Source organism: Rattus norvegicus, chromosome 7 (assembly GCF_036323735.1).
Source record: "Rattus norvegicus strain BN/NHsdMcwi chromosome 7, GRCr8, whole genome shotgun sequence".
NCBI lineage: Eukaryota > Metazoa > Chordata > Mammalia > Rodentia > Muridae > Rattus > Rattus norvegicus.
The window spans coordinates 22018159-22088976 of NC_086025.1; the positions used below are offsets into that span (position 1 = coordinate 22018159).

The 70818-nt window shown below is 47.6% G+C and overlaps 2 protein-coding genes across 8 annotated transcripts in view; one reads left to right on the forward strand and one right to left on the reverse strand.

Moving 5' to 3' along the window:
* Positions 1–1321: 1321 nt before the first annotated feature.
* Positions 1322–54228, forward strand: Appl2 (adaptor protein, phosphotyrosine interacting with PH domain and leucine zipper 2). Of its 3 annotated transcripts, none has more exons than XM_006241201.5 (21): positions 1322–4990; positions 12313–12411; positions 24109–24168; positions 24622–24693; positions 28225–28312; positions 31161–31202; positions 31321–31379; positions 32013–32159; positions 37436–37518; positions 40396–40554; positions 41793–41981; positions 43136–43178; positions 43338–43394; positions 43477–43565; positions 45501–45659; positions 45820–45872; positions 48166–48340; positions 51067–51103; positions 51327–51467; positions 52257–52304; positions 53417–54228. In XM_006241201.5, exons 1-21 carry the CDS (start codon positions 4937–4939, stop codon positions 53423–53425), a joined length of 1863 nt encoding a protein of 620 aa, XP_006241263.1. In that variant the 5' UTR covers positions 1322–4936; the 3' UTR covers positions 53426–54228. The 3 variants fall into 3 exon arrangements, with proteins under 3 accessions (XP_006241263.1, NP_001102211.1, XP_038935349.1); NM_001108741.1 differs by having other exon boundaries at positions 4851–4990; positions 53203–54226; XM_039079421.2 differs by lacking the exons at positions 1322–4990; positions 12313–12411; positions 24109–24168; positions 24622–24693; positions 28225–28312 and adding an exon at positions 30473–30637 and having other exon boundaries at positions 53203–54228.
* Positions 54229–57387: 3159 nt separating this feature from the next.
* Washc4 (WASH complex subunit 4) overlaps positions 57388–70818 on the reverse strand; it is a 52302-nt gene continuing 38871 nt past the window's right edge. For 3 of the 5 annotated variants that reach the window (NM_001399772.1, XM_008765293.3, XM_039080078.2), the window contains 8 exons: positions 69813–69921; positions 67390–67456; positions 66538–66624; positions 65003–65150; positions 62934–63030; positions 62252–62448; positions 61632–61731; positions 57388–59460 (listed from right to left, as the gene is read on the reverse strand). In NM_001399772.1, coding sequence (NP_001386701.1) covers positions 59393–59460; positions 61632–61731; positions 62252–62448; positions 62934–63030; positions 65003–65150; positions 66538–66624; positions 67390–67456; positions 69813–69921 — 873 coding nt within the window. In that variant the 3' untranslated portion in view covers positions 57388–59392. Of the gene's footprint in view, positions 59461–61631; positions 61732–62251; positions 62449–62933; positions 63031–65002; positions 65151–66537; positions 66625–67389; positions 67457–69812; positions 69922–70818 lie in introns of those variants that run through there. The other 2 variants (XM_006241205.5, XR_005486803.2) reach the window with 2 other exon arrangements.

Sequence of the window (70818 nt, forward strand, 5' to 3'; positions counted from 1 at the left end):
GATCTGGTCTTCCCAGGTTTTCTGCTGACTATTGGCAAGTCTGCAGGCCACTCTTCAGACATTTCCAGATGACGACGGTCTAGCTGCTCCTGACGCCGTGCTCTTTAGGAGAGGGTTGCCTTAATGTTTTCTATCTCTAAGGCTCGTAGAAGGGAACTGTCACCTCTGCTCCTCCTCGCTCAGGAACTTTACTTGGGCTTTACTTGGAGTTCTATCCTCCAACCTCTCCCTCGCCCTGTCTGTCTCCAACCCCTAAGAAATGGCATCCTCTCTCGTGCTTTAAACACCATCACCTGCTGATAAACTTCCCGTTTCCCTGCCAAACTGCCAAGGAGTGTATACCCGGACGGCACCCCCAACGTTTGCTCATCTAAAAGGTGTCTCAGGTGTGCTGATGGACACAGAACTGGCAATGTCACCAACGACCCGCTCCTGTTGGTCATTCTTATCATGGTCAGCCACAGCTCTCCTCTGCCCAGCTTCTTTTTCTCACACTGTACTGCTCATAGATTTCAGTGACTTCTCCCCATTCCCTGTCCACCCAAGACTTGTCTTGGACCTCACTTCTTACTTGGGTAATTCCCATCACTTCTTTAGAAACTTTCAAAGACCTCAAAACATAAACTATATATATAAAATCAGCCCTTGTCACTAAGCTATTCATACTTTTCCTATCACGTATACAGGACAATATCCAAAGTCCTCCCTGCCTGGACTCAGATCCTCTGTGACTTAGTGCTTGGCGTCTCCTCCCATTACACACACACAAACACACACACACACCTTCCCCCGCGGCTCCTACTCCAGCCTCGTTGTCCTTCTCAAAATGCTGAGCATGTCCCGGGGCCTTTGTACATGCTCTTCCTATCAGGCTGGAGTTCTTTGCTTTCTTTATTTAATTCTCAAGCCCAGTGTTGGCCACCTCAATAAACCCTTACTCTTCACTCCGCTCCCCAAGCTCCCCTGGTCCCCCACTGAGTGTTACCGCAGGCTAATCAACGAACATTTATTGTCATTATTGTCATTTCCCTTTTCAAATGTAAGCTCTATTGGGTAGAAGTCAGTGTGCTTCCGATTCTGTCTTTGGTTTGTAGAGAATCAGGACAGTGAGACGGACAGCCGTGAGGTACAAGGGGGAAAGACTGAGGAGGGCACTTTAAAGATTCTGGAGCACTAGCCGTGTGAAGTTACAGTATCACACACTGGGTTGTCTTTGTCTCTGCCTCTGTCTCTCTCCAGGGTCTGTCAGTATAACAGTCCCAGCTGGAACTCACTCCATAGACCAGGGCTGGCCTCAAACTCACAGAGATCCACCTGCCTCTGCCTCTCCAGTGCTGGGGTTAAAAGCAAGAGTCACCATGCCTGGCTGTCATACAATGAATGTCCAATGAGCATTTATCAAGCAACTGCCCGGCTGTCAGGTAATGTATGAAGCACTGAAATTCTAGAAATACCTAAGGGGAAGAAGTTCCTGCTTACTCCACCTGTAAAGTGGGGGAATGGAACAGAAACGGTGTTCTAGCATTACCTAGCCAATCGTTGCTGCAGCATACTGAGGACTGGAAGATTGAGTTTTGCTTGAAGGTGCTCTTCCTATGGGGGTAGCGGGCAGGTGACTCAATTTGCAGTTCAGCCTTGAGCTTTGCCGGAAGAGAAGTTTGAAAAGTGCACTGCAAACACCAGAAAGAATCTCGGTGGAGGGGCTCTGCTCTGGACAGTAGATATTTTTTTTCTTTTTAATATTTATTAAATATATATGAGTACCCTGTAGCTGTCTTCAGACACACCAGAACTGGGCATCAGATCCCATCACAGATGGTTATGAGCCACCATGTGGTTGCTGGGAATTGAACTCAGAACCTCTGGAAGAGCAGCCAGTGTGCTTAAACCTGTTCTCCATACCATTCTGAGCTTCGGCAAGGGAAAGGTGGCAGCTCCAGACAATGTCCTCTCTACACAGGGCCATGTCCACTCTAGATCTTTGCAGTTGCTCTCTCCAACCTTGTACCTGTCCAGGGATTCCAGATACAGCCGGAAGATGATCGGAATCCATCTCAACAGTTTTCACATATACACTTTAACGAAGGACTTGACAAAAGATTCCCCTTATGTAAACCATACGGCGATGCCAGGGGGAGTGAGTATCTAATGCTCGGTAGTGAATGCCATACAAAAGGAAGATTGCGTGAAACAATAAAGTAAATTTAAGCAATTTAGAAACACATTCCTGGAATCTGTTTTGCAACTAGCTGCTTTGAATCTGAGGCACATCTTCCCTCAGGAGCAATGTCATAAATGGTGCTTTAGTACCAAGAAATCCCACTAAGGCCATTTAAGCCATAATGTGACAAAGACGTGCCGGAGTAATAGGATTGTGTAAGGATGTGGTTTAAAGGATTCCGAATATTGGTGTTCGAAGAAAGGTAATTTAATTAGAAGATGATATATGAGAAATATGGTTGCCCCTTCTGTGAGATGTCTGAGCCCCTTGGTGGTTTTCTGGGGCTCTGTCTCCTTTAATGTCTATTTTCTCATGAAAGAATACACAATTCTCTCCTATGGTGCCATCGTAGCCTGTTCTGTTTTTTACAATTGGTGAAAGGGGAGGGCTTGAGTCTGGCCTTGAAGAGTTGATTTGGGGCAGCAGACAGTTTAGAAGACAATATGAGGAAATGTTAGTTGAACAGTACTTGGAAGGAAAAGGAAGAATCCTGGTACGGGCATGATTTCACCTGAAAAGAAGAAGGAATCTGGAGGTGGGGTTTGGGGGAATACTAGACAGAAGGCGTCAATAGCTCAGGCTAGACCAACGTGCATCATGCCCTTAGAGTTTGCTTTCAGTGGTCTTTGGAACACAGATTTTGTTACTGAGCTGGGTGGTGTCTTAGTTACCTTTACTACGGTGGCGATAAAACTCCCAACAACTTAAGGGGGAACAGGTTTGTTTTGGTTGGCAGTTTTAGGGTACAGTCCATCACGGCAGGGACTTTCTGGAGGCAGGAGCTTGAAGGAGCTGGTTGTTCTGCATCTACGGGCAGGAAGCAGGAAGTAACGGAGTGCTCCTGTTCACGCACGTCTCTTATGTAGCCCAGGACTCAAGCCCAGGGAGTAGTGCCACCCACTTTGGGGGTACATCTTCCCACCTCTGGTAACTTAAGGTAATCCCTCACAGGTACGCCAGAGGCTAACCTAATCTGAACAGCCCTTCACTGGTGACCCCTGATCCTACCATTTTCACAATCAACACCAACTGTTCAAGTGGTTACCACGAGACGTAGATTTTGTATCACACTCTTCCTGGTAATTTTGGTGGCAGCTCATGGGACACACAGTACTGATTTTATGTGTCAATCAATTGAAACTCTTGCCTTTAATAGACATCAAATTCTGCTTTTGATCTTCTACACGACTTTCTTTTCCTTCTTCCTCCAGCCTACACTGTAAGGTCCTAACTAGATTATTTCATTCGCCGGTGTCCTTTTTTTTTCTCACTTTTAAATGACATCACAGGACCACATAATCTATTCCTTCCAATCCTGAAAATTTCATTATGAAATTCTCTCTAAAATGACAAACCTTAATGAACCAGGAAGAGGAGACCTAATTATATGGCCCCAAATCAGACAGCATTATGTAACAGGTGACGTGCACGCACATACACACACTCACACACACAGACACACAGACACACAGACACACAGACACACACACATACACACACACACACACACACACACACACACACAAAATGCCTGTGCTCAGAGCTGTTCGAGTATAGGGCTGTCCTGGTATTTAAAAAAAAAAAAAAAAAAAAAAGAGGCCAGAGGCTGGTAAGATGGCTCAATAGCTAAAGGCACCGACCTCCAAGCCTGACACCTGAGTTTAATTTCCAAAATCCCCATGGTTGGAAGGAGAAAGTCTCTCACAATTTGTCTTCTGAACTTCACACACTAAATATAATAATTTGTTTTGTTTTAAATTGCGTGAGCATTTCCTATAGGAAATATGTGCAGGTGAGTGCGCCCATGTGTGCCCCTACAGGAAATATGTGCATGCAAGAGTCTCCTGCCAGGTGCTGAGAATTGAACTCACATCTTCTGCAATGACCCATCTGTCCTGCTCTACCCAACCCGGTCTCCTAACCCAAATTAAAAAAACAAGAGGGGCTGGGGATTTAGCTCAGTGGTAGAGCGCTTACCTAGGAAGCGCAAGGCCCTGGGTTCGGTCCCCAGCTCCGAAAAAAAAGAACCAAAAAACAAAAAAACAAGAAGATGCCAAGGCTGGGGGTGTTGCTACGTTGATAGCGTGTTTACCCAGCATGAACGAAGCCCTGAGTTCCATCCCCAGCACTGCACAAAACTCAGGTTTGGTGGTTGGTGGTCCATGCCCGTTATCCCATCACTCTCAGAGGGTGGAGGCAAGAGGATCAGAAATTTTGAATCATCCTCAGTTACACAGTGAGTTGGAAGACAGCCTGACTTCCCTCCCACTACCCCCCCCCCCCAAAGAGGTCAGAGAACAGCTGCAAAATCTGTTCACTCTTATCTCCTCCCACACAGAAAGAGTAATCTGCAGAGCCTCAAGAAGATAAACGCCTATCGTCCCACCGGGAGAACCGCCAGGAGCGAGCACAGGGGAGGGCAACTTCGAGCAAGCGAAGAGCAGCCTCCTGCCGGAACCTCCCATCGCCACTGCCCTGGCCGGAGGGGCCGAAGCGCCAGGGTCGGTCGGAAGCGTGGTCGCCACACTTCCGGTGTCCCGTGCTAGACCAGCTACACGTCTGGTGCTGGCCACACTTCCTGTTGATCCGGGCGGCCGGGGCCGGGCTGAGGGGCGGGCCGCGGCCAGTGGGCAGGCGCGGGCTCGGAGCTAAGCCTCAAGTCCCCGAGTGCTGAGTGTCCCCTTCTCGCGTCCCGCGCTCCCTCACTGCCGCGCCATGCCCGCCGTGGACAAGCTCCTGCTGGAGGAGGCGCTGCAGGACAGCCCCCAGGTACTGCCGGGGAGGCCGGGAAGGAGCCGCGGTGCCCAGCCGGCGCTCGGGGAGGTCGGGGCAATCGGCTGTCCCATAGTAGTAGCTCGCTCACGGGGTAACAAGTAAGTTTTCAAGTAGTGTCTCATGCAGAAGAAGACGACAGCGCTATTCACACAGATGCTGCTGGTACTAACGATTCCTTGAGACCTAATGAATGCAGGGGTCAGAATGGGGAGCACAGAAAACCTGGATCCATCGCCCAATCGATCCAGGGAGGAGAAAATTCCATTTGCCATTTGTGCCACGCGGGGCGCGCGCGCGCGGGGAGGAGCAGGGTGGGGGGTGGGGTGTCATTAGCATTGTGGAGATGTGAATTAAGTCGTTTGAGCTTGAGAGTGAAAAACCGGCAGGCATATAGTGCATAGTGACAGTGGTTCAGAATTCACACGGCTTTCTCCAGGGATCTACTGTTCTCTTAATGTACCTCCTATTCCCTTTTCTGGTATCGCATCCCTAACCAGATTAATATATATATACCTTTATCCTCTAGTGTCTCCGTCCCTGAAAAGTTAGAAAGGATCCAGCTGTTCTTCAGAGTTTCTCCTCTTCTTTCGGGTTCCTTCTCTGGCTTCCTAAGTGAATTGTACCTCCCGGATGAAAGTTTGATAAACCTACATTTCTACATCGTTCCCATGCAAAATAAATCAAAATGGCTATGTGTGCCTGCCTAGCTTATGCTCCGTTCTGAATGCTTGTCCTCATGTAGACAAACAAGGATATGTAAGGAAGCTGTGACTATTACTATTCCCATTACTTGGGGGTTTTTATTGTTGTTTTGTTTTGTTTTTTTGGATTTTTGTTGTTGTTTGGGGTTTTTTGTTTGTTTGTTTTTGTTTTGTTTTGTTTTTGATACAAGGTCTTACTATGTAGCCATAACTGGCCTGAAAACTTTTGGTGTAGACCAGGCTAGCCTTGAACCTCCACCTTGAGTGCTGGGATTACAGGCATGTGCTGTCATGCCCAGCCTACTTTTATTTTTACTTTTAACTGATTCAACTTTTTAAATAGACCGACATTGGTTCTGCTAACTTTTCGAAGGCCTCTCTACACAGCTCTGGGTGTGAGGGGTTTCCTTTGGACCACTTTCAAACCATCCTCTTCTGTCCTTGGGATCCGAACATAAGCGTATGGAAATCCTAATCCTCGCGGTTATGAATAGGGATTTCCATTTGCTTTGTACTTGGTGACACGGAAGGTCAAAGACAGGCTGTTTCTCTAGCCAGCCATGATGGTGGCTGAGCCAAGCACAGACATCACAGGGTCTGGAGTTCTAAGGTCTGTAATGGGCGCGCACGGTTTCTGCAGTTCTGCTTCTAATGGCCCGGTGTTCTCATCTGCAGAAACGCCACAGAAAGCGAGGAACATGCAGCAGATGGGCAGCGGAACAGCCTAAAACTATGTCCCGTCTGTATGGTTTACAACTTTGAGCTTTTGTGTGTGTGTGTGTGGGGGGATGTTTAGAGGCTTTGTTATTCCTGACATTCTTTTTAATTTTTTAAAATATTTTTGTCTATAGTAAAGGCTTATTCTCAGGCTTCCCTGCAAAGTGGTAAAACCCTTACTTAATTCAGACACTTGTTTTATTGCCTTTCTTGTAAGGAATTTTTTTTTAGTTTTTTATTCTTTAATAATTTCCTATACTTACACACGTATCTATATTATATCACCTCCCCATCTCCTCTCTCTGGAACCCCCAAACATGTTCTCCCACCCAATTTTCTGTCCTCTCCCCAATAACACACACAATGTAATTAGTGCTTTCTTCCTATGCATGGGTGTGGGGCCTGCACGTCCAGTGGAGCCATAGCAACCTCCCAACAGCCACACCCCCAAAGAAAACTGGCCTTCCCTTCCCAGAAGCCACCAACAGCCTGTAGCTTCTCAGCTAAGGGTAGGCCTCTGGGTGCCTCCATCCCAGGCTGCAATGCTGACTGGCATCGTGTACGTGACTGCACTGCTGTGAGCTCATGGGTGGAAAGGCCATGTCGTGTCCAGAGGACAACATTTCACAACACTCCACCTCATTCTCTCAGCCCCGCTCCTGTGACATTGCCTGGTCCTGATACAGATGTGTGTGGATGTGGAGGTCAGAGGACAGTTTGTGGAAGTCAGTGCTCTAATTCTACCATGTGGGTTCCAGGGACTGGTTGCAGGTCCTCAGACCTGGTGACAAGTGCCTTTACCCACAGAGCCACCTGTAGGAGATTTGTCCTTGCTGTTGAGACCGGTTCTCTCCCATCAGTGTGACTGCTTTGGAGGATGGAAGGTAGCTTTAGGAGTCTTTCAGGGCCTGCAGAGCATGACTGACACTATTTTCCACATAGCATGTGCTGAATTGCAGCCTGACTCCCAGGAGATCCAGAGGCGTAGAACTGGATGGAATGGAAGCCATTTCTTTTATTTGATATGAACGAATTAAACACAGAAACAAATGCCACAAATTCAGGCTCGCCCAACCTTTTGGCTTCTCTGAGCTACGTTGTCATTTCCAAAATTCACACCGGAGGAACAGTGCAGTCAAGTTACAAAGTGAAGAAAATCCGAATGCACTAAGAACCTTTCTGCATGGCATTGCATCCGTACCTCTCTTGGGTTATGGGTTGAACATGCCTGGTCTGGATCCCCCATGGTATGTGCCCGGCACTGTTCTAAATGCATTTTATTTGTGCACCCAATCTTTTGAGACAGGTTATCTAGTAAGGTGGAAGAGGGCCAGAGAAATCAACTGTAAGGTAAGGAAGCCCAGCAGCAGGAATTAAGGGGTTTGCTTTTGTGGTGCAGGGGATGGAAGTCAGGCCTTACAGTGCTAGGTAGGCAAGTGCTCTCTTTCTCTCTGAGTCACCTCCTCAGCCTCGTGTACTATGTAAGTTAGCCCTGCTACCTAGCACCTGCCTTCCCCTAGTCGTCTATTGATTCAGAAGGAGGGGGAAAAGGTACCCCATGAACTGTTTGTTTCTTGTCGGAGGTAGAAGAGTTATGAGGATTGCTTGAGTAACCGTTTTACACAGGGCTTCCTCAATGAACACAAAAGCTTTTGTATTTGAACTTGAGTGCTCCAAGAAGTGCTGAATAGCCATTGCCCGGCCTTAGACACAACTGCTCATTTCCTCTTCTTCAGCATGCAGGGTTGCACGTTGCACGTCGTGTTGCAGAGCTAGCGCGAGTACGTGTGTTCTTTCCACTGACCCCTGGGACACGAGTCGAGGGTGCAGAGCCGTCCCTGTTGCTGTGTGTGAGCGTTTGCTGTGCTGGCCAGCCTCCGTTAGCTGCTGGAAACATGACCATCAGCTAGATAGGCATTCGTGTCCTTGACCGCCTCACAGTCTGTTCCTGGGGCAGATAAGCAGCTGCGCAGGATGGTGTGAGCCCTGCTGTAACCGATAGGGACAGCGGCCCAGCTCAGAGCCCCAGCAGCGCATCCCGCATCCTTCAGAGGGCTGCGCTCATCCCGTACGCATGCAGCACGATTCCCCGAGAAGGTGGGGAGGAAGCGGTTTCTTTTGTGTGTGTGTGTGTGTGTGTGTGTGTGTGTGTGTGCTTTGAGCTTTGTTTCTTTGGAAGTTGGCTTAACGGAAGCAGGGAAATGAAAGACTTGGTTCTGAGATCATGCAGTGGCCTAGCTGGGAGCAGCCCTCCCCAGCAATCAGGCTTTTCTTTATCCCAGTGAGATGCTTCCAGACATGCAGGGTGGTTTTGTATGGCTTCATTGTGGAGGAACTTCGTCGTAGAACTCTGTGTGTAACACATTTTCCACTCAGTAAACTTGGATCTGTGAAGACGTTTCTCTCCCTAACCCAAATTAGGGGGATGAAAAAATCTTTATCTGACTTACATTTTAAAGAAGCGAATTATGAGTGCTATTGAAACTGGACACCTACACAATGGCGTGTTGTTGAGACTGTCAGGGCTGTTTGATTAGGTAACACCCGGATGTTTACCCTAAGGTAAAGGAATGCCAACGGAGCTTGGGCCAGGCCCACAGAGAGCTTGGTCTTGTCTGGCTGGATGCAGAGGCTTCTGAGAATGTGGGATAGCAGTCAACCCACGGGCCTGCCACTGTTACCTTGGGCTTTTATTCAGCCTCTCTGAGCTTTTGTGTGCGTGAGCTGGGTGCCACCGATTGAAGGCGCTGTCTGTGCAAACATCGGACAGCAGCGCTGGGCCTTTCTGTGAGGCTTTGAGCAGCTGGCATTGCCTTTCCTGACCCTCACTCCTGTCCGTGTTAGGGCATCCTCGCTCTCCACCCATACGTGTGAGCAGAGCAGATACTGACGAACGTGTGCAGCAAAGCAGTCCCCCCGCAGCTGGTCGTTCTTTACCAGGGGTGAGCTAGTTAAATCCAGTGGCCGAGAAGACTAAAACAAGGCAAGGTACCATGATGCGGTTCTCTGGCATTTGCTGTAGGTGAGAGAGAGAGATAGAACGTGGGGGCCAGAGAGAATCTGGCTCCGGCGTGCCGGTGTCCTGGGCTGGCACTACAGAACACACCCGCCGATGAAACATTTGAGACTCATGACCGCACTGTCCTTGCAGAGGACATGGATTTATATCTCAGCCCCTCTGCTTCCCAACCCCGGGAGCTTTAATTGTCTGTGTCACAACCTAGAATCTGCTCTTTCTTGGGTTGGTCTTGGGCAACTATCTTGACTATTAATTAATGTAGAAGGATCCAGTGCATTGCCCGGGTCTTGGCGGGGGGTTGGGAGAGGCACCTTTCTCTGGCCCTGGGCTGTAGCAGGAACTACCTAAGTATGAGCCTCAGGGTGAGCAGTCCATATTCCTCCACGGTTTCTGCATGAGCTCCTGTCCTGACTTCTCTCAGTGTGGACTGTAGCTGATGAGTAGCAGACAGGAAGCTCGAACAGCAATGAACACATTTTACGAGTGCCCTGAGCCCCAGCTTCATCCCCCGTAAAGAAAGTGAGGTTAGTAGCAGTGTGGTATCCAATTATGAAGTTGTTTCATTGGAAAACGTGACAAATGTTCCGTGCCCGTCAGTGTCGGAATTCCACTAGAGTTCTTCCTGCCGCCCTTGAGAAGACCATTGTGTAAGCCTTCTCTTTTTAACCACCTCTTGTCTTTAATTTATTCCTAAGAGAATTAAGAGAAGACAAAATAGGATTCAGCTAAGTGAACAAGTGCAGTTCAGCTGTGTTGCTTCTCGTGTTCCCATGCACGCCAGTCATAATAGAAAGGTATTTGAACCTTCGTAGACTTCCATGGGACCCCGCAGCAGTGGGTACGGGAAGACTCAGAGCTGTTCTGCCGGGTGGCACTCCTCAGATAAGCACATTGCTCTAGTGTTAGGAGCCTCCTGTTTAAACGCTGAGCACCAGCTATGAGCGCCAGAGATCATTGTCTCCATAATAAATGTCATCTCTCTCATCACAGCTCCCTGGGGACTCCAAGCAGGCTCAGCCCATGCTGATCCTGGAGTCACTTTCCCGGGCAGTAATTCTCAGTCCTCTAGCTGGTGTTTGAGCACATGCTGGCCCAGAGCAGGGAGACAAATGCACACGAATGCCAAACACAGGTCACCCATCTTAACAACCAGAAAGTCATACTTTCATAGATGCCATAAGGAATTTAGAATCGTCACCTTTACCCGTTGTCATCATTAGTGGGTTATGACATCTAGTGGGCTGTAGCCGTGATGTTTACTTACAAACAGATGAAGGGAGTAGGAAAAAAAACCCATGCACATTCTATGTGAAATGTCTCATCCGGTGCAGCTGATGTTTGCAGCCTAGTGCGGGAGCATTTGAATGTTCAGAACTCCTCTGGAACGAGGGTCCGTGCTGGTGAGTGCTTGTCCTCACCGAGAACTGTGGGGAGAGCTGCTCTATGTTCCAGGCTTGCTGCTGTGGATCTCATTCCCAGAAGCACCCACTTCTGACCTGGAAGACCCAGGGTAAAGAACGGTACTCACTCCGCTATGAAGCCTCCAGTGTGTGGACCCAAGGTAGATGTAGTGGTGAGAAGGGAAGACCCCAGTGCCCAGGTTCCTACTCCTGTCCCTGGGGGTATCTGGTCCCACCAGGTGGTGGCCCAGCAGCAGGGAGGCCCCAGGGGTGGCGGGGCACAGTAGCCAGGCAGACCAGTCACTTTCTAATCTTTATTTTAGCTTAGATGGGTTAGAAGAACTAGGAATTGAAATCCATTTGCAAGAAAATATTGAGCAGTAATGAATTGTTTGCAGAGTGCTCTGTATGACCTCACTAGTGTGTCTCGTGCTCTCTTTGTCTCCTTGGTTGTTTACTGAGCTCCCTTTGTTGCGAGTTCACGTATGTGAGTGGGTCTCTATGATGTGACGCCTTGACCCTTGGTCACACACCACCCAATATATAAAGATTTTACTAGCGCTCAGGGTGTGCCTAACATTGCATATGAAAAGGCTCAAAATACCCTTTAGTTCCTGTAGTCGCTCAGCTGCCCTCTCAGAACAGAGTTCCTCCTTAGAGAAGGGGCCAGCATAATGGCTGCTGTTTGAGTTTTATGCCGAGAGCTTTTGCTTTTGGGACAGGACGTTTGCAATTCCTGACCAGGAGCTTAAACACACACACACACACACACACACACACACACACACACACACACACACACATGCATGCACCCACATGCACTCGCATGCGCACATACACACCTCTCTCTCATACACACACACTCACACACACATGCACGCACACACGCACCCACATGCACTCGCACACACACACACACACACACACACACACACCACCACCACCACCACCACCACCATCACCACCATGGAAGTTGACTGTGTTATCTTAAGAGGAAACAATGCCTGTCTGCAGGACACCCTGAACTGCAGACACCAAGCAGCTGGTTGAGGCTGAGTGGTGAGGCCAGCGGAGCTGGGCAACCATACCTGGTGCACAGTGGGGTCCTGTGTTCCCTGTGTGGACTTGGAAAGAGAGGCTCCCTTTCCTGGTACTGTTTATTGAGTGGACACGTGGATAGGTAGGCCCGGAAGTCAGCACAGGTGACTGAGCTTCTGTCTGGCGGTGCTGGCAGTGAAACCCAGGGCCCTAAGTGCCAGCAGGTACTGCGCACTGAGCCACAAGCCCCGCCCTAGACATGGGCTTTCTTCTCTGGTCCTGAGCGAGTGTAACCTCCTGTCCCTGCACCCTTGTGGAAAGGGTGAGCAGAGTTCACCACACACTTTCCCTCCCGGGTCAGGCAGCTCCTGTGCTGTCTGTTTGTCCCTCCCCCGTGACTGTCGCTGAGAGTGAAGACTGACCCTTCTTCTTTGCCTGCAGACGAGGTCCCTGCTGAGTGTCTTTGAAGAGGATGCTGGCACCCTCACAGACTACACCAACCAGCTGCTGCAGGCGATGCAGCGTGTCTATGGTGCACAGGTATGCCACCCACCCCACCCTTGGAGTCAGAAAAATCTCAATCAATCGTTGGCCGAGAAGATGGCTTAGTGAACACCTGAGTTGGGAGCCCAGAGTGCGTCTCACATAGCTGGGCACAGTGTCCTGCTAGTGTCTTTCCAACACTGGAGGATACATAGGCAGAGCCCTGGGGCGTATTGGCCTGCCACCCTATGCTGTTGTAAAAATATAAAAAATAAAAACACTGTCTTTTATCCCCACTAGGTCCACCACTGCGGTGCCCCATGATATCTGATAGACATCTTAAAACTCAGTCAGCAAAGCGTCCCACCCACTTTGCTCCATCCCACAGTGCCGAGGCCTCCCTCTGAGCCTGGCAGCAGTCTCTACCTATCTAGTTCCCAAGGCAGGTGTCCATGCCAGAAACACACATCCCAGCTCTGTGGCGGCCCCGTGTCTCCAGCCGCCTCACACTTTCCTGCACTCAAACCGTCACATGAAAGAACACACGACACAATAACCTCTGACCCAATTGATAAGGTATAACTGCCCACCTAAACACACAAAACCCTGTACACATCCATCCCTTAAGAACATTAACAATGGGGTTGGGGACTTAGCTCAGTGGTAGAGCACTTGCCTAGCAAGCGCAAGGCCCTGGGTTCGGTCCCCAGCTCCGGAAAAAAGAAAAGAAAAGAGAACATTAACAACAACCTGTATATACACAGAGTGGAATCCTAACGACACCTTCCATGTTCTCTACTGGCTACCCTCTCTCTCCCCCTCTTCCGTTTCCATCTCCTCCTCTTCCTTCAAACTCTTCTCCCGCCCACCTTCCTTCTCCTCCAATGACAGGCCTCCTTCTATCCTGTTCCTGCCCTCACCTGTACTTTACAGATTCATTTAGGAGAAGGTTCTGGTGAAGTCACCTGAGTCCTGAGTATGTGTCTCAGGAAGGTAGGACAAGTGAGATGACCCCTGACACGTGGTCACACGTGTGTGTGTGTGTGTGTGTGTGTGTGTGTGTGTGTGTCCCCTCCCCGGTACATGAGCATGTATACATATCAGAGTTGGGTTTGGCTTTTTTTCTTTTTTAACTTTTCTTCACCTCAAAACAAGGATAGTCATGTTTCCCTTGCTTGAGAAAGTGCTGGGTTCTTCCTGTGAGTAGCATCAGGAGGGGACCCACAGAGCTGCTTTAATTATCTTTTTAATCCAACCCCACAGGGAAACACGGAGCCTCCACATTTATGAATGTGTGGGCTCAGTGTCTCGACGCGTTTTGTCTTTCTCATAATTAGGCAGTCTTGGATGTCAGTGTGGGCAGAGAGAAATGGCTTTCCCCCCATCTGAAGATGGGGTAGCCTCTTTGTTTTGAGGAACAAATATCTTGGCTTGCAAACCATGGAGAATAAGTTGCTGAGTAGCAAAAGCAAAGCTTTTTACAGACAAGAACTGCCACACACATCACTTTCCAAGGAAGGAGTGAGTCACTTACATGCAGAGTTACACATGGTAACGTTAGTGACACTGGATGGTTTGTACTGACCCTGCTCACTCACGTCTCAGTGTGCTCACATCCCTTCTGCTCACTGATGATATGGATGGCGTGAGTACCACAGGCCGCAGTGCGTGGCTCTTATGAATCCTGCAGAGTGGGACAGCCAGATGGCTCAGAGGGTCAAGGCGCCTGCCACTAAGCATGACAGCCTGAGCTCTGTCCCTAGAACTGACGTGGTCGAAGGGGAGAACCAACTCCTACAGGTTGTTCTCTGACCTCCACACACGTGCTGTGGCATGCTCGTGCACGGGCAGTCACACATGCGTGCACGCACACACACACACAAACTCAAAAACTGTAACTGAAAAATTTAAAAATATAATCGTATGTAGTTAGCAGGCATAATTCACCATGAGAAGAAGCCCTAGTCTTTCCCTTTAGAGAGCTTGCATTGGTCAGGAGACAGACGGTTACTACTGAGTGCCCGAAGGCCAGGGAGGAGGCTCACCTCCCCCGGAAGAGCTGTGCTGGGGTGTAAGTTCACTTTCTGTTACTGTGACAAGACACCCAAGAAAGTTGGCTTACAAGGGGAGCTGGGCTATCTGGCGCCACCCTTCAGTTCCGTGTGCACTTGGGCCTATGCCTTTGGGTCTGTGGTGAGGGGGTCCATTGTGGTGACGTGGGGAGAGCCCGGTGAAGGGAACTGCATGACTGATAGTGGCCAAGAAGTAGAAGAAGGCTTGCGTTCCACTGTCCACACTCCAAGGACCTAACTTCCTTCACTAGACCCCAGTTCTTAAAGGTTCCACCACCGCCCATATGCTATAAGCTGGTAACTAACCCCGGGGGTCATCTGAGACCCAGGCTGTCACAGGTGGGCCTCCGAAAGGAGAGTGGTTACAGTAGTTGGGATTTGTTTATTCGATGGCTACACTGCACACTGTCCAGAAGTGTCCCAGTCTGACCTGGGAGTATGTACTATTTCTACATGTCAGCTAAAAAGAAGACAGTGGGGAGAGACAGACAGAGAAAGACTGTCCAGACCCTTGACCTCAGCCACAGGAGAGAACACAGAAAGAGTCAGAGGCACACAGATGTGTGTATGCAGACATGTGCTGACATGGACTGAACCATTGTCTTTTTTGGTCTTCTGAGACAGGGTCTTATGTGGACTAGGCTGGTCTGGAACTCAGTTTGTAGCTGATGATAACCTTCGACCCTTGATCCTCCTGCCTCTGCCTCCCCAGTGCTAGGGTTACCGACATGTAGCACCGTACCTCAGTTCACAGTTTTCCCTAGAGGGTCTGAGGGCTCATGGGGCCCTGAAGTAAGAAAAGTCTCACTGAAAGTTTGAGCCGGAGTTCCTGGCTGGAGATAGAGACTTACAAACTGTGGTGTCAGGCAGGAGTCACTCGGTGTGTTCAGCTGGCTGTGGTGGACCTCTGTGAGTTCCAGGCCAGCCTGATCTACATAGTGAGTTCGGGGCCAGCCAGGGCTACATGGTGAGACTTTATCTCAAAAGGAAATAGTCTGTCGTGACGCTGAGATTGAACCTAGCGCCTCACGGTGTGCCAGGCAAGTGCTCGGCTGCGAGCCGGATCCCAGACCGTGCAGATAGTGTCGACGTTGCGAAGGATGGGTTCTTGTTTCAGATCTTATCTGCTTGCTTGTTTTGATGAGCCTTTCAGAATTTGGGAAAATATGACGAATTTCTCAGATTTTATTTCATTATCCTGAGTGCTTCTCTATTTTCCTCTGAGGAGTCTAAGTTTAATACAGTAGAAAAAATCCACTGTACTTATCGCTGACCTTCTCACTGCGAGGGGTAACTGAACACAATGACCCTGTCTCCTACTCCGTGCTTTCAAGCCCCAACACTGAACTGGCTCTATGTCCAGTCCCAGAAGCCTCTGCTCCGCCTTCCTGTGTCTGTCACAACCATTTGCTGAAGTCAAAACACTTCCTTACACATTTTTTTCTTCTGAACCAGAAAACTACTTTGTGCCAAAGCTAAGTAGGTCTTGCATTCTGCGAGGCCGGGACCCAGCTTCCAGCTCCTAGCACATGACTCTCATGTGGGCTGTCGACCGGCCAGCGCCCTCCTCCTCTGGCTACTGCTGCAGAGCCGTGGAAATGCCCTAGAGACAGCTGGCCAGCAGCGGCTTCCCGACTCGCACGGGCGGGGCCATGGCTTTTCAGGTTTATTGGAAAGGAGGAGATGTGTTTTGCTTGCTTTAGTACGTGTATATTTTAAGCTAGTAATTCTTCTCTATGTGTTCATTCTGGCCACCCTGCCGCCCCCAGTTTTCTTGGTTTTGTTTCTTGTTAGTCCCTAAATATTTTACATTTAAATATATTGAATTGTATCAGTAGAGTTTGATATTTGTTGTTTGTTTTAGAAAGACATAGGTGGTTTGGTTTTTTTTACTATTATATTTTAAAAGCCATTTATGTGGCTGGTGAGACACGGGTATTTTTAATCAGCCTGCTCTAGTCAGTGTCCTCTGGGTTTAGTTTAGAAGAAGGAAGACCAAGAAAAAGCAGAGAAGGTGAAATTAAAGTTGATGTCTCAGAATAGAAGCTAGAAATTCTGACTGGGGTTGGAACAGGAGTTGCTCTCTGGGGAGAAGCACTTTACGGTATGTGAATATGGAATCATTTAGAGAAAGCCCGGGGTGTTTGGGGACACAATGAGGAATCCAAAGTTAATGTCCTGTTACTGTGACTGCAGGAATAGGATAAAGACTGGGAATTTAACATACAGAAATAGCTGTCAAATATCGACTGTATAAACAATGTCCTCTTTAGCTTACCAATACTAGTTAGATCATAGAAATCGTGTGCTGGGCATCTATAAATGTACGCTTATATCTTAGCCTTCTGTCCTATTAGTAGATACGACTTCTAGCTGGCACAAGCAAGGTGTTTGATACAATATTGAAAGGCGCCGTCAGTCCTGTAGATGAGCCTTTGTAGGGGTTTGTATTCAGGTTCTAACACACTAGTTTGATAATTACAAGATTAGGTCGTTTTTTATTAAACCCTTTCTTATATAACAGAGCAGAATGCCTTCTCTGAAGGTTAGGATACAAGTTACCTAGTTGAGTTACAGACTTTGTGTGAATAAAGTCACATGTATGTAATGCAGTGTAGTAAGGCTGAACTTACCTTTGCTGTCTCCCACAAAGAACAATGAATGACAGTTAAGTTTTTAAAAAGAAAGAGAAGCAGAGAGCAGACACCCCTACTTTGGCTGGTTTGAGGGAACTTTTGGCCTAACCTCTGCAGTGAGCCTGTGAGTTAGCAAGGGGGTTGGCATCTCAGGGCAATAGTCCGTGTGGCCCCATTTTGTCTCTTAGCTGGCAGAAGAGCCATTGCCCACGCTAAGTGAGCCCGACCGTGGCTGTTCACCACAGAGGGAGGTGAGCACCCTGCATTACTAACGGAGCAAAAGCTTGCTGTTCAGGGCTCTCTGCTGCTCTCAGACTACTGGGCCAGTAAGTTCAAGATGCCTGAGGGGCCTGAACAAGAACAGGAAGAGATATCCACACTTAAGTTGGCACAGATCTTGCAGTCAATAAATTTGATTGTTTACTCACTTTACATCCATGTATCTGATAATTCTTTCTTTCCGAAGTAGGTTTAGAGTTCCTTGTTGTTTTTTTTTTAACATTGGACTCACCCAGGCTTAGGAGAGAGCTGCTTAGCTCGTGCTCTCAGCTGTCACACTGAGGTGGGGACCGGGTGAGTCTGACAGTGGTCAGGAAGACGGCCTGTTGTTGGTAGGTTGGTGAAGCCGGCTGTTCTTACTGCCTACCTTTCTTTCTCCTCTAATGGAAGACAGGCCACTCTGGTTGGTAATAGTGGTCTGGGAATAGTGTTTTAATACCTTAGAGAAAGTTTTTATCCCATCAGCATGTGTGTGTGTGTGTGTGTGTGTGTGTGTGTGTGTGTGTGTGTGTGTGTCCATGTCTAAATCTCCCATCAGCATAGCTGGGCCAGTTTTATACCAGGCTGGATTGGAGAGAGGGAGGCTTAGCCAGGCACAGTGAGTGCAGTGCACACACCCAGGGACAGCGGGAGGGGGGGCCCTTATAAGGTCAAACAAGGAGTGAAGCCTCCTCACTGTCCAGGTAATACCTTCTTACTAGGGTTGATGCTGGGGGAGCCAACTTTATAGAGCTGGGTGGGAAGTGGGAGAGGAAGCCAATGCATGCCATCCACAAGTTTGAGGTATTTAGTGTTGAAGCTCTCTTGACCCTTTCTCTGGAATCCTCAGCCATTATGGTCCCACATGGGTGTGTGTGTGTGTGTGTGTGTGTGTGTGTGTGTGTGTGTGTGTGTGGTGTTTCAGTATGTATGTGCTAGTGTGTATGTGTGTGAGTGTGTAGTGTGCATATATGTATGGTGTGTGTGTGTGATGCGTGTTGGTGTATGTGATGTGTGTTGGTGTGTGTGTGGTGTGTGTGATGTGTGTCGGTGTCTGTGTGTATTTGTGGTGTGTGTGTCTATGTGTGTGTGTAAATATATACGTGTGGGTGTCCCTGGAGACCAGAGGAGGGTGTTCGATCCCCTGGAGCTGGAGTTATAAGAAGTTGAGAGCCGCTGTCATGGGTGCTGGGAACCAAACTCCAGTGCTTTGCAAGAGCAGCAAGTGCTCTTACCTGCTGACCTCTCCCTCCAGCCCCTGGTGGGTCTCTTCTAGGTGACGCCGTGGTTACAGTGGGCTTGCTCACTTCCCTCTGCAAAGCCAGTGGCCCAGTCACATCTCTGCAGCCGCTCTTTCCTGTTGGGGATTTTCCTTCGTTTCTCTTTGTTGGCACAGGGTCTCGCTGTGCAGCCTGGCGGCCTGCAGTGAGGCTGTGCACCGCCACAGCCAGCTCTGAAGCTGTCCTTCACCACACGTGAGGAGCACGGAAAGAGTCACCCCAAACATCTGAAAGCTGTGGGCCCTAAAGTCCCTTTTAGATTCAGAAACAGTAAATCTCAAGCTGAAGCAAAGATAAGAGAGAAGGGGAGTAAAGTTACTTAAACACTGCAGTGTTCTCGGGCAAGAGAGGAGGCTCAGCAGGTAAAGGCATTTGCCGCCAAGTCTGATGACCGGAGTTTAATTCCCTGTCCCCAGTGTGGTAAAGGAAGAGAACTGACTCCCAAAGTTTGTCTTTAACTTCCACATGTTGGCACATACACACACACACACACACACACACACACACACACACACACACACACATGCACCAAATAAATGTTAAAGAAAATATTCTTCAGATGACAATAGTTGGTTTATAGCTAGACAGACAGATAATAGATGGTGGATGGATGGGGCGGGGGATATATTAAGTTGAACAAGTCACCACACCTCTGGGAAGCAATGAGAGCAGTGTCATCCACGGTGTGAGCTTGTGACAGCCAAGGGGGAAGCCGGTAGGAGGCAGACAGGTTCTCAGAGTCCAGGTCAGGCACCTCCTGTACATTATCTCATTTAGCTTTCCTAATTAAAGATTACGCTGAAGATCCAAGACTCAGAGAAGTTGTGTAGATTGCCTCGGGCCACACAGCCGACGAGTGGCAGAACCAGAAAAGCCTGAACTCACTCCCGGGCATGGTGCTGTGTTCTCGACACACTGGGCTCCCCTGACAAACTGGTCAGCCCCAGTTAAGGGTTTGCCTTTCAGAGGTTTGTCCTGTCCAGACAGAACAGCCTGGTTTCTGAACCTGACCTTTCTGAACCTTCTAGTTGTTAGTGGTGGGACCCAGTTTTTGAACCCAGAGTGACTTTCCTCCTTTCATTAGGTTTAAATCCAGATTACTTATGAATACATTTCACAGTCCTGACAGTCAAGCAGGTTTATTTACTTGCTTGAGACTTGGAAGCATTTTTTGGCTTCAGGTGTGAGGGGCAGAGCTGAGAGGTCTTGGGAAGCAGCTTCACAGAGCCTACCCGTGGCTGGCCTAGCCTACCCGTGGCTGTTTGGCATTCAGTGTCCACAGTGCTTCATCCTGCAGCCTCGGGGGCTTTCGTGATGTCAAAAGGGTCACTTTGACTCGTCCTTTTAACATAGGATTAATCAGTGACCTTGGACTCAACAGGCCAGAACCCCAGTCCTGGCTGCTTTCTCTATGACTGTGGATGCTGGCAAGATAAGCCACTGTGAGTTTTCTTGCAGTCCTTGGGTGGTCTGTAGAGTTGCTGCTGTAGAATGTGAGGTGCGCCCTACAGCCATCCTCCGAATGATAGAGCCACAGTGATTGCCTCGCACCTCACCTGCCTTGGGGCCCATCTGGTGTTCCGCACAGAGCCTCCACTCCAGCAATGCCTAGTCTCCTAGCAATCCCAGGACTCTTCCTCTGGAGCAAGCCCTTCCTTAGCTTGCCTACCTCCCTCCCCTCATAATCCTCATTTTCCTCCATGGAGCTCCTCTGTCTTAGGCCTTTCTGCTCTCCAGAATCCTCTCAGCCTTCCCTGTGTGGTGTGCATGTGCCCTGCCTGGGCAGGATCACAGGGATGGCCGGCAGGGCCTGAATCTCCTTTGGAACTGTGCTTTCTTGATTCCCAGTGACTTGCCTACCGCCGCTGTATAGGGCCAGTTTTCAGGATTTTCTGGGAGGCAGTGGTTCTCCACAGGAAGACGCCCTGGCTTTGGTTCTTTTTTTGTCTTGCAGCCTTCCTCCTCCTGATGGCAGGATGCTCCCGTGGTCCCCGGTGACCACTAGCAAAGGTGAACCCCTCAGCAAGCACACTGAGCACAGAAAGCGGCGGGCCAGCCACCCTGCTGGTGTGTCTCTGGCTGTTCACCAGTATGTGTGCCAGGCCATCTACACAGCTCACAGTTCTGTGCTCAGGATCCCCTTTGACCCCTCACCGACATCATAGCCAACAGAGTGTGTCTAAGTCCACTCTTGCCCACCCTCTCTTCCTTCCTAGCCAGAGGGCCCCGTATGCCCAGTGTCCTGTGCTAAAGCAGTCTGAACAGGGAAGGGGTGATGAGGGCTTTTTTCATCCCATAAACTGCTAGCTCCAGTCGGATGTCTTTCTGATGCCCGGCCTGGGATTGGGTGCAGGTCTTCACCTGGAGGCTGCCATCCCAGCTGGACCCTTGTCATCAGAAACCCATGCTCCTCATTCCTGGGCTGAGGCCTAGCACCTCTGTCTTCTCTGGCTTCCTCACCATAGACTGCCATTTGCCTCATGAGTAGGCACAGTCCTGCTGGGGCACTTTGGCTCCCCTCGGGTGTGTTTTGGTATCTCATTAAGGATCTTACGTCATCTCCTGACCAGCCTGTCGACTCTCCCTCCATCCCTGCTGTCTTCCACTTCAGCCACAGGGGACACTGCTTCTGCGTCCTCATCCGCTCACCCCCTGCCTTCTTCCCATAGCTCCTCAGAAGGTCAATACCGTCTGCCAGCATGTCTGCCCACCTTCTCCACTGTGGGTCTTGGGGATAGGCGTGAGTGCACCTCTCAACCTCTTGATGTCAGGCCACATCTGTGCCACTTGGAACAGGCCTCCAAGCCCATGGCTGTCTGTGGCTGACCCCAGGTGGATTTCCTCTACCTCAGTCTGAGCCTCAGCCTTCACACTGCCATGGGCGGTGCTGCCCACTGAGGCTCTTGGCAGTTTCTGGTAGCTCTGAGCAGTAAGCCTCTCTGGCACGGTAAGGTAAGCATTCCTTTGCCAGAAGGTTGGCTTGCCCATCAGGCTTGCCAGTCCATTGTCTACGCCTTGTCTGATGAACAAGAGGTTCTTTAACATAGGAGGAGCTGTCTGCAAACCCTTTGCCAGCTTGTCTTTTGGATGAATGGGAGGTAGCCAAGTGGAGACAGCAGCCCAAGAGCTGTTGCAGGACCAGGAAAGAAAGACCCATGTCAGATTTGTAGCTCAGAGGTAGAGCCTTGCTTAACTTTGAGGCCCTGGGTTCTGGTACACCAGAAAAACACACGTCTGCTCGTGCATGCATGTACACACACACACACACACACACACACACACACACACACACACACCGGAAAAACACACGTCTGCTCGTGCATGCATGTACACACACACACACACACACACACAAACACACACACACGCACACAGCATGATGTTACTCTCAGAACTCCATTAGAATCTTAATGCTGGCCCACCTCCCTTGCTGTCTTGCCCCCCAGGAAAGAGTGAGCTTTGTGTTCCTAACAAGAGGCCCCCTTAGACTTACTGCTTGCACATTGGCTGAACATTGGCCGAGCTCCCACTTCACAGGTTTCTCCCGTTCCCAGGGTGTAGGTTCATTAGCCCAGACTGGCAGGGCGCTTCCCGAAGCCTTCGTGACATGGGGATTAAGGATGAGTGAGGCTGGGGTGACACTGCCCACCATTCAGTGTCAGTTCAGGCAGGGTAGGGCCTTTGTGAGTGCTGGCTTCGCAGTGAGCTTCTGTGGGAGGAGCAGTAACTCCTGCCTGATGTATCAGACAGATACACAATATTTTAAGGTTAGACCTGGCAGAAGCCACTTGTGCTCTCATGTGCTATGTCCTGCCCTACCGAGGTCCTGTCCATGGTGTTCTTGACATCTGAGTGCCGTCCACTTGGCATGACCTCAGTGTCTCCCAGCAGCTCCTGAGAAAGCTTTTACATATAATCAGAGCACTCGTCAGAAACACAGAAGTGCTTCTGAAGACCTGAGGCCCCTGCTTGGTTTGCATGTAGAGAGGGTTATTATGTCTATTGACCATTTTGTGAAGGATTCAATATGGAGGGGCACTGCTGTAGAGTGAAGAGAGGGCCGTGAGGGGTGAGGCCAGGAGGACCAGGAGTGTGTCATCCTTAAGTCCATGGTGAGTGGGAGGCCAGCCTGAGCTTCAGTGAGATGCTGAAGGGAAAGAGGAGATTGTAGAAAACAGTGTGGAGTTCAGAATTAGACAGACCTAACTCGCGGCCCTGTCATGCCACCAACTAGCTGAGAGACACTGGACGAGCCTCTTTGTGCTTCAGTCCCTGCTTCATCTGTGAGGCTGTTAGTCACTCAGACCTGTCCTGTTGAGGGGCTGCAGTGGTGGCTCGGCAGTTAAGAAAGAGTGTGCAAACCCCGGCCCCCAGGGGCCAGCCTCAGGCAGATGCCAATCTCAGACAAACTCATCTTACTGGAAGCAAGGGACTCTTGTGTAACCCAGACAAGATCCAGACAAGACCCTCTCTTGAGAGCATCACTGCCAAGATCGGCCACTTTGCCTTCGGGTCGTATTTTACTGCCTTTTGTGATCCGGCCCTACTTTGTTAGGCAGTGGAGGTTGTTCACAGTTGGATTACAGGTATTATTCTAAACTGGGAGCTTAGGTTAATCTTTTGACCCATTCATATACTCATCCAACATGCTGGATGGCAGCCGTGTGCTAAGCTCTGTTGCCTGTCCCTGTGTAAACCAAGGCTAGAGGCCTGTGTGTGCACTCACCTGCTTCCTTGGCCCTGCCCCAAAGGAGAAGGACACAGAGGGCAGGTAAGGTAGCTAAAGTCGGGGCCTAGCGTGGGATGTTATCCTGGGAGGGAGGGAGAGCCATTTTCACAGCCATGCCTGCACCATAGGCAAGTAGAGGGAGCTGACGGGTCTGAGGAATGGCCCTAGGAGGATGCACAGCTCCATCACAGCGCAGAAGCAGGAGTCGTACGTTCTAGGTCTGCTGCATGGGAGGAGCCTAGAGGACAGGACAGCAGGAACAGGAGCAGGATGCTGGACCAGCGTTAGAGCCTTCCGGATGCTGCAGCTCCTCAGACAGTGCTTCCCTCCCGTCTTCCGGAGCTTGGGAATGGCTATGCTTCTGTCACAGCCGTCCCTGGTGCCAATGCTCTGATGACCCCTTCCCTCATACATCTCAGAGGATGGGGGCGGGGGGGCGTCTGCGGGCCTTGGCTTACTGACTGACTAACAGAAGGAGCAGTTTGTTCAGGGCCCTGTTTGCTCTAAAGCGAGCTCCGAAGCTTTGCTCACCTCAGCGTGGCCCTCTACATGTTGCCCAGACACAATCTCCAAGTACGGTGGTGCAAACTGACAATCTCAGGAGACTGAGCCAGGAGGCTCTTGAGTTCCAGGGTAGCCTGGGCTACAGAGCGAGACCCTGTCTGGGAGAAGAAGCGATCACTTCCCAGGCATGTGCATTCCTTGCCAGGGCTGCTCTGAGATGGTGCCCATCAGTGACACCGACACAGCTGACCTGCTCTGCTCTGTTCTTCCCACAGAATGAAATGTGTCTGGCCACGCAACAGCTTTCCAGGCAGCTGCTGGCATATGAAAAACAGGTAACTTGATGGTGGCTGTGCAGTCCAGTGCAGGGCCCGGGAACCCGAGAGGCCCCCTTCCAGGGTCTCCAAAGACACCTTGCAGAAAGGCCCCTGCCCCCTGCCTCCACCTTCCTTCTCTCTTCTTCTTCCTTTGCCAGGGGGGCTTCATTTTATCTTTTACCACTGACAAACTGTAACTCTGTAACTGGGATCCCTGAAGCTAGTCAACTACCCAGAGGGTTCCTGGTCTCCAGGAAGGCCAAGCCACTCAGTACCAGTTCCCAGAACAGAACCCTAGAGATACTGTCCTATTCAGACAAATGGCGTGGCCAGGGCAGGGTGCTGTTAGCCCTCTCAGCAGACTGCCTCTGCTGTGCCCCTGGGAGAAGGAAGGAAGTGGGTGCCAGCATGGAGTTTGGGGGTGAGTTTCCGGAGTGAATTCCTGCATTCATTTAACTCTCTCTGTTCTAGAATTTTGCACTGGGCAAAGGCGACGAAGAAGTAATTTCTACACTACATTATTTTTCCAAAGTGATGGATGAGGTAAGACGTGGAAATTTTTCTTTACGAACCTTCTTTCATCTGGTTTGAGCCCTGCGTATCTTAAAATACCTCGGATTTCTGAGGCTTGTTCCAAAACAGAGGTGGTAGTAACACCGTAATTGTGATTTGGAGGGAAAATAGACCACGAGGGCCTCCAGGCATTCAGTTTCCTGGTTTGTTGGCCTGCCGTGGTGTGTCTCCCTCTATACCTAGATAGCTGCAAACAGTAGGAGTTCGTTGTTTTGAAGCTTTGGAAGTCAGAAGACCATCCCAAGTAACCCACAAGGCCACATCCTGTGACCTAGATGGAGTCCTTCCTTCCCTCTTGGCTCCTGGTGGCTTCTGCTTGGCTTGGCTTGTGGCAACATCCCCCACGTCTGACTGATGTATCATGGCCTTCCTGCCGCCTGTGTTCTCATCTTCTGTCTGTATCTTTTGTTATAAAGATACTGTCCCTGAACTCAGGGACCACCTAGAAGTTCAGGGTTCTTTCCTTTTCCTGGCTACATTTGCCAAGACTCTGTTTCCACAACCTGGGTTCTAGATGGTTGTGTTCTTTGAGGGGGACCCAATTCAACCCACTGCAAAAGATTTCATACACCTTTTATTGTATGTGTGGGAAACCATGGTTATAGGAAGTTGCATAAATCTTAGCTGTAAAAATCATAAGTGGTCTGGGGATGTGGCCCAGGGGAACAATATCTGCCTAGCATGGGTTTAACGTCATCACTCTTTAAAATAAACTCCTCAGAGCTCCAGCACCGCTGGTACCAAAAGACCCTTGTGCACCACTGAGAAGCACGATGAACTCCAGCTTTTAAAGCCCCAGCAGTGTGGCTGTCACAATAACCATGTGGAGAAAAGAGAAAAGAGCTGTAGTGGCCAGGCACTGAGCCACGGTAATTGTGGGTTCTGACACCCATGTAGAACTGTACCAGCTGCAGCTGCTCCCCTCACCACTGCTGTCACCTGTGCTGTGGAGAGGTTTGTGGGAGGCACTGGAGAGGGACAGTTAACTGGCCATTGGTTCTGAGCTTTTTATTGTCTCATTGAACCATGAGGAAAAGACACTGAAATGTTTCTCTGGCTGTTCTGCAACCCCTGAAGAGCCCCCAGGGTCCCACAGGGTAATGGCGTAGTCCTCCAAAACCGCCCTGACTCTTGGGCCCCAGTTGTTAAGTCCCAGGCTTCTGGTGCTTCTGACTGACTGGCTAAAGTTGGAGGTTAGTAATTTGTGGGAGTGGCTCATAACTCAGGACTCGCTGTGCTTACCAGTCGTATTAAGATATCAGAGTACACAATGACCAGCTGAACGTGGTGACACGTTGGCAAGGTGTAGGGAGGGGCACAGAGCCTCCTACCTCTCTAGAGACCCACGTGCCAGGGTTACAGTCGGGAAGCTCCTCCTCTCTTAGCTAAACCAATCTAGAAACGTCATCACAGACATGCGTAAAGGTTTATTTCTACAATGATCACAGCCCTATCAAATTGGTAGTCATGATTAACCATCCCGCTTGTCACTCCTGCTCTGAGGTCTCTTTAAAATATGTCAACAGACCAGTGAGCCGGCCCTATGGGTAAGGGCACACCACCACAGTAGAAGGAGAACTGACTCCATAGATACACTGTTGTGCACATGCACACGAACACACAATAATGTAAAACATATGTCGAAAGGGTATAGAATCTATTTAAAAAGGGCAGCAAAGTAATGTTCGAGAGGTGTGAAGAGTTTTTTATCCTACTCAATTTTACAATTACTAATTGTGAATAAATACCTCGGGGAGGCAGTAGACATCTCCCCAAATCACGTGTCCATACGTAGAAGAGAGTCAGTCACTGGGCGAATGAGGCTGGTGGTCAGAAGATTGGCTGGGACACCCAGCTTACGGCTGCTACTCACTGCCTTCTGGGTCCCTTGGCGGGTGTGAGTCACGGGTAGGTAGTGTCAAGGGGTCTGTAGGGTCAGAGTTCACACAAGCCTCCTGGCGTCTGAAGCTGCTGCCAAATGGACCGAGGTTTGAGAAGAGAATCACTTCTGAGGTAGTTTCCTCCGCCTGTACCAGAACCAGGAGAATTTTCAAGATGAGCCAGCTGGCCCTGGAAGGAGATGACCGAGCCGGCAGGAGCGAGGCATACGGCACATTTAATAGAATGTGTTGGAGTGAGACCTTTGTTGTGAGCCGTACAGAGATTGCCTGTGGGTTCCTTATCCTCACAGAGGGCGTCACCGGTCCCTGTCAGCATTTTGAAGCACAGGATGGAGCTCTCTGTGTGTCCTCAGCAAAGCTACATGTGGTTAGACATCAGCAGCCCGTGCATCGCTCATGCCACACAAAAGGCAAATGACACGAATTCCACCCCGAGGAAGAGAAAGGTCAGGCAGGAGTCCTGACATGCTCGGTCACTTTCCTGCTTGCTTAATGTCTGTTTGAGCCCAGAGCCCCCACGGTAGGAGTGCTAGCTGATACTCGGTTAGCCGTTGATAAGAAACATTAAATTTTTACTGTAATCACTCTAGGAACCCCCAGCCCTCCAACCCCAGTGGCACTTCCCGGTACGGCCGTCTTCTTGTACTGCTCTCAGATGAAGAGTCACCACTCTACATCTGGGCTGGGATAACAGCGTTAATGGTGTTCCCAGGCCTAGCGGAGGGCTGACCTTAGACCTTTCACCTGTGACCCCAGAGGACAAACCCTGTAGGAGAGGTGCATTATGCACAGGGTAGCAGCACGCATGTTGCCGTCACTGTTGAAGGCAGCCTTGCTGACTCCAAACGTGACCATGAGTTGCTCGCCGTAGCCGCCAGCACTAGGGACAGCCCCTTCCCCTGGCCATCGCTGGTGCCTGGTCTGTAGATTGTGCACTTGGGCAGCACTGTGACACACAGAGCACACTGAGTGCTGGGCTGCGGAGGAAGCTTGGTTTTCCTCCTGGCCATGGTTACAGCCCCCGTCCAGTCATTTGTGATTGGAATTTAGAGAATTGTTGGCCTTGAGTCAAATTAGGATCATAGGGTGAGTGAAAGCTCATGGCGTACAGGATGGGAAGCTGGCACACAGACACTACCATCCTCTGTCCCCTCCACGGATCTCCTGGCCCTCTGCTGGTCGTGAGGTCGGGCCAACCCTAACCAGTTCCCAGCAGGCTGGTTTTTCGGGTGTGGCTATCGCCCTTGTGAGCGAGGTCGCTGGCAGGCCCGGTGAGGTGGTAAGTCCTGCCAGCAGCTTGCAGTCAGTGCCAGCCAATGTGATGTGTGGTCTCTAGGAGGGTGCGGCCTGGTTTGAGAATACGGAGCAGCTAGGGTTTGCACAGAGACGCCTTTAGCAAGCTTCGCTGATGCTACAGTCAACAGCCCTGCCTTTCACCGTCATGACTCCCGGCCTGCCTCATTCATGTACTGGGGCGTGCATTTGAGAGCTTCCAGCTGAGCCACTTGGGCACACAGGAGTGTCTGTGCTGATCGCCTGCTGAAGTGCAGGATGGGTAATAATGGGTATAGTTCTCTCAACTAAGTTCTTTTGCTTTCAGCTCAATGGTCTCCACTCAGAGCTGGCCAAGCAACTGGCAGACACTATGGTTCTCCCTGTTATACAGTTCCGAGAGAAGGATCTCACAGGTAAAGTAGCAGGGCCAGGGCAGTTACCTTCTGAATGTTCATTTACTTCCCGGTAATTCTCACTTGCATCCATTCCTCTCAACACCTGGCTGTCGAGAATGCTCTTAAAGCAGCTTCATTCAGCAAAACCTTTCTTGGTTCTGTGCATTCCTGGCTCACCTAAGGGAGGCCACGGGCAAATAATGCAGCCACGGCGGCAGATCCACGTAATGTCATGCAGTGTGGCTGCAGAAGGGATGGCCAAGGACTGGAGAGAGCACACTCCAGAGGCCTGGCGACTTCGTGGGCCCAGGTCTCGGGCCTCCTGGGTGTGGTGGTCTGAGTGCGATGTAGACTTTGTAGGGAGATAGAGGTGCCTGGGTGGAGGCTGCGGTTCTAGAGAAGCAGGGACACTTTGGGCTGTGAGGTGGACGCTCGGAGGGTGGGCGGTGCTGGCGTTCTCTGTGGGGGATGAGGGGGCAGATGTGAGCACTTGGGCTCCTGGGGTACTGCTGTGAGCACACTCCCATGAAGCTCATGCCCAGTGGTGAGTGAGGAAGTCTCAGTGGTGCCCTCTTGAGTAGCCTTCGGAGCGAATTTCAGTTCCTAAACTGAAGTAGAAACGTACCATGATTTTAGATGTATTTGAAATCAAAAGGAGTCCAATTGAATAGTAAAAATTCACTATTCTGGAGAAAAAAATTGGTAATAGAGAAGTGAATCAAAATGCTCTAATTTTGGTGACCTTAATTTCATTTATTACCTAGACAGTAAAGACTTGTGTATGATTATTGTAGAGATGATTGCAGGCCCCTGTGCAAAGGCATGAGAATTTGTGAAACATTCCATGTTAGAAAAAAAGAAAAACATACATACAAACAAACCAAAAAAGAACTGTCTATAAGAAGAATGTCTAAACACAAATAAAACAGAAAAACACAACCTTAATTAACACACACCAGCATTGGGGCTGAAGAAGTGGCTCAGTGGTTAGGAGCAATGGCTGCTTTTGAAAAGGACCTAGGTTTGGTTCCCAGGACCCAAATGGTGGCCTACTGTCTATAACTCTAGTTCCAGGAGATCCAGCACTGCCTTCTGGCCTCCGTGGGCACCAGGCATGCACACGATACACAGACAGCCATGCATGCAAGACACCCATGCTCATAAAAAATAATCACCTCAATTTAAAATACATGTAGTCTGACACTCTCTTCTAGGGAGAGAAGCTATAGTAAACGTAAAGACGAAAATGGGATTCCCCCTGGCTGACCTTGTGTCTGTCGCCTGAGGTTGTGACCGTGATTGAACTGCTCTAAGCCCCGCCCAGTGCTCCTTTGTCAGCCCTAATACCTCATAATTTAAAAATACCAAGTAATAAACTGGGTTGATGGTGCACAGCTGCGATCCCAGCACCTGAGAGACACGGTCAGTCGCGGTCGCCTTCTGCCACAGACCAGGCGGGAGGCCAGCCTAGCTTACGCGAGACCTTGCCTCAAAACAGTTAAAAGCAAAACAGAAGTAATGTGCCTGCCAGACTGCAGGTCTGTCCCCTGTGTGTCAGGGGGCGGAGTGCGGGTGCGCAGCCTAGACTGAGCATGTCCAGCAGCCCTCCTGACAGTGGCCTTCCTTACCAACCTCTGAGGTCTAGGATTTGAGTTTACAGTGCTTAGAATGGCCATTCTTTTGCAAAGGGGAATAAAAAGTCTCAGTTAGTAGAAACAAATGTTTCTTACCTATGAAGACCTCATCAAATCACCCTGTTCTCATGACACAAAGACAGAAATGGGAAGCACTTGGGCCCAGCCAGATGTGAATCCAGCCTCAGTCTGCTTACACAGTGCCTTAGCCTGCCTTTTCATTTTAAACTAGTTTGATTTTTATATACGGATGCTTTCCCTGACATGTGTGCCTGGGGTCTCCAGAGGTCAGAAAGGGGCATCGGGTGCTCTGGAGCTGGAGTTGCAGATGTGTGAGCCTCCATCTATGTGCTAGGACCCCACCCGAGCCCTCTAGAAGAGCAGCAAGTGCTTTTAGCCACTGAGCTGTCTCTCCGGTCCCTTAAATATTTGGTTTAAGCTGGCCTTGAACTCATGATCCTCCTGCCTCCACCACAGCCCCCTTTCCTGCCTTTCATTCATCTGTGCCCCGGCAGCAGTATACCTGAGGAGGCGTGAGACACTAGCAAGCTGTTGGAAGACACCTCTGCTCTAACAGGAGTAAAAGTAGAGAGAACGAAATGAGGGAGGGAAGAGCAGAGAGCAGCCCAGCAGCAGGGAAAGAGCGAGACCAGCGTAGAGGCTGTAAAGTGTTCTGTGTCTGACACTCTGGCGTGGATTGTGTGAGAAGGTAGGAATGGCGACTCCTCCAGGGTCTGCTCAGTGCTCTCCAGGGTTTCCTCTCGGGCAGTCGCCATTCTCTTGGTGACCTTTCAGTTTGGTTTGGGGATTGTTAAGTCGTCTTGGTGCATGACGGGTGGGTCGCCATGCTGTGGGTCATGGTTAGCGGTGTTGGCTGTGGCTGTGCAGTGTACCAGTTTTCATTTTCACTAGATCCAGCACCATGTCCACTGGTGATTAATAAGCCAGATTTCTACAGTGGTGGCAACAGGAAACTGTACCGTCCCACATGTAAGGGAAGATGGCCTCAGACAGTTGAGGGCTTCAGCATATAGGACAAGTACCAGACCGTGTCCTGTCTACCCACGCCCAGGGGTCGTCTCCTTACAGACCCCCATGTGTGAAGTGCTGCTGCAGCCACCAGGCCAGGGGCTGTGGACAGAGCATGTGCGCTTATCCTCTCAGGAAGGCAGACCCTGGCCCCACATGGCCGCGGCTCCTCTGCTCTAACACGCTTTCTCTTCTGTTTTCAGAGGTCAGCACTTTGAAGGATCTCTTTGGACTTGCCAGCAATGGTAGACATCTTTCCTTTCTTGGTGCATGGGCTTCGTTTGGCTGTGATGGGGGTAGGGTAGACAACCAATGTTCTTGCCTTCTGACCCGTCCTGATGCTCAAATGTCTTTGCTTTTTAGAGCATGACCTGTCAATGGCAAAATACAGCAGGCTCCCTAAGAGAAAGGAGAACGAGAGGGTGAGTGTTTGTTCCTTCGGTCATATCCTCTGTGGCTTCTGTGGACGTGTCGCATTGCCGCTGTGTGGTGGAGCTCTTCCTCTTTCCTGAATCCCGACCTTCATTGTTTTCTGCACCTCGTGTGTAGACCCCGTCAGAATTCCGAGCACTGGTTCGTCGCCACTGTCAATTCCAATCATGTGCTGATTGGCTTCGGCGTGGCTCTCTGTCCGGCTGTCTGACCCCTGTACTGCTCACTGACTAACTTGAGCTGCTGGCTGATGTATCAACCCCCACTCTCTCAGGGTTTTGCTACCCCAGGCAACTGAATCTGTCTTCACACAAATGCTTCTTTCTTCATTCATGATTTCCTTGAGCCAGATTAATTCCTGGGAATATAGACTTTTGCATGAACCAAATGTGTGTTGCTGACCCATTTTCCCAAAGGTCATCACTGGGCACTGCCACTCAGGGTATTTATTGACTGCCTCACACAGTCTGAGGGACTGAGGTGCTGTGGCTGCCTTGACGGCTTCATTGGGATTCCTTTTCAAGCTAAGGTGGAACCTTATCTCTGCCATTATGCTAGTTGTGAAAACGTCTATGATGAAGGCTTGTACTCTGCAAAGTTCCCAGGCCTTTCCCTCTCCCCAGGTGAAGACGGACGTTGCAAAGGAGGTGGCAGCTGCCCGGCGGAAACAGCATCTGTCATCCCTTCAGTACTACTGTGCACTGAACGCACTGCAGTACCGCAAGAGGGCAGCCATGATGGAGCCGCTCATAGGCTTTGCCCATGGACAGGTAGGGGAGCCCCTTCCCACGAGAGGAACCCGAAAGCAATCAGGAGAAATGAAGGCATCGTCATGGAAACAGATGTACAGTACCATGGGAAAGTTCCTAGGGCTCAGCTCTTAAGGAAGCTTCCAGCTGGGCTCGACCTGTGAGGCCATATGTTCAGGAAGCTATGGCCACATCCCAGGCCTCCCTCAGGGAAGAGCCTGCCTGCCTTCCAAGAAAGCGAGTCCTGGCTCTGCTTTCTGCCCGGGTCACGTGGCCCGTGTAGAGCCGGGTATGTAACACATTGCTTTCACAGCGGGCACCACAGGCCCACCCCACCCAGGCTGGATACCCAGCTTGAAGCCGGGGTATCCATGGTCCTTTCCTACCCTGCACTGTCAGGCTCGCCCTGGCTGGGTCATTGGCAGATGGTATGTCCCGGATGCCACTGCATGTGTGCTCCCTCCCTCCCGGGGCATGGGAAATTGTACCTGCACTTTCTGAAGTCTCCAGGGGATTTAGTCAGCTTCCTCCCACCTAGTTAGTGAGCCACTATTACCTGCCTTAGGGATGCTCCAGTTTAGGGACGCTGGCCCAGCTGCCACGGCACAGGTGAGTGGCAGGGGCCAGCATGAGCCTTCTTTCCCTGCCTTACCCCTGCGTGACTCTCAGCCCTTATTACAAGACAAATGCACCAGAAGCTTTGGCCATTTGATAATCTATGAACCAGCTACCAATTTAACACGCATGAGCATCTCCGGCTTTTAGATTACATATATTTCAAAAGAATACCTCATCAGCTTCTCTAAGGGACAGGGTGGGCATGTCGGAGCACCTTTAAGCAGCCAACCACGACTGTCTGTCTTTCTGACGTAGTTGTTACATGTTGATTGAGGAGTTCACTGAAGTCAGCTACACCTGCGGAGGTATTAATTTAATTAGGGCAGTGTAGCCTCTCAGTCATCTGAATAAACATGGGTGACCCAAAACTAAGCACTGTCCTGTTGGGGCCTTCAGCCCTCATCGGAGACCCCTGGCTTCCACAGAATGGGCACTGTGCCGACTCTGTCCTAGCCATGTTTGAGAACTGTGCTTTTCTCTCTGTGATCACGTCCTATGTGTCCCCCGGCAGCCCTTGCTGGGACAGCCGTTCCTGCTCACTTAATTAAGCCCAGGAACACGGAGAGGGAAGGTTTGTGTCTTGTCTGCAGGCTGCAGAGCTTGCTTGGTGGTGGACAGTTTCACAGAGGACCCAAGGGATATGGCAGCAGGCTCCATGCTTTCTCCCAGCCAAGGACGATGCCACCTCTCCTAGTCAGGCTTTTTAAATGATTGTACATTAGCTACAGGAGAGAAGAAGAAGGGAGTTTGGTGCTGTAACACAGGCTGTCCCAGCCTGGGAGGGCAGAGCTATGCCCTCAGGTGCTTGTGGCAGAAGACTGGGGAGGGGCACTAAATGGTTCATCTGGGAACTCTCCTCACTTTAGACACAGATCTCCCAGCTGAGTGTTGCCTGACGGTGTACGTTGTTGTTGACTCAGAAGCATGTGCTTTGCCTCAGTCCTCGGGTAGCACTGACTCTGGGCACCGCCTGTGTCAGCTAATGGTGTGTGAGCACTACAGCCCAGCTGTTGGCAGGCCCAGTAGACTACTCAGGCTTCATCACCCACTTAGGGAGGTGGGTTGCCCCTGCCTCAGCTTCTCTGGTCCTCAGAAGACAGACTTGAAATCAATTTCTCTTCCCCAGCCTCAGCACTGGGTTTTATCAGTTGTATAGGTTTTCCAAAATCCCATGTTGGGGGGTGGGGCTGCGGGGTGTGTGCGACACATGCCATGGCATGCGTGTGGAAGTAAGAGGAATCAGTTCTTTCTATCATGTGAGTCTACAGACCAAGCTCAGGCCATCAGACTTGGTGACAGGTGCACGGAGCCATCTCAACAGCTCTGTGAAATACTGGCGGGCGGAAAGTGACCTCTCATGTGGTATTGGCAGGGTAAGCGTTAGGCAGTGGGGCTGTAACTTCCTGTGTTTGGGATTGGGTCGACCCAGAGAGCTCACAGTAACTGGAGAGCAACCCAGAGGCTGAGAGCAATGCTGCAAAGGAGGCCAGCAGGGAAGAACAGAGGCCCAGATGCCGGAGGCTGACTGAGAAGGTGGGGACTGAGGAGTGTCATAGAAGATGGACAATGACTGATGAGTGTCATAGAAGATGGAGACTGACTGATGAGTGTCATAGAAGATGGAGACTGACTGACGAGTGTCATAGAAGATGGAGACTGACTGATGAGTGTCATAGAAGATGGAGACTGACTGATGAGTGTCATAGAAGATGGAGACTGACTGATGAGTGTCATAGAAGATGGAGACTGACTGATGAGTGTCATAGAAGATGGAGACTGACTGATGAGTGTCATAGAAGATGGAGACTGACTGATGAGTGTGATAGAAGATGGAGACTGACTGATGAGTGTCATAGAAGATGGAGACTGACTGATGAGTGTCATAGAAGGTGGAGACTGACTGATGAGTGTCATAGAAGGTGGGGACTGATGGGTGTCATAGAAGATGGAGACTGACTGATGAGTGTCATAGAAGATGGAGACTGACTGATGAGTGTCATAGAAGGTGGAGACTGACTGATGAGTGTCATAGAAGGTGGAGACTGACTGATGAGTGTCATAGAAGATGGAGACTGACTGATGAGTGTAATAGAGATGGGGACTGACTGATGAGTGTCATAGAAGATGGAGACTGATGAGTGTCATAGAAGGTGGAGACTGACAGATGAGTGTCATAGAAGGTGGAGACTGACTGATGAGTGTTATAGAAGGTGGGGACTGACTGATGAGTGTCATAGAAGATGGAGACTGACTGATGAGTGTCATAGAAGATGGAGACTGACTGATGAGTGTCATAGAAGGTGGAGACTGACTGATGAGTGTCATAGAAGATGGAGACTGACTGATGAGTGTCATAGAAGGTGGAGACTGACTGATGAGTGTCATAGAAGATGGAGACTGACTGATGAGTGTCATAGAAGATGGAGACTGATGAGTGTGATAGAAGATGGAGACTGACTGATGAGTGTCATAGAAGATGGAGACTGACTGATGAGTGTTATAGAAGGTGGAGACTGACTGATGAGTGTCATAGAAGATGGAGACTGACTGATGAGTGTCATAGAAGATGGGGACTGACTGATGAGTGTCATAGAAGGTGGAGACTGACTGATGAGTGTCATAGAAGATGGAGACTGATGAGTGTCATAGAAGATGGGGACTGACTGACGAGTGTAATAGAAGGTGGGGACTGATGAGTGTCATAGAAGATGGAGACTGACTGATGAGTGTCATAGAAGGTGGAGACTGACTGATGAGTGTCATAGAAGGTGGAGACTGACTGATGAGTGTCATAGAAGGTGGAGACTGATGAGTGTCATAGAAGGTGGAGACTGACTGATGAGTGTCATAGAAGATGGAGACTGATGAGTGTCATAGAAGATGGGGACTGACTGATGAGTGTCATAGAAGGTGGAGACTGACTGATGAGTGTCATAGAAGGTGGGGACTGATGGGTGTCATAGAAGATGGAGACTGACTGATGAGTGTCATAGAAGATGGAGACTGACTGATGAGTGTCATAGAAGATGGAGACTGACTGATGAGTGTCATAGAAGGTGGAGACTGACTGATGAGTGTCATAGAAGATGGAGACTGACTGATGAGTGTCATAGAAGATGGAGACTGACTGATGAGTGTCATAGAAGGTGGAGACTGATGAGTGTCATAGAAGATGGGGACTGACTGATGAGTGTCATAGAAGATGGAGACTGACTGATGAGTGTCATAGAAGATGGGGACTGACTGATGAGTGTCATAGAAGATGGGGACTGACTGATGAGTGTCATAGAAGGTGGAGACTGGCTGATGAGTGTCATAGAAGGTGGAGACTGACTGATGAGTGTCATAGAAGGTGGAGACTGACTGATGAGTGTCATAGAAGGTGGAGACTGACTGATGAGTGTCATAGAAGGTGGAGACTGACTGATGAGTGTCATAGAAGGTGGAGACTGACTGATGAGTGTCATAGAAGGTGGAGACTGACTGATGAGTGTCATAGAAGATGGAGACTGACTGATGAGTGTCATAGAAGGTGGAGACTGATGAGTGTCCTAGAAGGTGGAGACTGACTGATGAACACCATTTGGTATTTAATATTGCAGGGATTCAAATGGTTTCACAATGTTAATCTGAAAGGTCAGCGGGCCAGAGCCTCCTGTGTGTTTTACACGTGGGGATAATCCCGCTCATCTTCCTTGACCTAAGGACAGGAGCACACACTCCCGGGGAGTTCTCAGATTAGAGGGAAGAATATCACAACACTGCTGATAGCATCACTGGCCACACCCAGCTCCCAGAGGAGCCGGTGCTAAGGTCTTCACAGCAGGGAAAGTCTTCACAAGAGAAGAAGGCTGAACTCTTCAGCGTTGGCAGCTGCAGTCTTACACTCTCTCTTTCCCGTGCCTGACCCTTCACATGTGCTGGGCACCCAGACCTGGGCTGTGAGGATCTCCCTGGTGTCCCAGGAAGCAAGTCCTTCAGCACCAAACCCCAGCAGCTGTGGATTCATGCCAGCTTCCCGGGTCTCGTAGGTGCCACTTTCCCATAGGCAGAGAAGCATCCATCCCAGAACCCCAGGGAGCAGATGTGCCTCACGGGTTTTAGCAGCTGCTTGATGCCAGATCCCTTCTAGTGCTGTGGTTGGAAGAGGCTTTTAAAAGTCTGTAGCCCCGTTTCCCATTTCTCATAGCTCAATTCATCTGTCCATGTATCCTAAGTTCACAGCTATGCTGTGATGGCTCAGTGAGTGCTCAGGCAGATAAGGGTGGGCATCGCATGCTGGACTCCATCAAATGTCTGTCTGTCCTGCTGGGCCTGAGCATCTGTCACATGGCTCTTCTGCACTTAGTGCAGGACGTGGAAACTGGCTTAGAACTCCTAGAAGAGAAAGCCCTGGTGGCCATTTCAAAGATGATCGGTGTGACTGTTGCCATGTACGGTTTATTCTGGTATCTCCTGAAGGAGGCACCACAAGGCTGTCAGGCTCCACCGTCCCCACTGACAGATGTGGGCATCCTCCACAGCATGATGGAGGTAGGAGATGGAGAGATGTGGCCTGATTGATTGCCAGCAGGGGGCTAGCAAACTTGTCAGTTGTTCCCACAAGGTCTCTCCCAGTTAGGGAACTGGCCAGTTACCTTCCTAGCAGACATTCAGAATACTGCAATTGTATCTTTCAGATTAACTTTTTCAAGAAAGGAGCAGAGATGTTCTCCAAAAGTATGGACGGTTTCTTATCATCCGTTACAGACATGGTTCAGAGGTAATGCTGCTCTCAGGCGAGGCATGGGGTTCCTTCTCTCTTCCCAGTGAGTCAGCCTCTCTGGGAGGGGAGGCTTCCACCTTTAGAAAGTCAACAGAGCTGTCACCCTGTAGCAATCCAGGCTCTCCCAGCCTGAAAACTTGTACTCCCACTGAGTCCAGTTGGAATCCCCTCTGTTGATGTCTGGGTGTCACAAGCTGTGAGCTGCAGGAGATGTAGATTAGCTTTCCCTCTAGAATTATGGGATCAGAAACCAGAATTGCTTTGACTTTTCAGGGAGTCCTAGCTGTCTTACTGGTTTACCCTAGCCATAGAGTGCACACTTTAAAACCCCATCACTTTCCTCAGATGGTCTTACCTGTGCTTAGTGGTTGGGAGGGCTGCCCCAGCTCCTGCCTTGCCCCCTTCCTCAACCCCATGACGGGAGTTCTGAGGTGGCTCATGGACCACATCTGCAGACTAGTTTCACCAGAGCATGAATATGTCACTCTGAATATCTGTCGAGATTGATGTGTGGGTTGGGTTTGGGGAGGGGGTGCTATAGTTTAAGAGATACAAAGTAGTAGAAGGAGGAGACAGGAAGGCCAGAGTTGAAGGCCAGCCTGGAGCACGCGAGACCTTTCAGGACCTCACCCTGCCCCCAAAGAGGGAAATTCACAGAGTGGAAATAATAGATGAGAAGGTTTCCCGATGCTGTTACATTTCAGACAGCTGAAGAGACCCAGGAGGAATTTAGTCAGGCACAAGTCCACCAGAGTCTCTAAACATGAAGGGTAAACCCTGAAGAACCAGTACCAAACCCTGAGCTTGTCTAGTGGCCAGCAGCAGGGAGGACACAGGTCAGACTCACACTGATGCTAGAAAGCAGCTCGTGAAATCCACATGCCTTTCTTCTCGTGTGTGGTTGGTCCTGGGGATGTCTGAGGAAAGTACAGAACCTGCCATTCTGTAAGCAGCCCGTTCTCTCTCAAGTAGGACGTTTCTTTGTCCTTTGTTTTTTAGGCAGGGTTTCATTTTGTAGCCCTGGCTGGCCTGGGCGCCTCTGCTCTGCCTCTCTCTGCCTCTGCCTCTGCCTCCAGAGTGCTGGGGTTAAAGGTGTGCATCGCTGTGCCTGACACTAGCACCTGAGTTTCACACCTGTGAGTAAACACCAGCATTGTCTGTCAGTTGTGAGGACCTTCTGCTGCCCCGCTGTGCGCAGGTGCGGCCCACCCACAGGAGGCCGCGGGCATTTTCTGCTGCTGGCACTACAGCATTGCCTTCCTGTGGGGAAGACGTGGTAGCCTAGGTGCCCACGGGTTCTCAGAACTCAGCCGAGGACCAGACAAGGCAGCATGGCTTCAGCCACCTGAGGAACTAGGCTTTTTTCAGTCCTTAATCCCATGGTGATATATTTCTGTGTGCATGTTAGAAAAACACTTCTAAAACAAAACCCAGCCAGCTTTGGAGAGTTGCAGCTGAAGTGGTTACTTTTCTACCGTGGTCTTTGGGGTCTTGGGAGCTTCTGGTTGGTGTAGGCTTTTGAGACTGTATGGGGCTTGAGAGAACAAAACAGCTACTGAAACCTGATTTGTGTGCCCGGTGTCACACTGCTGCATGTGGGCATGTCTCTGAGGACATACCCTGCTTTCAAGAGGCAACTCTCTCCACACAGTCTGAAGGACCTCAGTGGGTCTGCCCACTGACTGCCTCTGAGAACCCTGTATGTGGTTGTGTTGCCACTCCAGTCTCCACCATGCCTGGGCACAGTGGTGTAGACCTTTAGCCCAGCAATTGGGAGGCAAAGGCAGGCAAACTCCATGAGTCTGAGGCCAGCCTATTCTACATGGTGAGACCCTGTCTTAAAACACACACACACACACACACACACACACACACACACACACACACACAGGGGGAGGGGGAGGGGGAGGGGGAGAGAGCAGGTTAAGCTAGTGAGTTTTGATCTATAGTGCCAGCCCCACCATCTCAGTAGAGAAGTCCCGTGACACTCACACCAACAAACTGAGAGCTAGGTGGAATGGCCAAGCTTGGAGAGGAGGAAACCCTGAGCTCTGACCTTAAGAAAGGCTCGTTGGGACTTTGCTGCACACATCCATCTAGCTAATGACTGCCATGGCTCTGTCTTCGTGTAACCTCATGTGAAGTGGGTCTCCTTATCTCTGGTGTGCATTTTCAGATGTGTGGCCATCTGGGGATTTCCTCTGAGACTTTACAACCTACGTGGGACCCCAGTACTGAGAGTCTGCTGAGGCAAAACAAAAAGCTCCTGTTTCACACAAAAGTTCCAAGTTTCTACACATCATCATGTGTACATGCATGTGAAACAACATGTGTACATGCATGTGAAGCCAGGGTGTCACACCAGAGCCTGGTCATTGGCGCCCTTGTTCTCTATGAGCCGTCCTTGACCAGTGAGCTGTGCCATCTCAGGGCATATAGTGACTGTCTTAGGACAAGCCTTGGCTTTGAGTTATTGTTGTACCTTGGTATTTCCTGGTCATTCCTATCTCGCACAGCCTTCTCAAAGCCTGAGCTAGGCAGTATTGTTCTGTTCCTTTCCTCAGGGGAGGGAGGCTTTGGTAGGCTACCTGTACATGGACCCTGAGGATGAACTCACAGATCAGTTCCTAAGATCTGTTCAGCAGAGCTAAATGTGGTACCCCCGAAACAATGCTGTTCTAGAATGGTGGCTTATGTCACTTCTGGTAATGCAGCTTTCTGGGCATAAAGAGGGTAGAGCTGTGGCTCCATGGGAAACTGGTGGCTCCATCTGTAATGCAGGATGCTTCTGTGGTGAAGCAGGCCCTGTCACCTGCGGAAGGAGTGGTGAGTCGGCCTATGGAGAGTGGCTGACCTGAAACCTTCCGTCTTAAGCATTCAGGTGGAACTGGAAGCCGAGGCCGACAAGATGCGGGTGTCCCAGCAGGAGCTGCTTTCAGTCAGTGAGTCTGTTTACACTCCGGACATCGATGTGGCCACACCGCAGATCAACAGGAACCTCATCCAGAAGACTGGCTACCTCAATCTCAGAAAGTAAGAATGCCATACACTGTGCTGAACTGAGCCTTCCCTGGGAGGTAGCCCCAGAACCTGTTTCTCTGTGGCCAGGAAGGGCTGTGTGTGGTAGTGATCAACAGAGGATGAACCCCCACTCCTGCTTGACTTGGGAAGCTTATGGGGCCCCAGCTCCAAGCTGCACCGAGACGTGGCTGAGGAACCGAAGCATAAGAACCTGGGGTCAGCGCCCTGGTTCCAGGGGTTGCAGGCCACCCTTGTTTAGGCATCATGGTCATTTAAATGTTGTCACTCTAACTACTGAGCCCTTGACCCCTGCTGGCTACAGGGTAAGAGCAGTGCCACAGAGCCAGGGTCAGGTAATCCCTCCAGATTGAATTACACCTGCCATGGTCTTCTCTTTAAATGTCCATCTGGAATAAAAGTTTGTCGGATCTAACTGCTCCTAAGACCCCAAAAGGCTGTGGCCATGGAGAGTGGAGAGCACTGGTATTGGTGGCTGACCTGGCTGGGATATAGACGACCTCCATCTGTGGCACCTGCCTCATTGTGCTGATGAAGTTCTGGTGTGCTGGGACCCCTCCAGTGTTAACAGTTGCCATTAAAACATTATTGGAAGGACACACGTAGTCCCTGCATGTGGCTGCTGTTTAGCAAATATTAACCAAATGTTTTTAGCAGTAGGCTTATCCGATGCAATGGCGCTCTTTTCTGCAGGAGGAAACTTTCCCAGGCTCATCATTGGGAGACTATAGTACCCACTAGTTCTGTAGGGGAAAAGTCCTTAACATTTTGAAGCTTTTGCCAAGAAACTGTCTTTTCCTCTTCCAAATGGCCCACCAAATGAGAATGGACCCCAGGACTGGGGGAGAGGTAGTGTGTGACCCTGGTGACACGTAGAAACAGTATGGTTCAGTTCTACATCCCAGAGAAACGAGGCTCTCAGTTCCTAATTGTGATGGGCAGATTCTAGTTAAGGCTGGTGGGTGTGGAAGCCTAGCTTGGCCACACTCGGGGGGAGGGGTAAGCATTCATGCCTGCACAGCTGGCGTTGGTGCTGTCCTTCCTCATGGAGCCAGTCTTCCCCATGACTAAGCGAAGTGTATTTCTGCCGCTGTTGACAAAGCGAGTTTCAAGTGTTCTCGTAAAGCAAAGGCGTTTCTGAAGTGCTGTCATTTCCTAGGAACAGGCAGATGGGATGGGGTTGCTGTCCCCAGGCCCTAGTGTTAATGAACCTTCACACTCAATTCCCACAGCAAGACGGGACTGGTCACCACCACATGGGAAAGGCTGTACTTCTTCACCCAAGGCGGGAACCTCATGTGCCAGCCTAGGGGAGCTGTGGCTGGAGGCTTGATTCAGGACCTGGACAACTGCTCTGTGATGGCGGTGGATTGCGAAGACCGACGATACTGCTTCCAGATCTCCACGCCCAGTGGCAAACCGTATGCCTCATATCTTATTTGGGAGGACAGTGTAGGAAGTGCCCTTACCGCAGGCTGCTAGCTTTAGTTCCCGTGTGCCAGTCCTCCACAGGAGCCGCAGTTCAGCCCCTGTTCTTCCAGAGAATGGTTTTCTGTTCTCTGTAAACTGATGCAGGGGACTGGTCCAGTTCACCTCGTTCAGAAGCCCCAGTGCGGAGCCAGCTCTGAGTTCTGGGAGGAGAGATGCGTGTCTATATCCAGCCAGTGTAGATGCGGATGTTTGTCAGCAGAGGTAGAAGAGAAAGCTGTGACTCCGGTCTCTCAGGGGAAGACTAAGGAGAGCAGGCAGGAGACTGCCCAGTTGGCCATTTCATATCCAGAACAAGAAGTGTGAGAGATCTCCACACCTTAGGACCTTAGGACCCAAAGAATTCACACCTCAAAATGTGGTAGCCTAGAGTTCTCACAGTAGATTACATCCTGCTGGCTCCCCTCCTGTCTGGAGTAGTGGTCTCAGTTTGTGTTTAGAGTTCCGCATCCAAAGAAATACCGCTGCATGGCGGTAAAATGCTGGGAAGCTGTGGCCGTCCCTTCTTCCAGTTAGTAGAGCAGTTGGACACGGTCCTTCCTCTAACGGTGGCCAGTGGCTCATAACTAAGATGGCCGGGTTCTTGTGGCCCCGTTTGGTTCCTGAGCATCCCTGGGCCTGAGTCTCTTCAGATACGAAACAGAAATGGTGTCTGTGTTGCTCTGCCATAGTTATAAGGAACAAAGGAACTGGTGGAGCAGAATCCTTGAAAGAGTAAGGCCATCGTGAAGGTGGACTCTGAGTTCTTAGATACCAAGGTGCATCTTTGAGAAGGGCGCATACTGTCCTGTCATCATCTAAGAAGAGGATTGAGACAGTCCCCACTACAGTCCTAGGCTAGATGGTGAAGTCCAGCCTTCTCTGCAGAGGACGACGCTGAGGCTAGATGGTGTAGTGCGCTGGTAGGAGAGCCAGGTCTGAACCCCATTTTCCTTCTGACCCAGAATGCTGCTTTCCTGGTGTCAAGTTGTTACAATGAACGTTGCTCACTTCCTAAGGCCAGGAAGCACTCTACCTTTGCGATGGCCTTACCGCTTTCAGGGACTCTGCTCTACCAGGTCTTTTCCTTACATCTTGTTTATTTCAGGGGGATAATTCTCCAGGCAGAGAGCAGAAAGGAATATGAAGAGGTAAAGCTTTGTCTGCTTCATGTCTATTTGTCTCCCTCTCTCCCTCCCCTCTCCTCCCCTCCCCTCCCCTCTGTCCCCCCACCCTCTCTCTTTGTGTGCGCCTGTGTATGCATGTATGTGCATGTGTGTAACTGGGATTCTTTCTAATGTCCTCCACAGTGGATATGTGCAATAAACAATATCTCCAGGCAGATCTACCTGACAGACAACCCAGAGGTAATTAACAACTTCCTGCACTCTACCTGCAAGGTAGGCGTCCCTTCCAGGACTGAGCCTGTCTCCTATGGCTTACATTTAGGCAGTAGCCATCAAGTTGAATCAGACGGCTCTTCAGGCGGTGACTCCGATTACAAGCTTTGGGAAAAAACAAGAAAGCTTCTACTTCAGGTAACTAAAGAACAAGGAAAATAGCATTGTGGAGCCACGCTGTATAGAAATCTAAAATGCATTCTCGAAAGCCTCCACGAATAAGCAATAGTTATGGCAGAGACCTTAGTAATGTGCTCACACTCAAAGCACAGAGAAATGGAGTCAGTATTCAGATCTGATTGCAATACCCCTGCCCATGTTCACTGCCTCGCTAACGGGCCCTTGTGCCCCTTGTGTTAGCTTCATGGTACTGTCACCATGTCACCTTCTGTGTGCCCATGGTACCGACTAAGCCTTCTCCATACATGCATAGGTTCAGACGTGCATCTAAGTTTCCACTTGACTACAATTTCTGTAATTGCTGTAATAAGCCTTTCGGTCATTTATTAGTATTGAGTAATTGGGGTGTCTTCTGCTGCTGTGTGGGAGCGGGGTTAGGGGAGCATCAAGCACCTGGCCTCCTCGCCCCAGCCTCCCACCTGCCGGAGTTACAGGTATCCGTCCCACACCTGGTCCCACCCGGTCGTTAACTGAGCACTTCCATGCACACACGTAAGCACTGCTTAAGGATGCTTCTAGAGCTCCCACCTTCTGTCTCAGCGGGTCTCACACGGTTAATCAGGTAGTAGAGGTTTGTCTTACGTGTGTGAACGGCATTAAGGGCATATTAAAGTCAAGATTCTGTTTGTGTCTTTTAGTGTCAGGTAGAAAGAACTCCAGCAGATGGCCTAGAAGGGAGTCCTTAGAAAACTCATTAATTGTATAGCTTTTTGGGATTCAGGCACTTGGCACTGGGTCCATGAGAAGGAATGGTAGGTAAGGCTACCAGATAGATTTGAGTCACTGTAAAAAGCCTCGGTAATTCCCGCTCAGCGATTACAGGAGTGGGCTACTCAACCCCTACAAGGCTCAGGATTGAGAAAAGAGGCGACAGTCTGAACCAGGTTTAGAAATTGTTCTGCATCATCCACAGGATGAACTGAAGAGGGGTGGTGGGGAAGGCAAGCTGGAGACATTATGTGTCTATCCACATTTCACTGGATGGAAGTCTGTCAGGTAGCCATTGCAGTCCTCATGAAGTATTCAGTTATGACATGTTTGAGAAAACAGAAAATGCTAATGTAAAAATACCAAGAGAAAAGATCCTGGAGGGCCTTTTACGGTCTAGACTCCATAAGGGATGGAAATGTTGTGACATTCCATGCCCTTCAGAGGAGTTTACACGGTGCCTTAAAAAGGATTTTTAAAGGGTAAAGTCGAATGACAGCATTCTAGCCTCAAGACAGAAGCAGAACACTCATCACGCATGTAGCATGCCACCTTCTGGGGCTGTCTCCAGCCGTGTGGGCCACAGGACAGCACTCAGGAGGCACACCAGGTACCAGGCGCTGTGACTTACTGAAAGTACCACAGAATTCAGAGAAGGGACAGAGGAACGGCCGACACATTGGTGTAGTCTGAGGTGGTGCAAGGGAGAGTTGGATAAGCACTGGAATGAAACTACACAGGACTGAGGAACTCATGGTATGTTTAGTGTCTTGAGTGGTGGCTGTAGTGAGTAGAAAGGGTGTTTTCAGATAATTATGGCCAGATTGCAATGTTAGGTCCAGATATTTTGTTCTTTTAGCTAACATGTCTTCAGTACCTACTGTGTGTCATCTACTATGTGTCACTGTGGGCTGGCTGTCACCTCACTCCTAAAAAGTCCATCTCTGAAGGAGAAACTAGTATGTACGTCCCAAGACTTGCCCAGAATGGGGGGCGACAGAGGGACCAATGGTGAGCAATGAAGAAGTGAACAGGTCTAGCCAAGGATGTGCGGTTGAGGAAGGTTTATTTGTAGGATAAACTGTGAACGGTTGGAGACTCCTTTGTGTTTCAATATGTAAAAGTCACATTAGCAATAAACAAGTGGCGAACTTTGATCAAATTTTTCTCCTTTTTATATTTTAGTCAAAACATAAAAAATTCAGACACAGGATATGTCAAGATTGTTCCCAAAGCAGCAGCCAGCATTCCTGAGACAGAGGAACTGATTGCACCTGGGACACCCATTCAGTTTGACATTGTACTTCCTGCAACGGAATTCCTTGACCAGAACAGAGGCAGCAGGTAACACCTGAGGTGGTTCTGTCTGGGAGGTGAAAGCCATTTGTCTGTGTCTTTACTCACCGCCAGCCTGCTGCTGAGATGCCGTCCTGACTGAGTTCAGGCGCTAGGCGTCTCGTCAGCTGCAGCTGTCAGGACTGCTGACCTCTGGCTGTTCCCCCAGGCGCATCAACCCTTTTGGTGAGACGGAGGATGACTCATTTCCGGACGCAGAAGGTAAGTGCCCCGTCTCATGCTCCTCTGGCTGTACAAGTGAAGAGGTCCTGAAGGTGAGAAGCCGTGTACTAGAGCAAGGTGTAGCCTAGGAATTCAGATGTCACCCTGCAGCAGGTTCTGTGAAAACTAGGACAGAAAGGCAGGCGATCTTGCTTTAGCCCGGCCATGCCCTGTTTGAAATTCCTGCCCAGAAACACTATCAAGTCTAATTTGTTTTTATATCTCTATAGAGCATTTTTTCAAAGAAGAAAAAATGGTCATAATTAAAGTGGAATCTCTGTAGCTGAAGTGATAGCCAACGTCTGTAATCCCATCATAAGGGGGGCTAAGACAGAGGAGTACTGAATTCAAGACCTAATGTAATGAAGCGGATCTTGAGATCTGAGCCAGGACAATGTCAAGTAATGTGAAGAAGCCTGGCAAGAACTCTGATATGGCTTCTTGATGGGAGTCTCACACCGTCTCTAGGATAGAACTCTTTGCAAGGACTCCCTTCAAGTTTAACAGTACTTAAGAATTTACAGAAGGAGCCAAGCAAGAGACGGAGGGAGTGATGGCTCAGGGGTCATTTGCTGTTTCTACAGAGGGGCCAGGGCTGCTTTCAATTCCCATGAGCAACATGGCGGCTCACAACCATTCGTGAGCCCAGCAGCAGAGGCTCCAATGCCCTCTTCTGGCCTCTACGTGTACTAGGCACGCAAGGGGCATGTACACATAGAAAATTATTTTAAATTTGCATGAACATTGCTAGAGAGAAGACTCAGGAGTTAAGAGCATTCAGTGTTCTTGCAGAGGACTCCAAGTTGGGTTTGGCTACCAGCACCTCTATCCTTGCTTATAACTAAGTGCCTTTAGCAGCCAGAGATTAACACTTTGGCTTCCACAGGCACAAACACTGCCCATACACATAAAAACAAAAGTAAACCTTTAAAAAAGATTTGGCTACACAAAGTTTTTGTTTTATTAACAGCCCGTGCTTTAGAAATGACTCTGCCTAACACCGTGTACCTAGCTGACTTTGCACAGCCCACATAGAAGTATTTCAGATTCAGCTGGGTTTGATGGGCTGTGTCCAATAATCCCAGAACTGCAAAGACTTGACAGGAGTCACTGGGTTCAAGACCAACCTAGTCTATGTAGCAGGATCCTGCCTCCAATAAAACTATTTATGTAAAACTCCAGGCCTGGGCATGGTGGCTCACACCTTTAATCCGAGCACTCAGGAGGCAGAGGCAGGCAGATCTCTTGAGTTCAAAGCCAAGTCCAGGATAGCCAGGGCCACACAGAGAAACCCTGTCTTAAGAAAGAAAAAGGCCCCCTCACACCACGTGTAGCATGTTTTAGCATGTTAGCTTTGTAAACAAGGATGAAGTCTTCTAATCATATTTCATTTATTGCTAGGTCCTTTCAGACTGTGCCACTGCCAAACCTGGCCTACGGCACAGGCCTATAGTACCCACTATTTGGGGATAGGCAAGGGGCTGGTGAGTGGATATAGAGATGGCTCAGTGGTTAAGAGGACTGGTTGCTCTTCAAAAGACCTGGGTTCAGTACCCACATGGCTGACAAGAAGCCATAATTTCAGTGTCAGGGGACCAGATATCCTGTTCTGGCCTCCAAGGGCACTGTATGCATGTGGTACACTAACATACCTATAGGCAAAACACCATCTCGAATGAATGAATGAATGAGGAAAGGTTAGCTTTAGAAGAAAAGGTTCTGATAAATCAGTTAACCAGTAAATGCATAAGGAAACATTAGCTTAAAAAAATAAAAAGCCCTGAGTTTAGGACTTCTGAGGGCTGGGGATGTAGCCCAGGAGTAGAATACTTGCTTAATGTGCACAACGCCTGGGGTCTACTCTGAGTATTTGAGGGGAGGGTGGTGTCAAAGCCACATACTTACAAATTGGCAGTCTTGACAGTGAGCAAATTACACTTTCCATTCATATATGGGGTGTGACTTTGGCTGTGTGGTAATAAATATGTGTAAGGACAAAGTGTTAGGTGTGGCCTGGCAATACATCTGATTTGTCCGAACTGTTCCCTGACCAGGGAGTCTGAGAGGTAGTGGGAAAGGCTGACTGAGTGACAGAGGATGTTCATCTGTCACCACGTAGCATTTTATAGCTGGAAAACCAAGGGCACATCTGTGGGAGCTCCAGACAGATGAGACAGACAATAAGGGGTCAGAGCTTTCATTGCTGGGCCTGTGAATGGATGGCAGGTTCCGGGCTCTTGGTGTTGGTGGTGTGCCCGTGGTCATGTGACCAGCAGAGCATGCTCTCTTGCAGACTCTCTCTTGCAGCAGATGTTCATCGTTCGGTTTTTGGGATCGATGGCAGTTAAGACAGACAGCACTACGGAAGTGATTTATGAAGCGATGCGACAAGTACTGGCTGCTCGGGCTATTCACAACATCTTCCGCACCACGGAGTCCCACCTGATGGTTACCAGTCAGACTCTGAGGTATGTCCGTTCACCTCAGGCTCTCACACTGACCCATCTGGAATGTTACCCACGTCCTCTCTGCATTTGATGTGTAGAGTAAAGATACATTCTGAGGCAGAACTGGCGAGGCGTGGCGATACACGTATTCGATCCATGCACAAGGGAGGTGGGATCAGGAGGACTGGAGCCAGCAAGAACCGCCTTCAGATCCCTATTGTTATTAGTGTGTTGTGGTAAAAGTTAAAAAGGGAGGTTTTCTATCAGTTCCTGTGAACCAGATCTGCTTGCTCCAACGGCTACACAGTCCGCAAGCCGCCCTCTCCAGGCTGTCTCCCTTTTAGTCATCCTCTCCGCACGGCCCCCTAGGCGGTAGTTACCACGCCTGGTGCATGCACACACGCACACTTACTTCTCCTTCTGCGGACCCTGCATGTTACTCCACACAGGCAACAAAACCAGATCTGCCCGCTCCAACTACCTTTCAGCCATTCCTTTCACACTGTCCTCTTGAGCCTGGTAAAATCAGTTCCAGAAACTAGTAATTTAGCAATTAGATTTATATATTAAATTCTCAATCCATACAATAAATTCACCATCAGTTGATAAAGATATAACCACCTACCACAACAACAGAAAATTGATCTAGTTCACCTGAATCTGAACCATCCTCCTCCATCGACTCCATCTTGATCTCCTGCTTCCCCTCCCCTCCTGCCTACACTTCCTTCCCATCCAGTGATAGGCTTCGCCTTATCCTGGACCTGCCTTGCACATAATGACACCATCCTACATGAGTGAATATAGATTATTCCTTACCTGAAATACTAGGGGCTGGCACTCTTCCTCACTTTGTTTCTTGTTTTTCTTCTCTTTCAAATTATTTTTACGTATATATAATGAGGTATCCTGGAGATGGAGCCCAACAACTTTACACATAAAATTTGTTTCATCTGTACCTTATACACAGTTAGTATACAAAGTATTCTAATAATATTTTTTTTACGAGAAACAAGGTTTCATGGTGTAGAATTTTCACTACATTTCTAACCCAAGTTTTCAGGTTAGGACTGTCCCCCATGATGTCACTGCTATGCAGTCATCGTGTCATCTCAGAGTATTGTTTTTAGAAATTAGCAACACAGAATAGGAATCTGTCTAAAACGAAGCCACACAGTGTCCATGTGCAGCTAAGCAGGAACCTGTGAGGTCAGGCTCCAGGCATAGGCTGTTACACGTGAACTGTCCAGTGTGCAGCCACACAACACATGCTGCCTACTTGGTTGGGTACATGTTTTGTCTGCGGTCAGTTTTTTAGGTTCATTCCATATTCATTACATATCTATGTGGTGACAGATACAGAGCCAAGTCAGTTACCTGTTCCTTCCCCTCAGCAGGGTGGTTGCTTGTGTTAGGTGTGGAGCCCTGGTTTAGAGTGAGTTAGGTGTGGAGCCCTGGTTTAGACTGAGTTAGGTGGGGAGCCCTGGTTTAGATGGAGTTGGGGGAGCACTGGTTTAGCTGCTGTGCCTAGGCCTGTGGCTGGTGTGACGTCTCCTCAGTCCTCAACCCCGGCCTGCTCTGAGAAGGAGCACTCTGGCAGCACTTAGTGCATGCCAGCAGGACAAAGGCAGCCAGGACCTACTTCACTCTTGAGTAACTGTGTGTGTGCACACTCTACAGGAGGCCAGAGGACAACTCTGGTGAGTCAATTCCAGGGATCAAAATAAGCAGGCAGGAAATGAGCTCAGTGAGCCCCAGCCTACTCCATTTTTAAAATCTCTTTAAAAAACAAAAACAAAACAAAAAAACTTGTTAGGGACCTCATCCCTGAGAATTAAGATTTACAAATAAAACCCTGTCTTTAAAAAAAGCTTCTGAAGAAATTGACACATGCTTAAAATCTAGAACTATCTCTGCATATTTGCTTATTCTAGACATTTTTACAAACTGTCAGTTTACTTTCACCTGTAAAAATTTGCATCAATCCCTCAAAAAGTACACCATACGCCAATTAATTTTAACACCAGAAGTCCATAATAGCACTGTATCATCTACAACAGTAGCGAGTGATTCAGTAATGCCTTGCCAGCAAACATCAGCATTCTCAGACAAAATGAAGTGTGTTTTTGGAAGGCATTAGAGATGTATTATTTCTATGTGTTCGGTGCCCTTTGGGCACATGTGGAGGCCAGAGACAGACATCGGGTGTCTGATCCTGTTGCTTGCCAGCGTAGTCCTTAAGTCTCACCGAGCCAGAAGCAAGCACCCAGGATCAACCCATCTCTAGCCACTCAAGGCTGGGGCAGGTACATGCAACCACATGTGGCTGTTAATGTCTACACTGATGCCTCACATAGCAAGGGCTCTTAACCCACTGAGCCATCCCCATCTCTCACAATGGCCTTCTTTGGTCACAGCCACACATTAGTTTGGTCAGGCCTCCCATTCCCACCACTCTCCTTTTCTCTGAATAAACTGCATAGGGTAAGGTGTTTCAGCGCCTAAGGACTAAGCTGCCAACGAGTATCCGTACAGAAGGCCCACTGTGTTATGTATCAGGATAGTAGAAACCACAGTAGGACTGACTTCCTGTCTGCTATGCAGTCTTCCACGCCAGGTACTTTGGGTAGAAACCACAGCACGGGGTCACACAGGACTGCCTTATCTTTCCCTCAAGCAGGCCTTACTTTTCATACATGGGACATCTGTGGGGTTTAATGTCTGTGATGCCTGTCTTACGATTTCAGGTTGATAGATCCTCAGACTCAAGTGTCACGGGCCTGTGTAAGTACCTGCTGCATCTTTATGTTTAGAGCTGTACCTCACTTCCCCTCTGCCCCGGAAGACCAACCTATGCCCAGGACAATCTGCCAAGCCCCAGGACCATCCCACCCGCTATGCACATCTTCAACTTTGCTATAGAAAACAATGTTGGTTTTTAAATTCGTTATGTGATGATTCATTCTGTCCCCTGTCCTGTCTTCCCTCTGCACTCTCCCCCCAAAAGTTTGAGCTCACCAGTGTCACACAGTTTGCTGCTCATCAAGAAAACAAAAGGCTGGTTGGCTTCGTCATCCGAGTGCCGGAGTCTACAGGAGAAGAGTCTCTGAGCACATACATTTTTGAAAGCAACTCAGAAGGCGAGAAGGTATTTTGTCTGTCCCTCAGTAAGGCTGTTTTTAGAGAGTCTGGGTTTTCACTGTCCATACAGACACCTGGTTCAGGTGCCTCCGTTCAGGCGGAATACAGTCTAACAAGGTGACAACCCTAATAAGTAGATATAATTGTTTGGTATCATGAAATGTTAAAAAGCACTTTAATATGTTCTTTGAAGGCAGTGGTTCTCAACCCTTTACAATACAGTTTCTCATGCTATGGTGACTCAACCACGAAGTGCTTTGATTGAGACTTGGTAGCTATAATTTTGCTTCTGTTATGAATTGTAACGTAAATATCCATTTTCTGATGGTCTTAGGTGACACTATGAAAGGGTTAGCTAAACCCCAAAGGGGTTGTGACCTACAGGTTGAGAACCAGTTTTAAAGAAATTAGAAAGAGAGAAAAATAGAAAAATAGTCTCAGAAGAAGCCAAGTTTTTAAAAAAAAAAAAAATCAAGTGTTCCTTTGTATGAAAAACACTGAACTCGGGTGGTACTTAGAATTCATCGAAAGCAGTCTTGTCATTAAGTACTTTCTTTTAACCACTGGGCTTATGAACATGCAGGGGGAAAATATCCTGTTAAGAATTGCAGACATCAGATAACTGGGGTCTTCCCCTTACCTGTGCCCTAACAGTGCCACTGAACAAGGCTCCTGCAGCAGACCCTGCCTTCCCTTCTGGGTGTGAGCAGACAGGCCTCTCTCACTGTGCTCCTGGAATTCTATAATGCTTACCTCTGTCTACCTTTGCCAAACACTATTTTCTTGTCTTTTACAGATATGTTATGCTATTAATTTGGGGAAAGAAATTATTGAGGTTCAAAAGGTAAGATGCATTTTAGGACTGGTTCAATAGCCATTTTGTTCAATAACATTTGTAGACACAGTGATATTCAAGAGAAAAAAAAAAACCACCCCAAAACAAAACAGAAAACAAAACAGTGATACCCACTTTGTGCTCAAGCTTGGGGGTTTCTTGGAGGTTTCTTGGGGGTTTCTTAAGCTTCCTAACGAGGTCCGTCAGCTCAGGTGACCGTCTGGTAACACAGCTTTCCTCTTATTAAACAGCACCGCTGCAGCTTCTCCTCACTAATGCTCTCGCTTGCACTCAAACTCGCTAGAGATCCTCTCTTTCCAACTAAGGCACAATACTTAATTCATCTGCACTGGCACCCAGCCCCAGAGGCTGGCGACAGGCAGCAGCACTGACAGCCACCAGACAGGGACTTACTAGACATGAGCAGAGACCGAGACCTCCATGTTACTTAACAGTTCAGCCTTCCATTCATCTAAAAAGCTTTTAGGTGAGTTAAGCTTCAGTCTGCCTGGGAGAGCAGGAAGCGCTGCAGAGTAGACAGAGACCAGGTTTCTAGGTCAGCAGTGCACACGCCTGCTTCTCACAATTTGTTGTGCAAGGGCAATAGTGAGCAGGAGGACGGTACAGAGTGGGTTCCTGTACAGCTTTTGCCAACTCCAAAGGGCCCTAAAGGTACACAAGGCAAGCTTTGTGGAGCGATGTGTTCCATGGGGACTCTGAAGGGAGGTATGCATTACCCATTAATCCCCCTGGAATGTAGACATTATCTCGAGTCTGCAGATGACAGCCCACAGACTAGCATTAGGAGGAATGGGGCTACAGCACACAACACTGAAAGCCAAGCCACAGGGGTTCAAGTGCATCTTAAGCTTTTTCTCCCCTCTCTCTTAAACTCTTTTAACTTCAGGATCCAGAAGCACTGGCTCGATTAATGCTGTCTGTACCACTAACCAATGACGGAAAATATGTACTGTTAAACGATCAAGCAGATGACACTGGCGGAAGTCCAAGTGACCACAGAGGCGCAGAGTCTGAAGCATAACTCACTTGGGCATCGGGGGTCAGAGCGCGTGGGAAGGAGAGCCACTCCTTAAGGGGTTTTCAACTTCTCTGACGTACAGGCACACTGACCTGATTAGAACACCGACAATCACGTGTGGAGTGTACCCTTGGATGCCCTGGCACAGAGACTTGGGAGGGAGACAGTCAGAAATGGGTGAGAGCGTGCCTACCCATCTACAAATGCTATTTTAGGTGCTCTGTGGTAAGTCTTTGCTTCAGACTGTTGGGGGCCCAGAATGAGAGCTATAAAAATGCATTGTTCACTTTATTTGGATAGCATCACTTCAGTTCCTAGGATCCTTTTGTAAATGGAAAAACCCTGGATTTACAACTTGTTAAATACTAAATAGTTCCTATTAATATGATCTATTTTTGTATTTTACTTAGTTTTTAAGTGCCTGTCATTCTGAATATTATATATTTATAACCCGCTGGTCTCATGCCTAGACCTCATGGCATTGCTATGCAATTTGGTCTTAAACACTAGCAGATAGCAAATCTTCACAACAGAACCTTTCAAAACAAGCTTTCATTCAAAAGCTTCAGGTCCTCTTAAATGTGGCTGCTTTCTGGGGCTATTCACTGTGAGCAAGGGACAGCTCTACTAGTTCCTGTTTCTTCTGAGCCAGACCTTCCTCAAAGGGACCAATTAATTTTAACACTCACTTGAAGCTCAGCGGGCTGTGGAACTATGTTTGAAGTTCTGGTTTCTACCCTGATGATTCTGGTTCCTGGAGACCCAGACCAATCTCCAACTCCTAGTTATGAAGTAGAGATAAAGATCTTGAAATCATGCAGCATAAATTAATTGTAACCACCTTCAACAACCTGCCTTTGTAATAATTTAGCAATAAAAACTGTTTCATCTCTTTCTTTGCTTACTGTGCTTAGTTTATAGATCACCCTACAAGAACACACTAAAGTCTTGTATGTGGCCCAGGCTGGCCTTGCAGTCTTGCTCTGGATGCTGGAGGTATAGGTGTCATTAGGCCATGACACCATGACAGAGTGAAAACATAGACTGAGCAAAGACACAACCAAACACACGAGACCAAGTACCTAAATATGGAGAAGACTTTGTTAAGACATAGAAAGGCTTGGAAACAAATATGCCCAGGCTCAACAGGAAGGGAGAGCTACACACATAGCAGACGGCAGGAATGAAGCAATGGATGCTTCTCACAGAAGGCACAGGGTCAGCTCCACGGTCTACAGTGCAACCCAAAAGCACTTGTCCCAGCACCCACACGCCAGGACATGTAGGAGAATGATCACTCTGTCCCAGACACAGAAGTCCAGTTATCAACAGGAGAATAAAACATTGGTGTACGTGTAACCAGTTATGAGAAGGAAAGCTTAACCTACTCTAGTCCTGAATCAACATGAAGAACTTCAGAATACTCCATTTTTAAAGGCATAAAGTCAGAATAGCTCATGTCTATTAACTGGACTGCATTACTTGGGAGAACACAACTGTAGAAGCAGGAACAGATGACCACAGGAGGTGGAGCAGCTGGAGGACCTCTAAGGTAGTGGGACTGGGTCTCACGCTACCCTGGTGGCTTCCCAAGGACTTCACATACAGTCTACGCCAGAAGCAGTGGTGACTTGGTCCTTTGTCTCAACTTACCAAAATCACTCTAATGCATGAAAAGCACTGAGAGATTACCACATGCCCAACCGAAAGATGAGCAGGACCTTAATAAAAGTCAGCTAGCAGACATTTCCATTCCCAGAGTGGGGCTTCTGACTGCCTTCTTTAGGGGAGCTTCTGTGCGGATTCTGCAACACTAATGCAATTCTAAATACCATTTAAAAGATTAAATACTTTCAAATAATTCATATACAAATGGTGTTCATAGGTTTGAATCCCCCCTCCCACCACACAAACACCGTAATGACAATGGGAATAGTACTACACTGTTAACAACCAGCTGAGCCACGACCAGAGATTAGCAACAAGCACACTCAGACACCCAATGTACTTCTACCATAAAACAGAGGTAATAACCTAAACATTACTCACTAATAGTAACAGCACTTTATAGAACACAGGCACTAAACCTTGCTCCCTTTTTTCAGATACAGTCTCACTCTCTAGCCCAGGCTGACTTCTACCTCGAGATTCCCCCTAGCTTTTCTCCCCAACACTAGATGTGGTATATGTCACCACGCCCAGCTCTAAAGTACTACCTCCTTATATACAAAAGCCAATCCTTAGAGACCTTTATATACAAAAGCTAGTCCTTAGAGACCTTTGAGATAAATAAAAGTCCCAACCTCTGCTGGAGCACGTGGGGCCCAGACAGCGTCAGTCAGCTGCTTCTAGGAAAGCTGAGATTTGGATCCATTTGCCTCCAGTGTCACAACCTCAGACACCAAGCCATCGCCAAATGTTCTTAATGTATTAATTTTGAAGATACTCAGATACCAGAGGTATTTTTTAATGCTTACCTTTGTACAAATTTTCCAAAGATTAAATACCTTTTTTTCCTTTAAAGATTTATTTATCTATGAGTACACTATAGCTGTCTTCAGACACATCAGAAGAGGACACTGGATCTCTTTACAGATGGTTGTGAGCCACCATGTGGTTGCTGGGAATTGAACTCAGGACCCCAGGAAGAGCAGTCAGCGCTCTTAACTGCTGAGTCATCTGTCCCGCCCAAGATGAAATACCTTAACAGTGCTTTTTTTCATAGGCCATGCTTATGGATGCTGCCATGCCCTTCATCTTAATAGGAGAATTACTGAAAATATTTCAGTACACACGGTTCTGTAAATGTACTTGTAGTTCTTAAACATGTGCAAAATTATGATGTCGTATTTGTATCAACTGGGAGATAAATCTCACCTATGTTCTCTTTCACTGATGGGAACTAGAGATAAGCGGGACCCACACCACTGAAATGGCGAGGGGAAAACCCACCAACTTAACCTTTTTTATACTTAACTACATGTTTACTTCACAAGCTGAGCTCTAACTGTGCTATCATCATCTACGTAGTCCCATGACTTTGCTTCAGGTACACAGATTTCTTCTTACTCTAGCAGTCTTCCATTTGAGGATTTTTTACAATCCTATTAAACTATTCCTAATGTTGCAAGGCCTTGGTTTAAAAACAAAACAAAAACATGCAGCAAAAAAATAAAAACTGCAGTCTGAACTGTCTGTCACCAACGCTATAAAGAGAATTACTCCAAACTAAAGCAGAACAATTCCGTGTGTCTCACCCAGCAGCCCAGCGTGAGGAGCATGTGTGGCAGTACCTCACTTCACCAGTGTGATGCTAAGCAAGCACGAGAACCAGCAATTCGGTATCTCTTCAGTGTGGGATCTGACAGGATTCAGTCTGTCTCCACACCAGCTGCATGTGGTAGCACAGAACTGTAACCCCAGCACGTGAGAGGCCAAAAAGAAGCAACACTAAGTTTAAGCCAGCTGAGCTACAGAAAGTAAGACTCTGAGGGGAAAATAAAAACCTTGCTTATTATAATTTCAAAACAGCTGTTTGTAAACAGGAACAGCTAATGTTAACATGGCACAGAAACTCAGGCCCTTTCCAGGAGTAGGCGAGGAAGTGACTTCACAGGGGTTCATTCTAGTTAGAGTAGCAACCTGTGTACGGTCAGGAAGAGTCTTTATCTGGATGCACAGGCATCAACCCCATCACGCTGCTCTCTGCCTGTGCGCATGCGTCTATTTCCTTTCTGCGTGTGCTTGGGTTTGGTTTTTTGAGACAGGGTTTTTCTAGAACTCACTTTGTAGCATATGCTGGCCTTGAACTCTCCTCCTTTGCCTCCCTAGTGCTGGGATTAAAGGCTGTACCACCACCCTGCTGATACATTTATTTCTTGAAAGGGAGACTGCACATAATGTCTGTATGGGAACCGCAGACATCAACAAGCAACCACTGGGTCCGGCAGCGGTCTGCTGTCAGGTGCAACCCGCAATTCCACACTTCAGCAAGCACGTCAAACACCCACTGGCTGAAGACATTCAATGCTGACCACAAGCATCCAAGGGAAGGACAGTTTTGAAATCATATTTATTAATGCTTTATTATACATACTGTATTCTATTAGAGCCAGGGGAACAGAGAACCCCTCTCAAATGAGATAACAAACTTGCTGTCTTTTACAAAATTTAATCAGAACTGACAATGTTATGGTTAGGTCTTAATTCCTGAGAATTTGAACATCATTAAGTTTTCTGTGAATTTACATTAAAACACTCATGTTAATATTTAAATTACAATATTTCTGAAAAAATATTGTTAGCAAGGAAAACCATTCTCCACTGTACAGTAACTCAGATGTGAACACACTGAAGCCCTGTTGCTCGGCAGCTTAACACCATTTAAATACTTCTCTCCTTAGAGCCTGGACTTCAAATTCACGAGTTCATGGCAATTTATCCAGACTACAGTGACATTATTTTTAACTAAAGGTAACACAATTACCTGTCACTTCCCAATTTTAAGTGTTCAGGGAGTCAGTTTGTGAATTCTCGTGTTCGGGAATAATTAAACAAAGAACATTTTTAAGAAAAAGAGAAAATATTGGTACTATAAAATGGTGACTAATCTGATATAATCAAATCCAGTATCATTAATATAAACATTTATAATAATGAAAATATAAATTATTAATTATGCAGCATGCTTTAGGGCCATCTCTACAGTTAGTATCAATTATAAACATTAAATGCCTTTAATCCACCCTTTGTTCATAATTCTCTAAGCCATGTTTATATAATAAAAACCATTTCCAATCTATTCTGTTTCTTCTGACTTAACAGTCAAAGTGTTTAGCTTGGGCTGAGACAGTTACCCTGACCTAAGCACTGCATCCAGCCTGGGCACCGTATCTCCACTCCAAAGGTGGGAACCAAGGAAGGAGGTCAGAATTCTAGGTGTTAGGATTACATGCAAGATGTATCCAAAGAAAAGGGTAAATGCAATTAAAAACAAGCATTTCCAAAAGAATGTCTGCACTACATTTAAAGTTCTAAACCTTCCTTTTCATCCCAAAGGCATCATCTTACTATACGTTCAAAAAAGGCCATGATTAACCCAGTTAACGATTAACTAGCACACCTTTACAAAAATAAAGCTAGTAGCTTGTTGGGAACTAAATTTACTCAAAACCGTTCATTCTTTCAGATCGGTAAGCGACTGACTAGTTTCATTCTCACAGTGGTAAATTACTGAACACCTGTCATAGTGTGGTTATTGTTCAATCTTATGTCTTAGATTATACTCGATTTAAAGTAAAAATCTGTCTAAACTGCCACCAAGATTTCAATCTAATGTAATGAAGAAACCTGAGTTTGGATGTAGGAAAATTCATTTTTCTTCCCTAGTATCACAGAGTGCCTTCAAACCCAGTGAAACTTCAAGTGGGATCCCGTCTATGGCTTAATCTGAGTTTTCTTTGAATATTAAGCAAATCTTAAATTTAAAGCAATTGTTGGAGGATAAATGTTCCAAAAGTAATGTAAACTATTATAAATGTCTCACCAAAGACATCAGCAGCTCATGAGAGTGAGTCATGTGGAACCCAACCCCACAGGAAGGCCGTTCTTTCTGCTCATCTCCAGCATCCTCACGGTCTGATACAGACGGACGCTTCATGTCTTTCAGGCTCAGCCCTTTTTAAACTTCGAGTTTACTGGCTGTGTACCGCATATGCATTGACTTTCCCATGACTTGAGATCAACACAGATCAAAGACATAGACAAATTACAAACACACAGAGTAGAGAAGTGGGAGGCGATGGGTTAGGGATCTGGACTTGCCCGCCGCCAGCCTCACGGCAGAGTTTCACAGGGGCTCTTCAGCCTACACTACAAAGATCCAGTCTTACCGTCTGCTTCTCCGCCCGTGAAAGCTAGAGCATCAGAAATAAAGTGGGCCTGACTCCAGGGCACTGCAGTTTCCACAGGAGTGGCCCAGGAAGTGACAATTATCAAGCACGTCATAGCATCCATGTCAGTCTCTGGAAAGCACGACATGTCTGACGACCGCATCCCATCACTTCACGACAGGATCCGCAGACACAGTGCTCTCGGATCCGTCTCCATTGCTCATTTTAGTTTCTTCTGAAAGCAAGCGTGTGAGTAAGTATCAATGGGAATATTTATAGCAAGTATGAGAAAAGCTCTCCTACTCAATGTCAGTTAGAAAGCTGCATCCACGAGGCACCTTCCTAACATCACAAACTGTACTTGTTCGTTTGTTTACCAAGTATGTTAAGAAACCTTCCATCCATCTGGGTCACACAAGAATCCCCTTTGTGATACTGCCATCAGTGCTGAGTACTTCTTTGACTTCCTTTGTGTGTGTGGTATATGTGCATGTGTACACATGTATGTGGATGCATGCACACACATGGAAGCCAGATGACAAACACTGGCTGTCTACCTCTATCATTCTCATTCTTTAAATTTAATTATTTAATTTTATGTGTCTGATGAGTACTCTGCCTACATGTATAAAAGGTACCCAAAGAGGCCAGAAGAGGGCATCAGATCCCCTAGAACTGGAGTTAGCTGGTTGTGAACTGCCAAGCAGGTACTGGGAAATGAACCCAAGCCAGTTATGTGGAAGAGCATCCAGTGCTTTTAACCGTGGAGACATTTCTCCAGTCCCCTCCTTGTTTTACGAAGCAGGACCCCAACAGACCCTGGAGCTCTCTGCTTAGCTACGCTGGCTGGCCAGTGAGCCCCACGGATGAGCTTCCTGCTTCAGCCTCCCAAATGCTGAGGTCACAGGCATGAGCCACTGCACGCAGCTCATTGTTTAGTTACTTTTTAATTTTTTTGTTTGGTTTTTGTAGCCCAGCAGGCCTTGAACTCAGAGATCCTCCTGCCTCTGCCCCTGAGTGCTGGGATTAAAGGTGTTAGCCACCACAGCTTGGCTATAATTTATTTTTAAAACAGCCTTTTATAATTTGTGCCAACTAATTCTTGGCACTTTGTCAAAATGTCCTATGTACGCATTATACATAGCAGATGACAGCTATTTAGCTACACTCAGCAACTCTCTTCTCTGAGCAAACTGCAGCCCAACAGTCTTAAAAGACCGACAGCGCATGAGCAATCCCTGACTTCCTGAAGAACAAGACAGAGCAAGGAGCGCCAGAGCCTGAGCCTGAAGGCCAGGGTGGCTGTGCGGTCTTCATGCTGCAGCCTCAGAGCAGATCCATGGCCCACGTGCAGTTTGCTCAGGCTGCTGTGCCATGGAGTGCGTTAGCCAAAGCAACAACTGCTTTCCTTCTGCAGTTTAGCTGGTCCCAGCCCCACAGTGCAGCAGTGTCTGCCTGGATGTGCTGTTCTGAACAGACAACAGTGCGGACACTAAGCATCCAGGTTTAAAGATACCCAGATACACTCCTGATACCTAATTCTGATGAGTAACATTTAACATATGCCACACTGACAAGAATAAATTGCTTCACTTAAGTGTCTACCCAAGTGAACTGCCCCACTCATGACAAAAAAGGGGGAGGAGTACTTTAAAATATAGAGCAAAATAATTTTAAGAACCACCTTAACTTTCTGAAAATATTTTACACCTCAATTTATGAAAATTAACATAACAGATAAGAAAAACAAGAAAAAAAAAACTCTCAATGTTAACTAGTTCCATAACTAAGTTTCATAATTTCCATGACAGAAAAAAAAGGAACCATCTCATCCTCAAAGAAGACAATGGACTACTCTTCCACGTCAAGTCTGAGAGAAATGGAGACGCTAACTCTACCGTGGAGCGTGCCCTTCTACAATGAAGTGTGTGAGGCTCCATCAGCACACACGGGGGTGGGCCCCAGGCTGTCCTGAGGCTCGGCTGAACCACTCCCGGGCACAGCATCTGCAGCACAGACGCTCCGGGACCTCACGTGCACACAGTGGATGCTGTTTACCTCGCCCTCGGAGCCCAGGGAAGTGAGAGCCCCTCAGTCACCACTGCCGTCCCAACCGCCGGGTCAGCACAGCTGTCTCCAGCTTCCTTCCCCCCTGACTGCTCCACACCACATAAGAAAGGCTTGTTAAATGTGCTTCTGTTAAAGGGCTGGAACATGGGTGTAAGGAATAAAGTAAACCTTTCTTCTACATCGCATGTGACCCACACAAGTGTTAGTAAGAGATTCATTTCTAGGGTTGTATGATTTTCCAGAAGAGTAAGTAAATGAGAAACCTAACAGGAAGTGGGGCACTTGTGTCTACTCTCAAGACTCAGTGGCCTTCAGACTCTGACACCACTCACTGACCTTCCTTCTCTTTCTTTTCTTGGTTCTCTTCAGCCGCAGTCTTGTCTGCTCTGAAGAAAATTCTTGCACTGCTCAAGGAGAAATACAGCAGTTCAAATTCCTACATGAGAAAATTTGAAATAAAAAGGAAAAACAGTTGTAGGAAAACAGCAAAGTAGTAATAATGTCTCTAAAGTGAGTGCCCTGACCACTCTTGTGCACATGTGTGTCTGGTGTGTATACACACCTGTTCACATGTGTGGTTGGGTATCCACACGTGGGTTTGTGTGTGGAGGTGTGTCCTCCTCATCCACTGTCCCTTTATGTGTTGAGGCGTGGTCTGTCACTGATTCTGGGTAAAGCTTGCTGGAAGGCAGGTCCTACACCTGCCTTCTAAGAGCTTCGAGAAGGCAACTCTACCTCCCCAGCTTTCACATGGGTCTGGGGATCTGTCCAGTCCCTGGGCACTTTATCCACTGACCATCTTGTCTAACCCAACTTAATTTTCTTATGACCAATGGCTTCCGATTATCAATCCTAACATACGCTCTTCTTACTGCTACTGCCTCACGTGTCACATAGCTTCTCACAGTCCATATAGTGGACTGCACACTGACGTTATCAGAGGTGTGGATCTGTACCTGTAGATAGACCTCCAGCCGCTTCTGAGTAAGGTTCATGGTTTGCAGCAGCTTTTCATCTTGACTGGTTGACTGCACGCTCTGTTGCTTAGCAACCGCTCTTATCTCCTTTATGTATTTTTCTCTAACAGACTGGAACCAGTGAAGTGAATCAAACTCCTGGTACTGGTCCAAAAGCTTCAAGGTATAAGCCACACCTACAGTCATTAGCAAAACCAAAATTTAAATGACAGTGAGTTCAGAAGCTCTTCTTTCTCCTGCCTCCACAGCAACACACACTGAACTGGTCACTTGAATCAAGAATAAAATAACACAATCCTCATCAGGATAAAATAACACAGACCTCATCAGGAAACCAGAGCAAAAAGAAGAAAGAAAAGAAAGAAAATTTTGTTCATGATACAAACTTCGGAAGCTGACCCGACAGAAGAGAGGAAGTTTCAGAGATGCCAATAAAACTAAATGTTAGGATGTGAAACTAACGCACAACAAAGCCAGCCCAGCCCGGGAGGAGAGCAAATCAGACAAACAGTAGCCACTCAGCGGCATAAATGACAGCAGGCCTGCTGGGGAAACCAGTCTACTCCAAGGCACATGAGCCCACTTTCAAGCAGCTTTTCTGAGAGCCCACCAGAAGGTAAACACACGCTGAGGGCAAAATAGTTAACAGCTTAATGCTTACCCATGGCAAAACCATCGTCAGTAAACGCAGCTCCTATTTTGTTTTTTTTATTCAATTTCTCTTTGCAACTTATAGAATGTTCTACAAAGTTCAGAGTCTAAAAAGAGATAAGATATAGAAAAAAAAAATTGAGCTAACAACATCAGCTAAATTTAGATGCTGTTAACAGGCATTTCAAGAATTACAAAGAGAATTTCTTCTCAGCTCCTGAACATTTGCCTCAGGTAAACTGTCTCTTGGTGAGAATGCAAGTCCATGTATGTCTCTTGAGGACGTTTCTTCCACATCCTTTAAGTACGAGAATCCCCTCCACTGATAATTCCCCCGGCGCAGTGCTCACTGGAAAGGGCTGTACACAGTTTGGAGTGAAAACATCGAGTCTTCCAAGAGGCAGACCCAAGGAAACAAGGGGAGCAGAAATGGCTTTACTCTGCCTCAAAACATAAGCACTTGTAACAAAGCAATCCTTCCTTGTGCCTTCACAGCTCCCCCTAAAACACTAGAGAGCAGTGGCTACCTATAAAATATCTCACAGTTACAGTCCATTTAAATCTTCTGGCAGCTCCTTTGTACTTACCCCTCAAGATTTACAATACAGAGCATAAAACTCGCACACTGGGTCTGTGTGCTGTGCAGTCTACTATGCGACTGAAGATTTTTATAAATCCAGATTTTTCCCTGAGTTCATCAATACTTTCCCAGTACCCACCATGACCTGAATATAATGCTCTCCAGATTAAAGAAACGTGGGGAGAATTCAAGTTCATACAGAATCACCAAAGAACAAACTTCTTTGGCCTGTGCACTGAGCAGATGTACATGAGCATGTCCGCCACATGAGTTACAGAGCTAACAGTAACTGATAGGTGTACACAACAGGACATGAGAAGAGAAAGGTGGCTGTCAGTGGGACAATCTCTAACAGATGTGGATACCAGAAGACCAGGTTATCATTATTAGCGAGTCAGGGAAAGGGTTTATTCCCATTTTGAGCATTTTAAATTTTTTCTGTTTTTTATGTCTATGCATGTTTGCTTGTGTATATATATGTATGCGTGTGTGTGTGTGTGTGTACGTCATATGTATGCTGTGTCCATGGAAGTGAGAAGAGGGTGTCAGATTCCCTGAGACCTTAGACAGTCATGAGCCTCCATGCAGATGCAAGAAATCAAACCCGGATCCCCTGGAAGAGTAGCTGGTCGGTACACTAAGCATTGACCAATCTCTTGGCAGCATGTATTGTCACTGGCATTTTAAGACGCCCCCAATAAAGTCCAGCCTAGCCAGGGGTAACTTGGAGCTCTGGATCATCCTAGGTCACCTACCTCCCCAAACCAGCAATTACAAGACTGGCACAGTACATCAGGGTGTACAGTGCTGGAGACAGAGCCCCGTACTCCATGAAGTAATTCATATCCCAAACTGTGGAAAACTACTCTTGATACAAACCAGATGTAATAAAAAGCTATCATATGCCTGTGGGAGCTTCAGATTTTAAAGATATCCACTAAAAATTTTAAAAGATGAAGTATAGAAATCTTCTAAAATCAGATTTATTATTAATATATACCATTTCTCTCACAGCTATAATTGCTTTTATAACTTGAGCTAAAGACAGAAAGTATAAAATTAGTAAAGAAAACATATTTTAGGAGAAAAAACACTATACAATTTATCTGAGGTACTAGTATTTACAATGAGAAGAGAAGTTATCCGAAAGCAAAAATAAAGAACTGAGCCTAAAAGATGCGCTGGAAGGACTGCTGCCACAGTAAGTTGGCCTCCGTCACAGCCAAATGACTACATAGCATAATGCTGTGCAAAGACCCTGTGGCCTACGTGGGAGCGCATCCACGCAACTGACTGACAATACCACGGTTTCTCTAGCCATTACTCGTGAGAGGCTGCCAACGACAAACTGCAGCACTGAGGACAAGCCCAAGCCTAGGCCACAACCTGACACCTTAGCGTCACTGACAGCCAGAAGGCAGAGTACACATGATGCTTTAGGATACTCAGTCTGTGTTAACACCCACTCATAACTCACTTCTAGTTTTTAGAATACTCACGAGAGGAGGGACAATGATATAGAAATTTCGGAGATGTATATTCTTTGGCCTTCGAAATTCTGGAGCAAAAACATCTACAAGCATTTTGAAGTATTCTGTGCCTTCGGCAGAATTTCGTGTATGATCACTGAGGACCGAGTCCAAATGCCTACAAAATATCAAAACAAAACATCCTTGAGTTCTTCTTAAAGGTACAACTGTTTACAACCCATGTCTCTCATCAGGTTAGGCAATGCTACTCCTAATGTGGAAACAGCACAAAATGTCCCTGAGGTTCAGAATGAGCAGAAACTAATCAGTACTATTCGATGAATTTAGTCCCTAAAATAGAACAGACCATCCTGGGACTTCAGAATAGTTTGTGTTTCTTTTTTGCATTTATTGTGTTCATGCATTACATGTGTATGGCTATGCATGTGCTACACATATGTGCACACGTGTGTGCGAGTCAGAAGACAAGATTCTGAGGGTGACGCTCAGATCAGGCTCAGTGGCAATGCTCTTACTTGCTGAGCCATCACATTAGACATTTTATTAAAATATTAGTGTGAGAGCACGCGTGTATGTGTGTGGGTGGGTGTGCCTCAGTGTGCTTGTGTATGCAAATGTAAAGCTGAGGGAACAACTTGCAGGATTTGGTGTCCTCCTTTCGGCATGTGGCCTCTGAGGCTTGAGTTTAGGCCATCGAGTCTGGCAGTGAGCATCTGGTGCACTACGTTGTTAGCTGGGTTTCCACTCCCTGAGTACCCATGCTCTCTGTAATTACCTTCTGCTGAACTAAACCTCCTCCTCACTAATGCTTCTCTGGGCCTGCTTACCCCTGATCTGGTCCTCCTTTAGGAACTGAACCTCTCCCACCATCTTCAGAAAACCCTGTGGTTCCTTCTGACTCCGAGCTGGCTGGAGCTGACCTGCTACCCCTGCCCAGCACCACTACAATCAGAGTGTAGATCGCTTGCTTGGAAAAAGAACCAAATTAAAAATCGAGAAATAGGGCTTCAACTGTATGCTTCTTATTTTTACACCATTATAAAGACTGATCATTTTACTTAGATCAGGGACCAGCAGTACACTCAACTCTCCCCATGGCTGCTGGGAACTGAAGTCCTGTACAGGAGCAACGAGTGCTCGCCACCACACAGCCCTGTCTAGCCCTGGCTGACTCTTACCAATCCGACTTTAGGTGTCACCTAATGTCAGTCACCTCAGACAGAGTATGCGACATGCAGCTGCGTGTGGACACAGGGTTCAGGAGATCACTTTCTGGTCAAGTTGGAAAGATCTTAAAATACTGTAGTCTTTTTAAAAACAATGTATTTTCTAAGTTGAGCCTACAAAATACTGCCACATACACACACACATACACACACACCCACACACACCCGTGTGTGTGTGGGGTGTGTGTGTGTGGGGTGTGTGTGTGTGTGTGTGTGTGTGTGTGTGTGTGTGTGTGTGTGTGTGTGTGTACAGTGCCTTCTGGCTTTGCCTAGTGTAAATATGCTTTAACTTCCCTATCTTGGCCCTCGTCAGATTACCTGGCTGCTCTAAGTGTTTCTTCTGCAAGCCCTTCTTCCTTCACGAGCTCTTCGAAACTCACAATGTCTTCAAGATCCGGCACGAATCTACATGAGAATTTGAGAAGGAATTCATCAGAGGCAGTAAAATGTATGTAACCAAAATGTGTATCAAAGTACTATGGATAATAACACCAAAGGTTGAGTATAATTCAGGAAAATCTTAGCATTTCAGTAATGTGGTTAATATCACTTTACTTCCAAATCAAATTTTATATGTGATCACTTCCTGATATTCAAAATGCATTTACATTCATTAGTTATTCTGTTAAAATATCAACCTACTGTAACCTTAAGAGAAATGTTTTCAAAAATAGTCTTATATACATTTTATATATTTATATATATAAACATGTGTATATATACGTGTATATATTCTGTGCCTTCGGCACCCTTCTTTTCTTAAAAAAAATTTTTTTAAACAGATTTATTTATTTCTACTTTGTGTGTGTGGGTGCTTGCCTGCCTGTGTGTCTTTTGGCCCCTGTGGAAGCCAAAAGAAGGAGCTAGATCCCCTGGGACTAGAATGGCAGCCAGTTGTTCCCAGTCATCCGGGTGCTGGGAAGGCACCTGTGAACCGTCTCCAGCCCCATAATAACATGTTAATAGAAGGGAAAGCCCTCAGGTATCGGGTTAGCGCTTTCCTCTTCACTAGGAAGAAAACAGGTTAACTGAGTACACAGGGCAGAGGTCTGGGCAGTACCAAGAGGGCCACAGCCTCGAATTGTATTCAACAAGAACAAATACCTTTTCTATAGTATCATGAAAGATTACATTACACAAAAAAGGTAGAAATCATGTTTGAATCCATACCTAATGGCATTGCTGCTACAATGAAGACCACCAGATCTTATCATTCGTATATAGCCCATAGCATTACCTTCAAAAATCACACACAAAAAAGCACATCTTTATATGAGCAATTTTGACATCAGAACAAGTTACATCAAGTAGTCAACTGATTAGTCCCCACTCCTAAATACCAAAATATTCTGCTGTATCTTCTTTAGTTTCTATTCCATAAAAAGCAATTTACAGACTTGTGCATTTAAAAGTTAGATTGAGATATAAACATTATTTTAAGATAAATGTACCTCAACTGCTAAATTAAAATCATTAATTGCTAGCTTCATGAAAAGTTATTTTAAAATTAAAGTAAAATTTAACACACACACACACTCACACACTCACTCTAAAGTGGTATTAGGAAATCTTTACTTGATACGTCCCAAATTTGTCTCTCTAGCCTGGACTCCTCTGATCTCTAGACTTTTATCCAAACTCAGACCTATGTATCAAAGACAAATTTAAAATTTTAATCACACCCAAGTCAAAGGATCTTTATCCCCGGCTACATTTCCTACTTCACAAACCAGCAGCTTTGCCCTTCCAGTTACTTGGGTCCAATGTCCTGACCTCACCCCTGACCTCATCCCTCACTTGCTCCTTCCTTTCTTTCGAATTTCACTAAATCAGCGGACAATTACCCCAGCTCTTCCTTGAGAGCAGAGCCAGAATCTGGCTGGAGATCTGGTGGCATGCTGTCTCAAGTGTGAGGACCTGGGTTCAGTGGCCGGGGCAGTGGACAGAAGAAAGAGGATCAAAACCAGCTATCACCGTATTCCACATTCAGGTCTCTCGCCTAGATCGCTGTGACACGGCACGGCTGAGCTGACTGCCCACTACCAACTTCAGAACCCAAGTCTCCTCCATCTCATCAAACTCCAGATCCCATAAACTCCGCCGTGCTGTCCTGAAAACTAACAGCTGCATCTCAGAATGTGTCGCTCTCCCTCTGTCAACATGGCCCCATGTGACCCTGCCCAGGCTGCTATTCTATTTTGTGTCTTGCTACTCAGGTGTTCATTAGCTTCACTCCTGGTCTACTCCAGATTATTCCTCAAAATCTCATTATATTTTATCCAGAACTTGCTAACGGACATTTGTCTGCCTCCTGTGCTGCATATGATGACATCTGATGTCTTCCCTATCCCATCCCTAGAGCGAACATGTCTTGGATCACAATAGGAATTCGATATATAATGGAACTAAAATTATTTGGAAGAAAGTAACAGGCCAAGTAACAAGGTGACAGTAAGTCTTCACAGCACTGCAGGTTGATATCAATGCTTCACAGCCAGGATTACTCATGATCCACTTAGACTGTCCCAACTGTTCAGGCTTTTGAAAAATATGCAGCATGCATCTTTTAAAAATTAAACACTTAGTTTGACTGTGTCAATCAGTATTGACTGGTTAAAATGTCAGAGGCTGGCTGAAACCTCATCAGGCTACTCAAACTCCAGTCTATATTCTGCCACCTGTCAGCTCTGGCCTGGATCAAACTAGAGACATAGAGACACTACCTGTATGTCAGCCTCCTCATCGCTAAACTCTGAAAGGCAGACTCCGTACTGCCGTACCCCCAGCATCTAAGACTTATTTGTCATCATTAGACCCTCCAGGATACGTGAATGGAAAGAATACGTTACATACTGTGTATGTACATGTGTGTGTACGTGTGTGTGTGTGTGTGTGTGTATATACATATATATATATACACATGTATATATATACACACACACATATATATATACACACACACACACATATATATATATATATATATGCATGCATATGCAAAGTCACAGCCGAGAGCATGCTCAGTAAATGTCAGTAGCTTCTACTTCAGTAGACAGCAGTGAGCTGAAAAGACTTGTCGTATGCTGGTCTGGTGGCTCAAGTGTCAACAGCACCATTTGTTTCTCAGAGTCGACTTTGGAACCTTTAGAAGGTGGTTCTGTGCCTATGTCACAGGCTTGTGTGACGGCAGTACCAGGGATTACACATGTGAACAGCTCAGAGAACACTGAGCTTTAAGCACAATCTTTCCCTATAAAAATTATGCACAGTGTTTCAGAAGTCGTCTGCTTCTAAAACACAACAAATCCTACACAAGTACAAAATGACATCAATATCTAAACTGTAATAAAATTTACATGAAACCCCACTTACCATTGATTCTTAATTGTGAATGTTAATTTGAGGGGTAATTATTAAGTGAATGTCTAATTTGTTTTAACCAGTTTTACTTAAGAACTTATCTAGTGTCTACACAACAGTTCAGTAAGTGGGCTGAAGTCAAGTAGAGGTGTTCCCACACTCCGTGAGCTGTCTCCTGTTCATGGTGATCAGAACCTGGCACTTGCTTTTCCTGATGCCTTTGGGTGACTTACCGATCTGACTGAGGAGCTGCCTGAACTGGTCGAGGTAGCTCTGTCCCTCTGGAGTGATTCCAAGTTTTCTTATGCCGCGATTGAACTTTTCTGCCCTATCAAAAGGATACTAAAGAGATAAATTTAAGACTATTTTTAGGTCCTTAAAACATAAAATTCTTACTAAATTGATGTCAGCATCACTGTCCTTTCTAATTTTGTTTCTCATTACGATTTAAAACAAGTCTAATGGCAAATCTACATAATAAAACCTCATTGGTATTCAAGGTCAATCAATGACCAATCCGTTTAACAACAACGAACCCACTGGTGTTCTAGGTCGATGCTTTTGTTGCTGCTGTTTTGGGATTAATTAGCTAAAGGGGAAAAAAACTCAGTTTAGTCCCCACCACCATTATTAGTCTCTTATCACCTAACTGCTCTTGTCAGACTGAAAAAAGAACGAAGCCCCCTAGACATCTTTGTTCCTTATATGTAAGCAAGTTGCTATAGGCTTGTTGACAAGGAATTTATAAACACCTTCCTTCCATAGGAATATATAAGCGCTTAAAATGCTCGGCTTATTGGCACAAACCTATGATCCCAGCATTAGGGAGGTGAAAGCAGGAAGAACAAAAGTTCAAGACCCCCTTTGGCTACATAGCATGTGTGAGGAGGCCAGCCTCACATGAGACCTTGTCTCAAAAACACAAAACACAACAAAATTTTCTAGTTGACATTATCAATTTAGAGACAAGAAAAAAGCTTTTTTCACAGTGTGGCTAACGGACTAGAGAAGGTGCTGTTCATCTGTAGTGAGGACAACAGTTTCTCTATAGCAGCATGCTTACTAGCAATTTCCAGCCCAGTAAAAAGACATCAACTACACCTCTCTACTGATGCACTGTCGCATTAGTTACTTTTCTACAGTGTAATACACGGAGGTCTATCGTACAAGAAGGCTAAGGCTGGATGAGTCTGATGTGCAATCCACACAGGTCTATAAGCAGGAAACAGATCCAGAGCC

Excerpts from the sequence above, each read along its gene's own strand:
- Appl2 (NM_001108741.1), top strand. The coding sequence starts at position 4,937 with ATGCCCGCCGTGGACAAGCTCCTGCTGGAGGAGGCGCTGCAGGACAGC. Across the intron at positions 28,313-31,160 it reads CCGAGAGAAGGATCTCACAG|AGGTCAGCACTTTGAAGGAT; the intron begins GTAAAGTAGCAG and ends TTCTGTTTTCAG. Across the intron at positions 52,305-53,202 it reads AAATTATTGAGGTTCAAAAG|GATCCAGAAGCACTGGCTCG; the intron begins GTAAGATGCATT and ends TTTTAACTTCAG.